We start from the raw sequence: 72,089 nt of genomic DNA on the forward strand, positions 1-72,089 counted from the left end.
GCTCGCAATAGTGCAGAGTTATCGCAAAGAAAGGGGCCACGGTGTTTCTGTATCTCTATTATGTTGGTGCGGCTTCGGAACTTTTAAATATCTTGATATATCTGGAGAACTACGCATCTGATCAAAAAATATCATAGAACATAAAAAGTATGAAACTTAATTCTCTACAACAAAGGTCTCTTAACGTTTTGCAATAGCTCGCTTCGTTTCCGAGATATTTGCAGATTTATCTCAAGGGAAGGGTCCTGATGGACATATTTCGAGATATTTCTTCTTCTTGTTGTTCTTCTTCTGCACAGCTAAACTGGAAGTGGCATTTCCAGCTCGCAATCGTGCAGAGTTATCTCAAAGAAAGGGGCCACGGTGTTTCTGTATCTCTATTATGTTGGTGCGGCTTCGGAACTTTTAAATATCTTGATATATCTCGAGAACTACGCATCTGATCAAAAAATATCATAGAACATAAAAAGTAGGAATCCTAATTTTCTACAAAAAAGGTCTGTTAACATTTTGCCGTAGCTCGCTTCGTTTCCGAGATATTTGCAGATTTATCTCAAGGGAAGGGGCCTGACGGACATATTTCCAGATATTTCTTCTTCTTGTTGTTCTTCTTCTGCACAGCTAAGCTGGAAGTGGCATTTGCAGCTCGCAATAGTGCAGAGTTATCTCAAAGAAAGGGGCCACGGTGTGTCTGTATCTCTATTATGTTGGTGCGGCTTCGGAACTTTTAAATATCTTGATATATCTCGAGAACTACGCATCCGATCAAAAAATATCATAGAAGATAAAAAGTAGCAAACTTAATTCTCTACAAAAAAGGTCTCTTAACATTTTGCCATAGCTCGCTTCGTTTCCGAGATATTTGCAGATTTATCTCGAGGGAAGGGGCCTGACGGACATATTTCGAGATATTTCTTCTTCTTGTTGTTCTTCTTCTGCACAGCTAAGCTGGAAGCGGCATTTGCGGCTCGCACTAGTGCAGAGTTATCTCAAAGAAAGGGGCCACGGTGTTTCTGTATCTCTATTATGTTGGTGCAGCTTCGGATCTTTTAAATATCTCGATATATCTCGAAAACTACGCTTCTGATCAAAAAATATCATAGAACATAAATTGTAGGAAACATAATTCTCTACAAAAAAGGTCTCTTAACATTTTGCCATAGCTCGTTTCGTTTCCGAGATATTTGCAGATATATCTCAAGGGAAGGGGCCTGACGGACATATTTCGAGATATTTCCTCTTCTTGTTGTTCTTCTTCTGCACAGCTAAACTGGAAGTGGCATTTCCAGCTCGCAATAGCGCAGAGTTATCTCAAAGAAAGGGGCCACGGTGTTTCTGTATCTCTATTATGTTGGTGCGGCTTCGGAACTTTTAAATATCTTGATATATCTCGAGAACTACGCATCTGATCAAAAAATATCATAGAACATAAAAAGTAGGAAACTTAATTCTCTACAAATAAGCTCTCTTAACATTTTGCCATAGCTCGCTTCGTTTTCAAGATACTTGCAGATTTATCTCAAGGGAAGGGGCCTGACGGACATATTTCGAGATATTTCTTCTTCTTGTTGTTCTTCTTCTGCACAGCTAAACTGGAAGTGGCATTTCCAGCTCGCAGTAGTGCCGAGTTATCTCAAAGAAAGGGGCCACGGTGTTTCTGTATCTCTATTATGTTGGTGCGGCTTCGGAACTTTTAAATATCTTGATATATCTCGAGAACTACGCATCTGATCAAAAAATATCATAGAACATAAAAAGTAGAAAACTTAATTCTCTACAAAAAAGGTCTCTCAACATTTTGCCATAGCTCGCTTCGTTTCCGAGATATATGCAGATTTATCTCAAGGGAAGGGGCCTGACGGACATATTTCGAGATATTTCTTCTTCTTGTTGTTCTTCTTCTGCACAGCTAAGCTGGAAGTGGCATTTGCAGCTCGCAATAGTGCAGAGTTATCTCAAAGAAAGGGGCCACGGTGTTTCTGTATCTCTATTATGTTGGTGCGGCTTCGGAACTTTTAAATATCTTGATATATCTCGAGAACTACGCATCTGATCAAAAAATATCATAGAACATAAAAAGTAGGAAACTTAATTCTCTACAAAAAAGGTCTCTTAACATTTTGCCATAGCTCGCTTCGTTTCCAAGATACTTGCAGATTTATCTCAAGGGAAGGGGCCTGACGGACATATTTCGAGATATTTCTTCTTCTTCTTGTTCTTCTTCTGCACAGCTAAACTGGAAGTGGCATTTCCAGCTCGCAGTAGTGCCGAGTTATCTCAAAGAAAGGGGCCACGGTGTTTCTGTATCTCTATTATGTTGGTGCGGCTTCGGAACTTTTAAATATCTTGATATATCTCGAGAACTACGCATCTGATCAAAAAATATCATAGAACATAAAAAGTAGAAAACTTAATTCTCTACAAAAAAGGTCTCTCAACATTTTGCCATAGCCCGCTTCGTTTCCGAGATATATGCAGATTTATCTCAAGGGAAGGGGCCTGACGGACATATTTCGAGATATTTCTTCTTCTTGTTGTTCTTCTTCTGCACAGCTAAACTGGAAGTGGCATTTCCAGCTCGCAATAGTGCAGAGTTATCTCAAAGAAAGGGGCCACGGTGTTTCTGTATCTCTATTATGTTGGTGCGGCTTCGGAACTTTTAAATATCTTGATATATCTCGAGAACTACGCATCTGATCAAAAAATGTCATAGAACATAAAAAGTAGGAAACTTAATTCTCTACAAAAAAGGTCTCTTAACATTTTGCCATAGCTCGCTTCGTTTCCGAGATATTTGCAGATATATCTCAAGGGAAGGGGCCTGACGGACATATTTCGAGATATTTCTTCTTCTTGTTGTTCTTCTTCTGCACAGCTAAGCTGGAAGTGGCATTTGCGGCTCGCACTAGTGCAGAGTTATCTCAAAGAAAGGGGCCACGGTGTTTCTGTATCTCTATTATGTTGGTGCGGCTTCGGAACTTTTAAATATCTCGATATATCTCGAAAACTACGCTTCTGATCAAAAAATATCATAGAACATAAAAAGTAGGAAACTTAATTCTCTACAAAAAAGGTCTCTTAACATTTTGCCATAGCTCGCTTCGTTTCCGAGATATTTGCAGATTTATCTCAAGGGAAGGGGCCTAACGGACATATTTCGAGATATTTCTTCTTCTTGTTGTTCTTCTTCTGCACAGCTAAACTGGAAGTGGCATTTCCAGCTCGCAATAGTGCAGAGTTATCTCAAAGAAAGGGGCCACGGTGTTTCTGTATCTCTATTATGTTGGTGCGGCTTCGGAACTTTTAAATATCTTGATATATCTCGAGAACTACGCATCTGATCAAAAAATATCATAGAACATGAAAAGTAGGAAACTTAATTCTCTACAAAAAAGGTCTCTTAACATTTTGCCATAGCTCGCTTCGTTTCCGAGATATTTGCAGATTTATCTCTAGGGAAGGGGCCTGACGGACATATTTCGAGATATTTCTTCTTCTTGTTGTTCTTCTTCTGCACAGCTAAGCTGGAAGTGGCATTTGCGGCTCGCACTAGTGCAGAGTTATCTCAAAGAAAGGGGCCACGGTGTTTCTGTATCTCTATTATGTTGGTGCGGCTTCGGAACTTTTAAATATCTTGATATATCTCGAGAACTACGCATCTGATCAAAAAATATCATAGAACATAAAAAGTAGGAAACTTAATTCTCTACAAAAAAGGTCTCTTAACATTTTGCCATAGCTCGCTTCGTTTCCGAGATATTTGCATATTTATCTCAAGGGAAGGGGCCTGACGGACATATTTCGAGATATTTCTTCTTCTTGTTGTTCTTCTTCTGCACAGCTAAGCTGGAAGTGGCATTTGCGCTCGCACTAGTGCAGAGTTATCTCAAAGAAAGGGGCCACGGTGTTTCTGTATCTCTATTATGTTGGTGCGGCTTCGGAACTTTTAAATATCTTGATATATCTCGAGAACTACGCATCTGATCAAAAAATATCATAGAACATAAAAAGTAGGAAACTTAATTCTCTACAAATAAGCTCTCTTAACATTTTGCCATAGCTCGCTTCGTTTCCGAGATATTTGCAGATTTATCTCAAGGGAAGGGGCCTGACGGACATATTTCGAGATATTTCTTCTTCTTGTTGTTCTTCTTCTGCACAGCTAAGCTGGAAGTGGCATTTGCAGCTCGCAATAGTGCAGAGTTATCTCAAAGAAAGGGGCCACGGTGTTTCTGTATCTCTATTATGTTGGTGCGGCTTCGGAACTTTTAAATATCTTGATATATCTCGAGAACTACGCATCTGATCAAAAAATATCATAGAACATAAAAAGTAGGAAACTTAATTCTCTACAAAAAAGGTCTCTTAACATTTTGCCATAGCTCGCTTCGTTTTCAAGATACTTGCAGATTTATCTCAAGGGAAGGGGCCTGACGGACATATTTCGAGATATTTCTTCTTCTTGTTGTTCTTCTTCTGCACAGCTAAACTGGAAGTGGCATTTCCAGCTCGCAGTAGTGCCGAGTTATCTCAAAGAAAGGGGCCACGGTGTTTCTGTATCTCTATTATGTTGGTGCGGCTTCGGAACTTTTAAATATCTTGATATATCTCGAGAACTACGCATCTGATCAAAAAATATCATAGAACATAAAAAGTAGAAAACTTAATTCTCTACAAAAAAGGTCTCTCAACATTTTGCCATAGCTCGCTTCGTTTCCGAGATATATGCAGATTTATCTCAAGGGAAGGGGCCTGACGGACATATTTCGAGATATTTCTTCTTCTTGTTGTTCTTCTTCTGCACAGCTAAGCTGGAAGTGGCATTTGCAGCTCGCAATAGTGCAGAGTTATCTCAAAGAAAGGGGCCACGGTGTTTCTGTATCTCTATTATGTTGGTGCGGCTTCGGAACTTTTAAATATCTTGATATATCTCGAGAACTACGCATCTGATCAAAAAATATCATAGAACATAAAAAGTAGGAAACTTAATTCTCTACAAAAAAGGTCTCTTAACATTTTGCCATAGCTCGCTTCGTTTCCAAGATACTTGCAGATTTATCTCAAGGGAAGGGGCCTGACGGACATATTTCGAGATATTTCTTCTTCTTCTTGTTCTTCTTCTGCACAGCTAAACTGGAAGTGGCATTTCCAGCTCGCAGTAGTGCCGAGTTATCTCAAAGAAAGGGGCCACGGTGTTTCTGTATCTCTATTATGTTGGTGCGGCTTCGGAACTTTTAAATATCTTGATATATCTCGAGAACTACGCATCTGATCAAAAAATATCATAGAACATGAAAAGTAGGAAACTTAATTCTCTACAAAAAAGGTCTCTTAACATTTTGCCATAGCTCGCTTCGTTTCCGAGATATTTGCAGATTTATCTCTAGGGAAGGGGCCTGACGGACATATTTCGAGATATTTCTTCTTCTTGTTGTTCTTCTTCTGCACAGCTAAGCTGGAAGTGGCATTTGCGGCTCGCACTAGTGCAGAGTTATCTCAAAGAAAGGGGCCACGGTGTTTCTGTATCTCTATTATGTTGGTGCGGCTTCGGAACTTTTAAATATCTTGATATATCTCGAGAACTACGCATCTGATCAAAAAATATCATAGAACATAAAAAGTAGGAAACTTAATTCTCTACAAAAAAGGTCTCTTAACATTTTGCCATAGCTCGCTTCGTTTCCGAGATATTTGCATATTTATCTCAAGGGAAGGGGCCTGACGGACATATTTCGAGATATTTCTTCTTCTTGTTGTTCTTCTTCTGCACAGCTAAGCTGGAAGTGGCATTTGCGCTCGCAATAGTGCAGAGTTATCTCAAAGAAAGGGGCCACGGTGTTTCTGTATCTCTATTATGTTGGTGCGGCTTCGGAACTTTTAAATAGCTTGATATATCTCGAGAACTACGCATCCGATTAAAAAATATCATAGAACATAAAAAGTAGGAAACTTCATTCTCTACAAAAAAGGTCTCTTAACATTTTGCCATAGCTCGCTTCGTTTCCGAGATATTTGCAGATTTATCTCGAGGGAAGGGGCCTGACGGACATATTTCGAGATATTTCTTCTTCTTGTTGTTCTTCTTCTGCACAGCTAAGCTGGACGTGGCATTTACAGCTCGCAATAGTGCAGAGTTATCTCAAAGAAAGGGGCCACGGTGTTTCTGTATCTCTATTATGTTGGTGCGGCTTCGGAACTTTTAAATATCTTGATATATCTCGAGAACTACGCATCTGATCAAAAAATATCATGGAACATAAAAAGTAGGAAACATAATTCTCAACAAAAAAGGTCTCTTAACATTTTGCCATAGCTCGCTTCGTTTCCGAGATATTTGCAGATTTATCTCAAGGGAAGGGGCCTGACGGACATATTTCGAGATATTTCTTCTTCTTGTTGTTCTTCTTCTGCACAGCTAAGCTGGAAGTGGCATTTGCAGCTCGCAATAGTGCAGAGTTATCTCAAAGAAAGGGGCCACGGTGTTTCTGTATCTCTATTATGTTGGTGCGGCTTCGGAACTTTTAAATATCTTGATATATCTCGAGAACTACGCATCTGATCAAAAAATATCATAGAACATAAAAAGTAGGAAACTACATTCTCTACCAAAAAGGTCTCTTAACATTTTGCCATAGCTCGCTTAGTTTCCGAGATATTTTCAGATTTATCTCAAGGGAAGGGGCCTAACGGACATATTTCGAGATATTTCTTCTTCTTGTTGTTCTTCTTCTGCACAGCTAAACTGGAAGTGGCATTTCCAGCTCGCAATAGTGCAGAGTTATCTCAAAGAAAGGGGCCACGGTGTTTCTGTATCTCTATTATGTTGGTGCGGCTTCGGAACTTTTAAATATCTCGATATATCTCGAAAACTACGCTTCTGATCAAAAAATATCATACAACCTAAATTGTAGGAAACATAATTCTCTACAAAAAAGGTCTCTTAACATTTTGCCATAGCTCGCTTCGTTTCCGAGATATTTGCAGATATATCTCAAGGGAAGGGGCCTGACGGACATATTTCGAGATATTTCTTCTTCTTGTTGTTCTTCTTCTGCACAGCTAAGCTGGAAGTGGCATTTGCAGCTCGCAATAGTGCAGAGTTATCTCAAAGAAAGGGGCCACGGTGTTTCTGTATCTCTATTATGTTGGTGCGGCTTCGGAACTTTTAAATATCGTGATATATCTCGAGAACTACGCATCTGATCAAAAAATATCATAGAACATAAAAAGTAGGAAACTTAATTCCCTACAAAAAAGGTCTCTTAACATTTTGCCATAGCTCGCTTCGTTTCCGAGATATTTGCAGATATATCTCAAGGGAAGGGGCCTGACGGACATATTTCGGGATATTTCTTCTTCTTGTTGTTCTTCTTCTGCACAGCTAAACAGGAAGTGGCATTTCCAGCTCGCAATAGTGCAGAGTTATCTGAAAGAAAGGGGAACGGGGTTTCTGTATCTCTATTATGTTGGTGCGGCTTCGGAACTTTTAAATATCTTGATATATCTCGAGAACTACGCATGTGATCAAATAATATCATAGAACATAAAAAGTAGGAAACCTAATTTTCTACAAAAAAGGTCTCTTAACTTTTTGCCGTAGCTCGCTTAGTTTCCGAGATATTTGCAGATTTATCTCAAGGGAAGGGGCCTAACGGACATATTTCGAGATATTTCTTCTTCTTGTTGTTCTTCTTCTGCACAGCTAAACTGGAAGTGGCATTTCCAGCTCGCAATAGTGCAGAGTTATCTCAAAGAAAGGGGCCACGGTGTTTCTGTATCTCTATTATGTTGGTGCGGCTTCGGAACTTTTAAATATCTCGATATATCTCGAAAACTACGCTTCTGATCAAAAAATATCATACAACCTAAATTGTAGGAAACATAATTCTCTACAAAAAAGGTCTCTTAACATTTTGCCATAGCTCGCTTCGTTTCCGAGATATTTGCAGATATATCTCGAGGGAAGGGGCCTGACGGACATATTTCGAGATATTTCTTCTTCTTGTTGTTCTTCTTCTGCACAGCTAAGCTGGACGTGGCATTTACAGCTCGCAATAGTGCAGAGTTATCTCAAAGAAAGGGGCCACGGTGTTTCTGTATCTCTATTATGTTGGTGCGGCTTCGGAACTTTTAAATATCTTGATATATCTCGAGAACTACGCATCTGATCAAAAAATATCATGGAACATAAAAAGTAGGAAACTTAATTCTCAACAAAAAAGGTCTCTTAACATTTTGCCATAGCTCGCTTCGTTTCCGAGATATTTGCAGATTTATCTCAAGGGAAGGGGCCTGACGGACATATTTCGAGATATTTCTTCTTCTTGTTGTTCTTCTTCTGCACAGCTAAGCTGGAAGTGGCATTTGCAGCTCGCAATAGTGCAGAGTTATCTCAAAGAAAGGGGCCACGGTGTTTCTGTATCTCTATTATGTTGGTGCGGCTTCGGAACTTTTAAATATCTTGATATATCTCGAGAACTACGCCTCTGATCGAAAAATATCATAGAACATAAAAAGTAGGAAACTTAATTCTCTACAAAAGAGGTCTCTTAACATTTTGCCATAGCTCGCTTCGTTTCCGAGATATTTGCAGATTTATCTCACGGGAAGGGGCCTAACGGACATATTTCGAGATATTTCTTCTTCTTGTTGTTCTTCTTCTGCACAGCTAAACTGGAAGTGGCATTTCCAGCTCGCAATAGTGCAGAGTTATCTCAAAGAAAGGGGCCACGGTGTTTCTGTATCCCTATTATGTTGGTGCGGCTTCGGAACTTTTAAATATCTCGATATATCTCGAAAACTACGCTTCTGATCAAAAAATATCAGAGAACATAAATTGTAGGAAACATAATTCTCTATAAAAAACGTCTCTTAACATTTTGCCATAGCTCGCTTCGTTTTCGAGATATTTGCAGATTTATCTCAAGGGAAGGGGCCTGACGGACATATTTCGAGATATTTCTTCTTCTTGTTGTTCTTCTTCTGCACAGCTAAGCTGGAAGTGGCATTTGCGGCTCGCACTAGTGCAGAGTTATCTCAAAGAAAGGGGCCACGGTGTTTCTGTATCCCTATTATGTTGGTGCGGCTTCGGAACTTTTAAATATCTCGATATATCTCGAAAACTACGATTCTGATCAAAAAATATCATAGAACATAAATTGTAGGAAACATAATTCTCTATAAAAAACGTCTCCTAACCTTTTGCCATAGCTCGCTTCGTTTCCGAGATATTTGCAGATTCAGCTCAAAGGAACTGGCCTGACGGACATATTTCGAGATATTTCTTCTTCTTGTTGTTCTTCCTCTGCACAGCTAAGCTGGAAGTGGCATTTGCAGCTCGCAATAGCGCAGAGTTATCTCAAAGAAAGGGGCCACGGTGTTTCTGTATCTCTATTATGTTGGTGCGGCTTCGGAACTTTTAAATATCGTGATATATCTCGAGAACTACGCATCTGATCAAAAAATATCATAGAACATAAAAAGTAGGAAACTTAATTCCCTACAAAAAAGGTCTCTTAACATTTTGCCATAGCTCGCTTCGTTTCCGAGATATTTGCAGATATATCTCAAGGGAAGGGGCCTGACGGACATATTTCGAGATATTTCTTCTTCTTGTTGTTCTTCTGCACAGCTAAGCTGGAAGTGGCATTTGCAGCTCGCAATAGTGCATAGTTATCTGAAAGAAAGGGGCCACGGTGTTTCTGTATCTCTATTATGTTGGTGCGGCTTCGGAACTTTTAAATATCTTGATATATCTCGAGAACTACGCATCTGATCAAAAAATATCATAGAACATAAAAAGTAGGAAACTTAATTCTCTACAAAAAAGGTCTCTTAACATTTTGCCATAGCTCTCTTCGTTTCCGAGATATTTGCAGATTTATCTCAAGGGAAGGGGCCTGACGGACATATTTCGAGATATTTCTTCTTCTTGTTGTTCTTCTTCTGCACAGCTAAGCTGGAAGTGGCATTTGCGGCTCGCACTAGTGCAGAGTTATCTCAAAGAAAGGGGCCACGGTGTTTCTGTATCCCTATTATGTTGTTGCGGCTTCGGAACTTTTAAATATCTCGATATATCTCGAAAACTACGCTTCTGATCAAAAAATATCATAGAACATAAATTGTAGGAAACATAATTCTCTATAAAAAACGTCTCTTAACATTTTGTCATAGCTCGCTTCGTTTCCGAGATATTTGCAGATTCAGCTCAAAGGAACTGGCCTGACGGACATATTTCGAGATATTTCTTCTTCTTGTTGTTCTTCCTCTGCACAGCTAAGCTGGAAGTGGCATTTGCGGCTCGCACTAGTGCAGAGTTATCTCAAAGAAAGGGGCCACGGTGTTTCTGTATCCCTATTATGTTGGTGCGGCTTCGGAACTTTTAAATATCTCGATATATCTCGAAAACTACGCTTCTGATCAAAAAATATCAGAGAACATAAATTGTAGGAAACATAATTCTCTATAAAAAACGTCTCTTAACATTTTACCATAGCTCGCTTCGTTTCCGAGATATTTGCAGATTCAGCTCAAAGGAACTGGCCTGACGGACATATTTCGAGATATTTCTTCTTCTTGTTGTTCTTCTTCTGCACAGCTAAGCTGGAAGTGGCATTTGCAGCTCGCAATAGTGCAGAGTTATCTCAAAGAAAGGGGCCACGGTGTTTCTGTATCTCTATTATGTTGGTGCGGCTTCGGAACTTTTAAATATCTTGATATATCTCGAGAACTACGCATCTGATCAAAAAATATCATAGAACATAAAAAGTAGCAAACTTAATTCTCTACAAAAAAGGTCTCTTAACATTTTGCCATAGCTCGCTTCGTTTCCGAGATATTTGCAGATTTATCTCAAGGGAAGGGGCCTGACGGACATATTTCGAGATATTTCTTCTTCTTGTTGTTCTTCTTCTGCACAGCTAAGCTGGAAGTGGCATTTGCGGCTCGCACTAGTGCAGAGTTATCTCAAAGAAAGGGGCCACGGTGTTTCTGTATCCCTATTATGTTGGTGCGGCTTCGGAACTTTTAAATATCTCGATATATCTCGAAAACTACGCTTCTGATCAAAAAATATCATAGAACATAAATTGTAGGAAACATAATTCTCTATAAAAAACGTCTCCTAACATTTTGTCATAGCTCGCTTCGTTTCCGAGATATTTGCAGATTCAGCTCAAAGGAACTGGCCTGACGGACATATTTCGAGATATTTCTTCTTCTTGTTGTTCTTCCTCTGCACAGCTAAGCTGGAAGTGGCATTTGCAGCTCGCAATAGTGCAGAGTTATCTCAAAGAAAGGGGCCACGGTGTTTCTGTATCTCTATTATGTTGGTGCGGCTTCGGAACTTTTAAATATCGTGATATATCTCGAGAACTACGCATCTGATCAAAAAATATCATAGAACATAAAAAGTAGGAAACTTAATTCCCTACAAAAAAGGTCTCTTAACATTTTGCCATAGCTCTCTTCGTTTCCGAGATATTTGCAGATTTATCTCAAGGGAAGGGGCCTGACGGACATATTTCGAGATATTTCTTCTTCTTGTTGTTCTTCTTCTGCACAGCTAAGCTGGAAGTGGCATTTGCGGCTCGCACTAGTGCAGAGTTATCTCAAAGAAAGGGGCCACGGTGTTTCTGTATCCCTATTATGTTGTTGCGGCTTCGGAACTTTTAAATATCTCGATATATCTCGAAAACTACGCTTCTGATCAAAAAATATCATAGAACATAAATTGTAGGAAACATAATTCTCTATAAAAAACGTCTCTTAACATTTTGTCATAGCTCGCTTCGTTTCCGAGATATTTGCAGATTCAGCTCAAAGGAACTGGCCTGACGGACATATTTCGAGATATTTCTTCTTCTTGTTGTTCTTCCTCTGCACAGCTAAGCTGGAAGTGGCATTTGCGGCTCGCACTAGTGCAGAGTTATCTCAAAGAAAGGGGCCACGGTGTTTCTGTATCCCTATTATGTTGGTGCGGCTTCGGAACTTTTAAATATCTCGATATATCTCGAAAACTACGCTTCTGATCAAAAAATATCAGAGAACATAAATTGTAGGAAACATAATTCTCTATAAAAAACGTCTCTTAACATTTTACCATAGCTCGCTTCGTTTCCGAGATATTTGCAGATTCAGCTCAAAGGAACTGGCCTGACGGACATATTTCGAGATATTTCTTCTTCTTGTTGTTCTTCTTCTGCACAGCTAAGCTGGAAGTGGCATTTGCAGCTCGCAATAGTGCAGAGTTATCTCAAAGAAAGGGGCCACGGTGTTTCTGTATCTCTATTATGTTGGTGCGGCTTCGGAACTTTTAAATATCTTGATATATCTCGAGAACTACGCATCTGATCAAAAAATATCATAGAACATAAAAAGTAGCAAACTTAATTCTCTACAAAAAAGGTCTCTTAACATTTTGCCATAGCTCGCTTCGTTTCCGAGATATTTGCAGATTTATCTCAAGGGAAGGGGCCTGACGGACATATTTCGAGATATTTCTTCTTCTTGTTGTTCTTCTTCTGCACAGCTAAGCTGGAAGTGGCATTTGCGGCTCGCACTAGTGCAGAGTTATCTCAAAGAAAGGGGCCACGGTGTTTCTGTATCCCTATTATGTTGGTGCGGCTTCGGAACTTTTAAATATCTCGATATATCTCGAAAACTACGCTTCTGATCAAAAAATATCATAGAACATAAATTGTAGGAAACATAATTCTCTATAAAAAACGTCTCCTAACATTTTGTCATAGCTCGCTTCGTTTCCGAGATATTTGCAGATTCAGCTCAAAGGAACTGGCCTGACGGACATATTTCGAGATATTTCTTCTTCTTGTTGTTCTTCCTCTGCACAGCTAAGCTGGAAGTGGCATTTGCAGCTCGCAATAGTGCAGAGTTATCTCAAAGAAAGGGGCCACGGTGTTTCTGTATCTCTATTATGTTGGTGCGGCTTCGGAACTTTTAAATATCTTGATATATCTCGAGAACTACGCATCTGATCAAAAAATATCATAGAACATAAAAAGTAGGAAACTTAATTCTCTACAAAAAAGGTCTCTTAACATTTTGCCATAGCTCGCTTCGTTTCCGAGATATTTGCAGATTTATCTCAAGGGAAGGGGCCTGACGGACATATTTCGAGATATTTCTTCTTCTTGTTGTTCTTCTTCTGCACAGCTAAGCTGGAAGTGGCATTTGCGGCTCGCACTAGTGCAGAGTTATCTCAAAGAAAGGGGCCACGGTGTTTCTGTATCCCTATTATGTTGGTGCGGCTTCGGAACTTTTAAATATCTCGATATATCTCGAAAACTACGCTTCGGATCAAAAAATATCATAGAACATAAATTGTAGGAAACATAATTCTCTATAAAAAACGTCTCCTAACATTTTGCCATAGCTCGCTTCGTTTCCGAGATATTTGCAGATTCAGCTCAAAGGAACTGGCCTGACGGACATATTTCGAGATATTTCTTCTTCTTGTTGTTCTTCCTCTGCACAGCTAAGCTGGAAGTGGCATTTGCAGCTCGCAATAGTGCAGAGTTATCTCAAAGAAAGGGGCCACGGTGTTTCTGTATCTCTATTATGTTGGTGCGGCTTCGGAACTTTTAAATATCGTGATATATCTCGAGAACTACGCATCTGATCAAAAAATATCATAGAATATAAAAAGTAGGAAACTTAATTCCCTACAAAAAAGGTCTCTTAACATTTTGCCATAGCTCGCTTCGTTTCCGAGATATTTGCAGATTTATCTGAAGGGAAGGGGCCTGACGGACATATTTCGAGATATTTCTTCTTCTTGTTGTTCTTCTTCTGCACAGCTAAGCTGGAAGTGGCATTTGCGGCTCGCACTAGTGCAGAGTTATCTCAAAGAAAGGGGCCACGGTGTTTCTGTATCTCTATTATGTTGGTGCGGCTTCGGAACTTTTAAATATCTCGATATATCTCGAAAACTACGCTTCTGATCAAAAAATATCATAGAACATAAATTGTAGGAAACATAATTCTCTATAAAAAACGTCTATTAACATTTTGTCATAGCTCGCTTCGTTTCCGAGATATTTGCAGATTCAGCTCAAAGGAACTGGCCTGACGGACATATTTCGAGATATTTCTTCTTCTTGTTGTTCTTCCTCTGCACAGCTAAGCTGGAAGTGGCATTTGCGGCTCGCACTAGTGCAGAGTTATCTCAAAGAAAGGGGCCACGGTGTTTCTGTATCCCTATTATGTTGGTGCGGCTTCGGAACTTTTAAATATCTCGATATATCTCGAAAACTACGCTTCTGATCAAAAAATATCATAGAACATAAATTGTAGGAAACATAATTCTCTATAAAAAACGTCTCTTAACATTTTGTCATAGCTCGCTTCGTTTCCGAGATATTTGCAGATTCAGCTCAAAGGAACTGGCCTGACGGACATATTTCGAGATATTTCTTCTTCTTGTTGTTCTTCTTCTGCACAGCTAAGCTGGAAGTGGCATTTGCGGCTCGCACTAGTGCAGAGTTATCTCAAAGAAAGGGGCCACGGTGTTTCTGTATCTCTATTATGTTGGTGCGGCTTCGGAACTTTTAAATATCTCGATATATCTCGAAAACTACGCTTCTGATCAAAAAATATCATAGAACATAAATTGTAGGAAACAGAATTCTCTACAAAAAAGGTCTCTTAACATTTTGCCATAGCTCGCTTCGTTTCCGAGATATTTGCAGATATATCTCAAGGGAAGGGGCCTGACGGACATATTTCGAGATATTTCTTCTTCTTGTTGTTCTTCTTCTGCACAGCTAAGCTGGAAGTGGCATTTGCGGCTCGCAATAGTGCAGAGTCATCTCAAAGAAAGGGGCCACGGTGTTTCTGTATCTCTATTATGTTGGTGCGGCTTCGGAACTTTTAAATATCTTGATATATCTCGAGAACTACGCATCAGATCAAAAAATATCATAGAACATAAAAAGTAGGAAACTTAATTCTCTACAAAAAAGGTCTCTTAACATTTTGCCATAGCTCGCTTCGTTTCCGAGATATTTGCAGATTTATCTCAAGGGAAGGGGCCTGACGGACATATTTCGAGATATTTGTTCTTCTTGTTGTTCTTCTTCTGCACAGCTAGGCTGGAAGTGGCATTTGCGGCTCGCACTAGTGCAGAGTTATCTCAAAGAAAGGGGCCACGGTGTTTCTGTATCTCTATTATGTTGGTGCGGCTTTGGAACTTTTAAATATCTCGATATATCTCGAAAACTACGCTTCTGACCAACAAATATCATAGAACATAAATTGTAGGAAACATAATTCTCTACAAAATAGGTCTCTCAACATTTTGCCATAGCTCGCTTCGTTTCCGAGATATTTGCAGATATATCTCAAGGGAAGGGGCCTGACAGACATATTTCGAGATATTTCTTCTTCTTGTTGTTCTTCTTCTGCACAGCTAAGCTGGAAGTGGCATTTACAGCTCGCAATAGTGCAGAGTTATCTCAAAGAAAGGGGCCACGGTGTTTCTGTATCTCTATTATGTTGGTGCGGCTTCGGAACTTTTAAATATCTTGATATATCTCGAGAACTACGCATCTGATCAAAAAATATCATAGAACATGAAAAGTAGGAAACTTAATTCCCTACAAAAAAGGTCTCTTAACATTTTGCCATAGCTCTCTTCGTTTCCGAGATATTTGCAGATTTATCTCAAGGGAAGGGGCCTGACGGACATATTTCGAGATATTTCTTCTTCTTGTTGTTCTTCTTCTGCACAGCTAAGCTGGAAGTGGCATTTGCGGCTCGCACTAGTGCTCAGTTATCTCAAAGAAAGGGGCCACGGTGTTTCTGTATCTTTATTATGTTGGTGCGGCTTCGGAACTTTTAAATATCTCGATATATCTCGAAAACTACGCTTCTGATCAAAAAATATCATAGAACATAAATTGTAGGAAACATAATTCTCTATAAAAAACGTCTCCTAACATTTTGTCATAGCTCGCTTCGTTTCCGAGATATTTGCAGATTCAGCTCAAAGGAACTGGCCTGACGGACATATTTCGAGATATTTCTTCTTCTTGTTGTTCTTCCTCTGCACAGCTAAGCTGGAAGTGGCTTTTGCAGCTCGCAATAGTGCAGAGTTATCTCAAAGAAAGGGGCCACGGTGTTTCTGTATCTCTATTATGTTGGTGCGGCTTCGGAACTTTTAAATATCTTGATATATCTCGAGAACTACGCATCTGATCAAAAAATGTCATAGAACATAAAAAGTAGGAAACTTAATTCTCTACAAAAAAGGTCTCTTAACATTTTGCCATAGCTCGCTTCGTTTCCGAGATATTTGCAGATTCAGCTCAAAGGAACTGGCCTGACGGACATATTTCGAGATATTTCTTCTTCTTGTTGTTCTTCCTCTGCACAGCTAAGCTGGAAGTGGCATTTGCAGCTCGCCATAGTGCAGAGTTATCTCAAAGAAAGGGGCCACGGTGTTTCTGTATCTCTATTATGTTGGTGCGGCTTCGGAACTTTTAAATATCTTGATATATCTCGAGAACTACGCATCTGATCAAAAAATATCATAGAACATAAAAAGTAGGAAACTTAATTCTCTACAAAAAAGGTCTCTTAACATTTTGCCATAGCTCGCTTCGTTTCCGAGATATTTGCAGATATATCTCAAGGGAAGGGGCCTGACGGACATATTTCGAGATATTTCTTCTTCTTGTTGTTCTTCTTCTGCACAGCTAAGCTGGAAGTGGCATTTACAGCTCGCAATAGTGCAGAGTTATCTCAAAGAAAGGGGCCACGGTGTTTCCGTATCTCTATTATGTTGGTGCGGCTTCGGAACTTTTAAATATCTTGACATATCTCGAGAACTACGCTTCTGATCAAAAAATATCATAGAACATAAATTGTAGGAAACATAATTCTCTACAAAAAAGGTCTCTTAACATTTTGCCATAGCTCGCTTCGTTTCCGAGATATTTGCTGATATATCTCAAGGGAAGGGGCCTGACGGACATATTTCGAGATATTTCTTCTTCTTGTTGTTCTTCTTCTGCACAGCTAAGCTGGAAGTGGCATTCCCAGCTCGCAATAGTGCAGAGTTATCTCAAAGAAAGGGGCCACGGTGTTTCTGTATCTCTATTATGTTGGTGCGGCTTCGGAACTTTTAAATATCTTGATATATCTCGAGAACTACGCATCTGATCAAAAAATATCACAGAACGTAAAAAGTAGGAAACTTAATTCTCTACAAAAAAGGTCTCTTAACATTTTGCCATAGCTCGCTTCGTTTCCGAGATATTTGCAGATTTATCTCAAGGGAAGGGGCCTGACGGACATATTTCGTGATATTTCTTCTTCTTGTTGTTCTTCTTCTGCACAGCTAAGCTGGAAGTGGCATTTGCGGCTCGCACTAGTGCAGAGTTATCTCAAAGAAAGGGGCCACGGTGTTTCTGTATCTCTATTATGTTGGTGCGGCTTCGGAACTTTTAAATATCTCGATATATCTCGAAAACTACGCTTCTGATCAAAAAATATCATAGAACATAAAAAGTAGGAAACTTAATTCTCTACAAAAAAGGTCTCTTAACATTTTGCCATAGCTCGCTTCGTTTCCGAGATATTTGCAGATTTATCTCAAGGGAAGGGGCCTAACGGACATATTTCGAGATATTTCTTCTTCTTGTTGTTCTTCTTCTGCACAGCTAAACTGGAAGTGGCATTTCCAGCCCGCAATAGTGCAGAGTTATCTCAAAGAAAGGGGCCACGGTGTTTCTGTATCTCTATTATGTTGGTGCGGCTTCGGAACTTTTAAATATCTTGATATATCTCGAGAACTACGCATCTGATCAAAAAATATCATAGAACATAAAAAGTAGGAAACTTAATTCTCTACAAAAAAGGTCTCTTAACATTTTGCCATAGCTCGCTTCGTTTCCGAGATATTTGCAGATTTATCTCAAGGGAAGGGGCCTGACGGACATATTTCGAGATATTTCTTCTTCTTGTTGTTCTTCTTCTGCACAGCTAAGCTGGAAGTGGCATTTGCGGCTCGCACTAGTGCAGAGTTATCTCAAAGAAAGGGGCCACGGTGTTTCTGTATCCCTATTATGTTGGTGCGGCTTCGGAACTTTTAAATATCTTGATATATCTCGAGAACTACGCATCTGATCAAAAAATATCATAGAACATAAAAAGTAGGAAACTTAATTCTCTACAAAAAAGGTCTCTTAACATTTTGTATAGCTCGCTTCGTTTCCGAGATATTTGCATATTTATCTCAAGGGAAGGGGCCTGACGGACATATTTCGAGATATTTCTTCTTCTTGTTGTTCTTCTTCTGCACAGCTAAGCTGGAAGTAGCATTTGCGGCTCGCACTAGTGCAGAGTTATCTCAAAGAAAGGGGCCACGGTGTTTCTGTATCTCTATTATGTTGGTGCGGCTTCGGAACTTTTAAATATCTCGATATATCTCGAAAACTACGCATCTGATCAAAAAATATCATAGAACATAAATTGTAGGAAACATAATTCTCTACAAAAAAGGTCTCTTAACATTTTGCCATAGCTCGCTTCGTTTCCGAGATATTTGCAGATATATCTCAAGGGAAGGGGCCTGACGGACATATTTCGAGATATTTCTTCTTCTTGTTGTTCTTCTTCTGCACAGCTAAGCTGGAAGTGGCATTTGCGGCTCGCACTAGTGCAGAGTTATCTCAAAGAAAGGGGCCACGGTGTTTCTGTATCTCTATTATGTTGTTGCGGCTTCGGAACTTTTAAATATCTCGATATATCTCGAAAACTACGCTTCTGATCAAAAAATATCATAGAACATAAAAAGTAGGAAACTTAATTCTCTACAAAAAAGGTCTCTTAACATTTTGCCATAGCTCGCTTCGTTTCCGAGATATTTGCAGATTTATCTCAAGGGAAGGGGCCTAACGGACATATTTCGAGATATTTCTTCTTCTTGTTGTTCTTCTTCTGCACAGCTAAACTGGAAGTGGCATTTCCAGCTCGCAATAGTGCAGAGCTATCTCAAAGAAAGGGGCCACGGTGCTTCTGTATCTCTATTATGTTGGTGCGGCTTCGGAACTTTTAAATATCTTGATATATCTCGAGAACTACGCATCTGATCAAAAAATATGATAGAACATAAAAAGTAGGAAACTTAATTCTCTACAAAAAAGGTCTCTTAACATTTTGCCATAGCTCGCTTCGTTTCCGAGATATTTGCAGATTTATCTCAAGGGAAGGGGCCTGACGGACATATTTCGAGATATTTCTTCTTCTTGTTGTTCTTCTTCTGCACAGCTAAGCTGGAAGTGGCATTTGCGACTCGCACTAGTGCAGAGTTATCTCAAAGAAAGGGGCCACGGTGTTTCTGTATCTCTATTATGTTGGTGCGGCTTCGGAACTTTTAAATATCTCGATATATCTCGAAAACTACGCTTCTGATCAAAAAATATCATAGAACATAAATTGTAGGAAACATAATTCTCTACAAAAAAGGTCTCTTAACATTTTGCCATAGCTCGCTTCGTTTCCGAGATATTTGCAGATATATCTCAAGGGAAGGGGCCTGACGGACATATTTCGAGATATTTCTTCTTCTTGTTGTTCTTCCTCTGCACAGCTAAGCTGGAAGTGGCATTTGCAGCTCGCAATAGTGCACAGTTATCTCAAAGAAAGGGGCCACGGTGTTTCTGTATCTCTATTATGTTGGTGCGGCTTCGGAACTTTTAAATATCTTGATATATCTCGAGAACTACGCATCTGATCAAAAAATATCATAGAACATAAAAAGTAGGAAACTTAATTCTCTACAAAAAAGGTCTCTTAACATTTTGCCATAGCTCGCTTCGTTTCCGAGATATTTGCATATTTATCTCAAGGGAAGGGGCCTGACGGACATATTTCGAGATATTTCTTCTTCTTGTTGTTCTTCTTCTGCACAGCTAAGCTGGAAGTGGCATTTGCGGCTCGCACTAGTGCAGAGTTATCTCAAAGAAAGGGGCCACGGTGTTTCTGTATCTCTATTATGTTGGTGCGGCTTCGGAACTTTTAAATATCTCGATATATCTCGAAAACTACGCTTCTGATCAAAAAATATCATAGAACATAAATTGTAGGAAACATAATTCTCTACAAAAAAGGTCTCTTAACATTTTGCCATAGCTCGCTTGGTTTCCGAGATATTTGCAGATATATCTCAAGGGAAGGGGCCTGACGGACATATTTCGAGATATTTCTTCTTCTTGTTGTTCTTCCTCTGCACAGCTAAGCTGGAAGTGGCATTTGCAGCTCGCAATAGTGCAGAGTTATCTCAAAGAAAGGGGCCACGGTGTTTCTGTATCTCTATTATGTTGGTGCGGCTTCGGAACTTTTAAATATCTTGATATATCTCGAGAACTACGCATCTGATCAAAAAATATCATAGAACGTAAAAAGTAGGAAACTTAATTCTCTACAAAAAAGGTCTCTTAACATTTTGCCATAGCTCGCTTCGTTTCCGAGATATTTGCATATTTATCTCATGGGAAGGGGCCTGACGGACATATTTCGAGATATTTCTTCTTCTTGTTGTTCTTCTTCTGCACAGCTAAGCTGGAAGTGGCATTTGCGGCTCGCACTAGTGCAGAGTTATCTCAAAGAAAGGGGCCACGGTGTTTCTGTATCTCTATTATGTTGGTGCGGCTTCGGAACTTTTAAATATCTTGATATATCTCGAGAACTACGCATCTGATCAAAAAATATCACAGAACATAAAAAGTAGGAAACTTAATTCTCTACAAAAAAGGTCTCTTAACATTTTGCCATAGCTCGCTTCGTTTCCGAGATATTTGCAGATTTATCTCAAGGGAAGGGGCCTGACGGACATATTTCGTGATATTTCTTCTTCTTGTTGTTCTTCTTCTGCACAGCTAAGCTGGAAGTGGCATTTGCGGCTCGCACTAGTGCAGAGTTATCTCAAAGAAAGGGGCCACGGTGTTTCTGTATCTCTATTATGTTGGTGCGGCTTCGGAACTTTTAAATATCTTGATATATCTCGAGAACTACGCATCTGATCAAAAAATATCACAGAACATAAAAAGTAGGAAACTTAATTCTCTACAAAAAAGGTCTCTTAACATTTTGCCATAGCTCGCTTCGTTTCCGAGATATTTGCAGATTTATCTCAAGGGAAGGGGCCTGACGGACATATTTCGTGATATTTCTTCTTGTTGTTGTTCTTCTTCTGCACAGCTAAGCTGGAAGTGGCATTTGCGGCTCGCACTAGTGCAGAGTTATCTCAAAGAAAGGGGCCACGGTGTTTCTGTATCTCTATTATGTTGGTGCGGCTTCGGAACTTTTAAATATCTCGATATATCTCGAAAACTACGCTTCTGATCAAAAAATATCATAGAACATAAAAAGTAGGAAACTTAATTCTCTACAAAAAAGGTCTCTTAACATTTTGCCATAGCTCGCTTCGTTTCCGAGATATTTGCAGATTTATCTCAAGGGAAGGGGCCTAACGGACATATTTCGAGATATTTCTTCTTCTTGTTGTTCTTCTTCTGCACAGCTAAACTGGAAGTGGCATTTCCAGCCCGCAATAGTGCAGAGTTATCTCAAAGAAAGGGGCCACGGTGTTTCTGTATCTCTATTATGTTGGTGCGGCTTCGGAACTTTTAAATATCTTGATATATCTCGAGAACTACGCATCTGATCAAAAAATATCATAGAACATAAAAAGTAGGAAACTTAATTCTCTACAAAAAAGGTCTCTTAACATTTTGCCATAGCTCGCTTCGTTTCCGAGATATTTGCAGATTTATCTCAAGGGAAGGGGCCTGACGGACATATTTCGAGATATTTCTTCTTCTTGTTGTTCTTCTTCTGCACAGCTAAGCTGGAAGTGGCATTTGCGGCACGCACTAGTGCAGAGTTATCTCAAAGAAAGGGGCCACGGTGTTTCTGTATCCCTATTATGTTGGTGCGGCTTCGGAACTTTTAAATATCTTGATATATCTCGAGAACTACGCATCTGATCAAAAAATATCATAGAACATAAAAAGTAGGAAACTTAATTCTCTACAAAAAAGGTCTCTTAACATTTTGCATAGCTCGCTTCGTTTCCGAGATATTTGCATATTTATCTCAAGGGAAGGGGCCTGACGGACATATTTCGAGATATTTCTTCTTCTTGTTGTTCTTCTTCTGCACAGCTAAGCTGGAAGTGGCATTTGCGGCTCGCACTAGTGCAGAGTTATCTCAAAGAAAGGGGCCACGTTGTTTCTGTATCTCTATTATGTTGGTGCGGCTTCGGAACTTTTAAATATCTCGATATATCTCGAAAACTACGCTTCTGATCAAAAAATATCATAGAACATAAAAAGTAGGAAACTTAATTCTCTACAAAAAAGGTCTCTTAACATTTTGCCATAGCTCGCTTCGTTTCCGAGATATTTGCAGATTTATCTCAAGGGAAGGGGCCTAACGGACATATTTCGAGATATTTCTTCTTCTTGTTGTTCTTCTCCTGCACAGCTAAACTGGAAGTGGCATTTCCAGCTCGCAATAGTGCAGAGTTATCTCAAAGAAAGGGGCCACGGTGTTTCTGTATCTCTATTATGTTGGTGCGGCTTCGGAACTTTTAAATATCTTGATATATCTCGAGAACTACGCATCTGATCAAAAAATATCATAGAACATAAAAAGTAGGAAACTTAATTCTCTACCAAAAATGTCTCTTAACATTTTGCCATAGCTCGCTTCGTTTCCGAGATATTTGCAGATTTATCTCAAGGGAAGGGGCCTAACGGACATATTTCGAGATATTTCTTCTTCTTGTTGTTCTTCTTCTGCACAGCTAAACTGGAAGTGGCATTTCCAGCCCGCAATAGTGCAGAGTTATCTCAAAGAAAGGGGCCACGGTGTTTCTGTATCTCTATTATGTTGGTGCGGCTTCGGAACTTTTAAATATCTTGATATATCTCGAGAACTACGCATCTGATCAAAAAATATCATAGAACATAAAAAGTAGGAAACTTAATTCTCTACAAAAAAGGTCTCTTAACATTTTGCCATAGCTCGCTTCGTTTCCGAGATATTTGCAGATTTATCTCAAGGGAAGGGGCCTGACGGACATATTTCGAGATGTTTCTTCTTCTTGTTGTTCTTCTTCTGCACAGCTAAGCTGGAAGTGGCATTTGCGGCTCGCACTAGTGCAGAGTTATCTCAAAGAAAGGGGCCACGGTGTTTCTGTATCTCTATTATGTTGGTGCGGCTTCGGAACTTTTAAATATCTCGATATATCTCGAAAACTACGCTTCTGATCAAAAAATATCATAGAACATAAATTGTAGGAAACATAATTCTCTACAAAAAAGGTCTCTTAACATTTTGCCATAGCTCGCTTCGTTTCAGAGATATTTGCAGATATATCTCAAGGGAAGGGGCCTGACGGACATATTTCGAGATATTTCTTCTTCTTGTTGTTCTTCTTCTGCACAGCTAAGCTGGAAGTGGCATTTGCGGCTCGCACTAGTGCAGAGTTATCTCAAAGAAAGGGGCCACGGTGTTTCTGTATCTCTATTATGTTGGTGCGGCTTCGGAACTTTTAAATATCTTGATATATCTCGAGAACTACGCATCTGATCAAAAAATATCATAGAACATAAAAAGTAGGAAACTTAATTCTCTACAAAAAAGGTCTCTTAACATTTTGCCATAGCTCGCTTCGTTTCCGAGATATTTGCATATTTATCTCAAGGGAAGGGGCCTGATGGACATATTTCGAGATATTTCTTCTTCTTGTTGTTCTTCTTCTGCACAGCTAAGCTGGAAGTGGCATTTGCGGCTCGCACTAGTGCAGAGTTATCTCAAAGAAAGGGGCCACGGTGTTTCTGTATCTCTATTATGTTGGTGCGGCTTCGGAACTTTTAAATATCTCGATATATCTCGAAAACTACGCTTCTGATCAAAAAATATCATAGAACATAAATTGTAGGAAACATAATTCTCTACAAAAAAGGTCTCTTAACATTTTGCCATAGCACGCTTCGTTTCCGAGATATTTGCATATTTATCTCAAGGGAAGGGGCCTGACGGACATATTTCGAGATATTTCTTCTTCTTGTTGTTCTTCTTCTGCACAGCTAAGCTGGAAGTGGCATTTGCGGCTCGCACTAGTGCAGAGTTATCTCAAAGAAAGGGGCCACGGTGTTTCTGTATCTCTATTATGTTGGTGCGGCTTCGGAACTTTTAAATATCTCGATATATCTCGAAAACTACGCTTCTGATCAAAAAATATCATAGAACATAAAAAGTAGGAAACTTAATTCTCTACAAAAAAGGTCTCTTAACATTTTGCCATAGCTCGCTTCGTTTCCGAGATATTTGCAGATTCATCTCAAGGGAACGGGTCTGACGGACATATTTCGAGATATTTCTTCTTCTTGTTGTTCTTCTTCTGCACAGCTAAGCTCGAAGTGGCATTTGCAGCTCGCAATAGTGCAGAGTTATCTCAAAGAAAGAGGCCACGGTGTTTCTGTACCTCTATTATGTTGGTGCAGCTTCGGAACTTTTAAATATCTTGATATATCTCGAGAACTACGCATCTGATCAAAAAATATCATCGAACATAAAAAGTAGGAAACTTAATTCTCTACAAAAAAGGTCTGTAAACATTTTGCCATAGCTCGCTTCGTTTCCGAGATATTTGCAGATTCAGCTCAAAGGAACTGGCCTGACGGACATATTTCGAGATATTTCTTCTTCTTGTTGTTCTTCCTCTGCACAGCTAAGCTGGAAGTGGCATTTGCAGCTCGCAATATTGCAGAGTTATCTCACAGAAAGGGGCCACGGTGTTTCTGTATCTCTATTATGTTGGTGCAGCTTCGGAACTTTTAAATATCTTGATATATCTCGAGAACTACGCATCTGATCAAAAAATATCATCGAACATAAAAAGTAGGAAACTTAATTCTCTACAAAAATGGTCTCTTAACATTTTGCCATAGCTCGCTTCGTTTCCGAGATATTTGCAGATTTATCTCAAGGGAAGTGGCCTGACGGACATATTTCGAGATATTTCTTCTTCTTGTTGTTCTTCTTCTGCACAGCTAAGCTGGAAGTGGCATTTGCAGCTCGCAATAGTGCAGAGTTATCCCAAAGAAAGGGGCCACGGTGTTTCTGTATCTCTATTATGTTGGTGCGGCTTCGAAACTTTTAAATATCTCGATATATCTCGAAAACTACGCTTCTGATCAAAAAATATCATAGAACATAAATTGTAGGAAACATAATTCTCTACAAAAAAGGTCTCTTAACATTTTGCCATAGCTCGCTTCGTTTCCGAGATATTTGCAGATTCAGCTCAAAGGAACTGGCCTGACGGACATATTTCGAGATATTTCTTCTTCTTGTTGTTCTTCTTCTGCACAGCTAAGCTGGAAGTGGCATTTGCAGCTCGCAATAGTGCAGAGTTATCTCAAAGAAAGGGGCCATGGTGTTTCTGTATCTCTATTATGTTGGTGCGGCTTCGGAACTTTTAAATATCTTGATATATTTCGAGAACTACGCATCTGATCAGAAAATATCATAGAAGATAAAAAGTAGGAAACTTAATTCTCTACAAAACAGGTCTCTTAACATTTTGCCATAGCTCGCTTCGTTTCCGAGATATTTGCATATTTATCTCAAGGGAAGGGGCCTGACGGACATATTTCGAGATATTTCTTCTTCTTGTTGTTCTTCTTCTGCACAGCTAAGCTGGAAGTGGCATTTGCGGCTCGCACTAGTGCAGAGTTATCTCAAAGAAAGGGGCCACGGTGTTTCTGTATCTCTATTATGTTGGTGCGGCTTCGAAACTTTTAAATATCTCGATATATCTCGAAAACTACGCTTCTGATCAAAAAATATCATAGAACATAAATTGTAGGAAACATAATTCTCTACAAAAAAGGTCTCTTAACATTTTGCCATAGCTCGCTTCGTTTCCGAGATATTTGCAGATTCAGCTCAAAGGAACTGGCCTGACGGACATATTTCGAGATATTTCTTCTTCTTGTTGTTCTTCTTCTGCACAGTTAAGCTGGAAGTGGCATTTGCGGCTCGCACTAGTGCAGAGTAATCTCAACGAAAGGGGCCACGGTGTTTCTGTATCTCTATTATGTTGGTGCGGCTTCGGAACTTTTAAATATCTTGATATATCTCGAGAACTACGCGTCCGATCAAAAAATATCATAGAACATAAAAAGTAGGAAACTTAATTCTCTACAAAAACGGTTTCTTAACATTTTGCCATAGCTCGCTTCGTTTCCGAGATATTTGCAGATATATTTCAAGGGAAGGGGCCTGACGGACATATTTCGAGATATTTCTTCTTCTTGTTGTTCTTCTTCTGCACAGCTAAGCTGGAAGTGGCATTTGCGGCTCGCACTAGTGCAGAGTTATCTCAAAGAAAGGGGCCACGGTGTTTCTGTATCCCTATTATGTTGGTGCCGCTTCGGAACATTTAAATATCTCGATATATCTCGAAAACTACGCTTCTGATCAAAAAATATCATAGAACATAAATTGTAGGAAACATAATTCTCTACAAAAAACGTCTCTTAACATTTTGCCATAGCTCGCTTCGTTTCCGAGATATTTGCAGATTCAGCTCAAAGGAACTGGCCTGACGGACATATTTCGAGATATTTCTTCTTCTTGTTGTTCTTCCTCTGCACAGCTAAGCTGGAAGTGGCATTTGCAGCTCGCAATAGTGCAGAGTTATCTCAAAGAAAGGGGCCACGGTGTTTCTGTATCTCTATCATGTTGGTGCGGCTTCGGAACTTTTAAATATCTCGATATATCTCGAAAACTACGCTTCTGATCAAAAAATATCATAGAACATAAATTGTGGGAAACATAATTCTCTACAAAAAAGGTCTCTTAACATTTTGCCATAGCTCGCTTCGTTTCCGAGATATTTGCAGATATATCTCAAGGGAAGGGGCATGACGGACATATTTCGAGATATTTCTTCTTCTTGTTGTTCTTCTTCTGCACAGCTAAGCTGGAAGTGGCATTTACAGCTCGCAACAGTGCAGAGTTATCTCAAAGAAAGGGGCCACGGTGTTTCTGTATCTCTATTATGTTGGTGCGACTTCGGAACTTTTAAATATCTTGATATATCTCGAGAACTACGCATCTGATCAAAAAATATCATAGAACATGAAAAGTAGGAAACTTAATTCTCTACAAAACAGGTCTCTTAACATTTTGCCATAGCTCTCTTCGTTTCCGAGATATTTGCAGATTTATCTCAAGGGAAGGGGCCTGGCGGACATATTTCGAGATATTTCTTCTTCTTGTTGTTCTTCTTCTGCACAGCTAAGCTGGAAGTGGCATTTGCAGCTCGCAATAGTTCAGAGTTATCTCAAAGAAAGGGGCCACGGTGTTTCTGTATCTCTATTATGTTGGTGCGTCTTCGGAACTTTTAAATATCTCGATATATCTCGAAAACTACGCTTCTGATCAAAAAATATCATAGAACGTAAATTGTAGGAAACATTATTCTCTACAAAAAAGGTCTCTTAACATTTTGCCATAGCTCGCTTCGTATCCGAGATATTTGCAGATTCATCTCAAGGGAAGGGGTCTGACGGACATATTTCGAGATATTTCTTCTTCTTGTTGTTCTTCTTCTGCACAGCTAAGCTCGAAGTGGCATTTGCAGCTCGCAATAGTGCAGAGTTATCTCAAAGAAAGAGGCCACGGTGTTTCTGTACCTCTATTATGTTGGTGCAGCTTCGGAACTTTTAAATATCTTGATATATCTCGAGAACTACGCATGTGATCAAAAAATATCATCGAGCATAAAAAGTAGGAAACTTAATTCTCTACAAAAAACGTCTCTTAACATTTTGCCATAGCTCGCTTCGTTTCCGAGATATTTGCAGATTCAGCTCAAAGGAACTGGCCTGACGGACATATTTCGAGATATTTCTTCTTCTTGTTGTTCTTCCTCTGCACAGCTAAGCTGGAAGTGGCATTTGCAGCTCGCAATAGTGCAGAGTTATCTCAAAGAAAGGGGCCACGGTGTTTCTGTATCTCTATTATGTTGGTGCGGCTTCGGAACTTTTAAATATCTTGATATATCTCGAGAACTACGCATCTGATCAAAAAATATCATATAACATAAAAAGTAGGAAACTTAATTCTCTACAAAAAAGGTCTCTTAACATTTTGCCATAGCTCGCTTCGTTTCCGAGATATTTGCAGATTTATCTCAAGGGAAGGGGCCTGACGGACATATTTCGAGATATTTCTTCTTCTTGTTGTTCTTCTTCTGCACAGCTAAGCTGGAAGTGGCATTTGCGGCTCGCACTAGTGCAGAGTTATCTCAAAGAAAGGGGCCACGGTGTTTCTGTATCTCTATCATGTTGGTGCGGCTTCGGAACTTTTAAATATCTCGATATATCTCCAAAACTACGCTTCTGATCAAAAAATATCATAGAACATAAATTGTAGGAAACATAATTCTCTACAAAAAACGTCTCTTAACATTTTGCCATAGCTCGCTTCGTTTCCGAGATATTTGCAGATTCAGCTCAAAGGAACTGGCCTGACGGACATATTTCGAGATATTTCTTCTTCTTGTTGTTCTTCCTCTGCACAGCTAAGCTGGAAGTGGCATTTGCAGCTCGCCATAGTGCAGAGTTATCTCAAAGAAAGGGGCCACGGTGTTTCTGTATCTCTATTATGTTGGTGCGGCTTCGGAACTTTTAAATATCTTGATATATCTCGAGAACTACGCATCTGATCAAAAAATATCATAGAACATAAAAAGTAGGAAGCATAATTCTCTACAAAAAAGGTCTCTTAACATTTTGCCATAGCTCGCTTCGTTTCCGAGATATTTGCAGATATATCTCAAGGGAAGGGGCCTGACGGACATATTTCGAGATATTTCTTCTTCTTGTTGTTCTTCTTCTGCACAGCTAAGCTGGAAGTGGCATTTACAGCTCGCAACAGTGCAGAGTTATCTCAAAGAAAGGGGCCACGGTGTTTCTGTATCTCTATTATGTTGGTGCGGCTTCGGAACTTTCAAATATCTTGATATATCTCGAGAACTACGCATCTGATCAAAAAATATCATAGAACATGAAAAGTAGGAAACTTAATTCTCTACAAAACAGGTCTCTTAACATTTTGCCATAGCTCGCTTCGTTTCCGAGATATTTGCAGATTCAGCTCAAAGGAACTGGCCTGACGGACATATTTCGAGATATTTCTTCTTCTTGTTGTTCTTCCTCTGCACAGCTAAGCTGGAAGTGGCATTTGCAGCTCGCAATAGTGCAGAGTTATCTCAAAGAAAGGGGCCACGGTGTTTCTGTATCTCTATTATGTTGGTGCGTCTTCGGAACTTTTAAATATCTCGATATATCTCGAAAACTACGCTTCTGATCAAAAAATATCATAGAACGTAAATTGTAGGAAACATTATTCTCTACAAAAACGGTCTCTTAACATTTTGCCATAGCTCACTTCGTTTCCGAGATATTTGCAGATATATCTCAAGGGAAGGGGCCTGACGGACATATTTCGAGATATTTCTTCTTCTTGTTGTTCTTCTTCTGCACAGCTAAGCTGGAAGTGGCATTTGCGGCTCGCACTAGCGCACAGTTATCTCAAAGAAAGGGGCCACGGTGTTTCTGTATCTCTATTATGTTGGTGCGTCTTCGGAACTTTTAAATATCTCGATATATCTCGAAAACTACGCTTCTGATCAAAAAATATCATAGAACGTAAATTGTAGGAAACATTATTCTCTACAAAAAAGGTCTCTTAACATTTTGCCATAGCTCGCTTTGTTTCCTAGATATTTGCAGATTCATCTCAAGGGAAGGGGTCTGACGGACATATTTCGAGATATTTCTTCTTCTTGTTGTTCTTCTTCTGCACAGCTAAGCTCGAAGTGGCATTTGCAGCTCGCAATAGTGCAGAGTTATCTCAAAGAAAGAGGCCACGGTGTTTCTGTACCTCTATTATGTTGGTGCAGCTTCGGAACTTTTAAATATCTTGATATATCTCGAGAACTACGCATCTGATCAAAAAATATCATCGAACATAAAAAGTAGGAAACTTAATTCTCTACAAAAAACGTCTCTTAACATTTTGCCATAGCTCGCTTCGTTTCCGAGATATTTGCAGATTCAGCTCAAAGGAACTGGCCTGACGGACATATTTCGAGATATTTCTTCTTCTTGTTGTTCTTCCTCTGCACAGCTAAGCTGGAAGTGGCATTTGCAGCTCGCAATAGTGCAGAGTTATCTCAAAGAAAGGGGCCACGGTGTTTCTGTATCTCTATTATGTTGGTGCGGCTTCGGAACTTTTAAATATCTTGATATATCTCGAGAACTACGCATCTGATCAAAAAATATCCTAGAACATAAAAAGTAGGAAACTTAATTCTCTACAAAAAAGGTCTCTTAACATTTTGCCATAGCGCGCTTCGTTTCCGAGATATTTGCAGATTTATCTCAAGGGAAGGGGCCTGACGGACATATTTCGAGATATTTCTTCTTCTTGTTGTTCTTCTTCTGCACAGCTAAGCTGGAAGTGGCATTTGCGGCTCGCACTAGTGCAGAGTTATCTCAAAGAAAGGGGCCACGGTGTTTCTGTATCTCTATCATGTTGGTGCGGCTTCGGAACTTTTAAATATCTCGATATATCTCGAAAACTACGCTTCTGATCAAAAAATATCATAGAACATAAATTGTAGGAAACATAATTCTCTACAAAAAACGTCTCTTAACATTTTGCCATAGCTCGCTTCGTTTCCGAGATATTTGCAGATTCAGCTCAAAGGAACTGGCCTGACGGACATATTTCGAGATATTTCTTCTTCTTGTTGTTCTTCCTCTGCACAGCTAAGCTGGAAGTGGCATTTGCAGCTCGCCATAGTGCAGAGTTATCTCAAAGAAAGGGGCCACGGTGTTTCTGTATCTCTATTATGTTGGTGCGGCTTCGGAACTTTTAAATATCTTGATATATCTCGAGAACTACGCATCTGATCAAAAAATATCATAGAACATAAAAAGTAGGAAACTTAATTCTCTACAAAAAAGGTCTCTTAACATTTTGCCATAGCTCGCTTCGTTTCCGAGATATTTGCAGATTTATCTCAAGGGAAGGGGCCTGACGGACATATTTCGAGATATTTCTTCTTCTTGTTGTTCTTCTTCTGCACAGCTAAGCTGGAAGTCGCATTTTCCCCTCGCACTAGTGCAGAGTTATCTCAACGAAAGGGGCCACGGTGTTTCTGTATCTCTATTATGTTGGTGCGGCTTCGGAACTTTTAAATATCTCGATATATCTCGAAAACTACGCTTCTGATCAAAAAATATCATAGAACATAAATTGTAGGAAACATAATTCTCTACAAAAAACGTCTCTTAACATTTTGCCATAGCTCGCTTCGTTTCCGAGATATTTGCAGATTCAGCTCAAAGGAACTGGCCTGACGGACATATTTCGAGATATTTCTTCTTCTTGTTGTTCTTCCTCTGCACAGCTAAGCTGGAAGTGGCATTTGCAGCTCGCAATAGTGCAGAGTTATCTCAAAGAAAGGGGCCACGGTGTTTCTGTATCTCTATTATGTTGGTGCGGCTTCGGAACTTTTAAATATCTTGATATATCTCGAGAACTACGCGTCTGATCAAAAAATATCATAGAACATAAAAAGTAGGAAACATAATTCTCTACAAAAAAGGTCTCTTAACATTTTGCCATAGCTCGCTTCGTTTCCGAGATATTTGCAGATTTATCTCAAGTGAAGGGGCCGGACGGACATATTTCGAGATATTTCTTCTTCTTGTTGTTCTTCTTCTGCGCAGCTAACCTGGAAGTGGCATTTGCAGCTCGCAATAGTGCAGAGATATCTCAAAGAAAGGGGCCACGGTGTTTCTGTATCTCTATTATGTTGGTGCGGTTCGGAACTTTTAAATATCTTGATATATCTCGAGAACTACGCGTCTGATCAAAAAATATCATAGAACATAAAAAGTAGGAAACATAATTCTCTACAAAAAAGGTCTCTTAACATTTTGCCATACATTGCTTCGTTTCCGAGATATTTGCAGATTTATCTCAAGGGAAGGGGCCTAACGGACATATTTCCAGATATTTCTTCTTCTTGTTGTTCTTCTTCTGCACAGCTAAGTTGGAAGTGGCATTTGCAGCTCGCAATAGTGCAGAGTTATCTCAAAGAAAGGGGCCACGGTGTTTCTGTATCTCTATTATGTTGGTGCGGCTTCGGAACTTTTAAATATCTTGATATATCTCGAGAACTACGCATCTGATCAAAAAATATCATGGAACATAAAAAGTAGAAAACTTAATTCTCTACAGAAAAGGTCTCTTAACATTTTGCCATAGCTCGCTTCGTTTCCGAGATACTTGCCGATTTATCTCAAGGGAGGGGTCCTGACGGACATATTTCGAGATATTTCTTCTTCTTCTTGTTCTTCTTCTGCACAGCTAAACTGGAAGTGGCATTTCCAGCTCGCAATAGTGCAGAGTTATCCCAAAGAAAGGGGCCACGCTGTTTCTGTATCTCTATTATGTTGGTGCGGCTTCGGAACTTTTAAATATCTCGATATATCTCGAAAACTACGCTTCTGATCAAAAAATATCATAGAACATAAATTGTAGGAAACATAATTCTCTACAAAAAAGGTCTCTTAACATTTTGCCATAGCTCGCTTCGTTTCCGAGATATTTGCAGATTTATCTCAAGGGAAGGGTCCTGATGGACATATTTCGAGATATTTCTTCTTCTTGTTGTTCTCCTTCCGCACAGCTAAGCTGGAAGTCGCATTTTCCCCTCGCACTAGTGCAGAGTTATCTCAACGAAAGGGGCCATGGTGTTTCTGTATCTCTATTATGTTGGTGCGGCTTCGGAACTTTTAAATATCTCGATATATCTCGAAAACTACGCTTCTGATCAAAAAATATCATAGAACATAGATTGTAGGAAACATAATTCTCTACAAAAAACGTCTCTTAACATTTTGCCATAGCTCGCTTCGTTTCCGAGATATGTGCAGATTTATCTCAAGGGAAGGGGCCTGACGGACATATTTCGAGATATTTCTTCTTCTTGTTGTTCTTCTTCTGCACAGCTAAGCTGGAAGTGGCATTTGCGGCTCGCACTAGTGCAGAGTTATCTCAAAGAAAGGGGCCACGGTGTTTCTGTATCTCTATTATGTTGGTGCGGCTTCGGAACTTTTAAATATCTCGATATATCTCGAAAACTACGCTTCTGATCAAAAAATATCATAGAACATAAATTGTAGGAAACATAATTCTCTACAAAAAACGTCTCTTAACATTTTGCCATAGCTCGCTTCGTTTCCGAGATATTTGCAGATTCAGCTCAAAGGAACTGGCCTGACGGACATATTTCGAGATATTTCTTCTTCTTGTTGTTCTTCCTCTGCACAGCTAAGCTGGAAGTGGCATTCGCAGCTCGCAATAGTGCAGAGTTATCTCAAAGAAAGGGGCCACGGTGTTTCTGTATCTCTATTATGTTGGTGCGGCTTCGGAACTTTTAAATATCTTGATATATCTCGAGAACTACGCGTCTGATCAAAAAATATCATAGAACATAAAAAGTAGGAAACATAATTCTCTACAAAAAAGGTCTCTTAACATTTTGCCATAGCTCGCTTCGTTTCCGAGATATTTGCAGATTTATCTCAAGGGAAGGGGCCTGACGGACATATTTCGAGATATTTCTTCTTCTTGTTGTTCTTCTTCTGCGCAGCTAACCTGGAAGTGGCATTTGCAGCTCGCAATAGTGCAGAGATATCTCAAAGAAAGGGGCCACGGTGTTTCTGTATCTCTATTATGTTGGTGCGGTTCGGAACTTTTAAATATCTTGATATATCTCGAGAACTACGCGTCTGATCAAAAAATATCATAGAACATAAAAAGTAGGAAACATAATTCTCTACAAAAAAGGTCTCTTAACATTTTGCCATAGCTTGCTTCGTTTCCGAGATATTTGCAGATTTATCTCAAGGGAAGGGGCCTAACGGACATATTTCCAGATATTTCTTCTTCTTGTTGTTCTTCTTCTGCACAGCTAAGTTGGAAGTGGCATTTGCAGCTCGCAATAGTGCAGAGTTATCTCAAAGAAAGGGGCCACGGTGTTTCTGTATCTCTATTATGTTGGTGCGGCTTCGGAACTTTTAAATATCTTGATATATCTCGAGAACTACGCATCTGATCAAAAAATATCATGGAACATAAAAAGTAGAAAACTTAATTCTCTACAGAAAAGGTCTCTTAACATTTTGCCATAGCTCGCTTCGTTTCCGGGGTACTTGCCGATTTATCTCAAGGGAGGGGTCCTGACGGACATATTTCGAGATATTTCTTCTTCTTCTTGTTCTTCTTCTGCACAGCTAAACTGGAAGTGGCATTTCCAGCTCGCAATAGTGCAGAGTTATCCCAAAGAAAGGGGCCACGCTGTTTCTGTATCTCTATTATGTTGGTGCGGCTTCGGAACTTTTAAATATCTCGATATATCTCGAAAACTACGCTTCTGATCAAAAAATATCATAGAACATAAATTGTAGGAAACATAATTCTCTACAAAAAAGGTCTCTTAACATTTTGCCATAGCTCGCTTCGTTTCCGAGATATTTGCAGATTTATCTCAAGGGAAGGGTCCTGATGGACATATTTCGAGATATTTCTTCTTCTTGTTGTTCTTCTTGTGCACAGCTAAACTGGAAGTGGCATTTCCAGCTCGCAATAGTGCAGAGTTATCTCAAAGAAAGGGGCCACGGTGTTTCTGTATCTCTATTATGTTGGTGCGGCTTCGGAACTTTTAAATATCTTGATATATCTCGAGAACTACGCATCTGATCAAAAAATATCATAGAACATAAAAAGTAGGAAACTTAATTCTCTACAAAAAAGGTCGCTTAACATTTTGCCATAGCTCTCTTCGTTTCCGAGATATTTGCAGATTTATCTCAAGGGAAGGGGCCTGACGGACATATTTCGAGATATTTCTTCTTCTTGTTGTTCTTCTTCTGCACAGCTAAGCTGGAAGTGGCATTTGCGGCTCGCACTAGTGCAGAGTTTTCTCAAAGAAAGGGGCCACGGTGTTTCTGTATCCCTATTATGTTGGTGCGGCTTCGGAACTTTTAAATATCGCGATATATCTCGAAAACTACGCTTCTGATCAAAAAATATCATAGAACATAAATTGTAGGAAACATAATTCTCTACAAAAAACGTCTCTTAACATTTTGCCATAGCTCGCTTCGTTTCCGAGATATTTGCAGATTCAACTCAAAGGAACTGGCCTGACGGACATATTTCGAGATATTTCTTCTTCTTGTTGTTCTTCCTCTGCACAGCTAAGCTGGAAGTGGCATTTGCAGCTCGCAATAGTGCAGAGTTATCTCAAAGAAAGGGGCCACGGTGTTTCTGTATCTCTATTATGTTGGTGCGGCTTCGGAACTTTTAAATATCTTGATATATCTCGAGAACTACGCATCTGATCAAAAAATATCATAGAACATAAAAAGTAGGAAACCTAATTCTCTACAAAAAAGGTCTCTTAACATTTTGCCATAGCTCGCTTCGTTTCCGAGATATTTGCAGATTTATCTCAAGGGAAGGGGCCTGACGGACATATTTCGAGATATTTCTTCTTCTTGTTGTTCTTCTTCTGCACAGCTAAGCTGAAAGTGGCATTTGCGGCTCGCACTAGTGCAGAGTTATCTCAAAGAAAGGGGCCACGGTGTTTCTGTATCCCTATTATGTTGGTGCGGCTTCGTAACTTTTAAATATCGCGATATATCTCGAAAACTACGCTTCTGATCAAAAAATATCATAGAACATAAATTGTAGGAAACATAATTCTCTACAAAAAACGTCTCTTAACATTTTGCCATAGCTCGCTTCGTTTCCGAGATATTTGCAGATTCAACTCAAAGGAACTGGCCTGACGGACATATTTCGAGATATTTCTTCTTCTTGTTGTTCTTCTTCTGCACAGTTAAGCTGGAAGTGGCATTTGCGGCTCGCACTAGTGCAGAGTTATCTCAAAGAAAGGGGCCACGGTGTTTCTGTATCTCTATTATGTTGGTGCGGCTTCGGAACTTTTAAATATCTCGATATATCTCGAAAACTACGCTTCTGATCAAAAAATATCATAGAACATAGATTGTAGGAAACATAATTCTCTACAAAAAACGTCTCTTAACATTTTGCCATAGCTCGCTTCGTTTCCGAGATATGTGCAGATTTATCTCAAGGGAAGGGGCCTGACGGACATATTTCGAGATATTTCTTCTTCTTGTTGTTCTTCTTCTGCACAGCTAAGCTGGAAGTGGCATTTGCGGCTCGCACTAGTGCAGAGTTATCTCAACGAAAGGGGCCACGGTGTTTCTGTATCTCTATTATGTTGGTGCGGCTTCGGAACTTTTAAAAATCTCGATATATCTCGAAAACTACGCTTCTGATCAAAAAATATCATAGAACATAAATTGTAGGAAACATAATTCTCTACAAAAAACGTCTCTTAACATTTTGCCATAGCTCGCTTCGTTTCCGACATATTTGCAGATTCAGCTCAAAGGAACTGGCCTGACGGACATATTTCGAGATATTTCTTCTTCTTGTTGTTCTTCTTCTGCACAGCTAAGCTGGAAGTGGCATTTGCGGCTCGCACTAGTGCAGAGTTATCTCAAAGAAAGGGGCCACGGTGTTTCTGTATCTCTATTAAGTTGGTGCAGCTTCAGGACTTTTAAATATCTTGATATATCTCGAGAACTACGCATCTGATCAAAAAATATCATGGAACATAAAAAGTAGAAAACTTAATTCTCTACAGAAAAGGTCTCTTAACATTTTGCCATAGCTCGCTTCGTTTCCGAGATATTTGCAGATTTATCTCAAGGGAAGGGGCCTGACGGACATATTTCGAGATATTTCTTCTTCTTGTTGTTCTTCTTCTGCACAGCTAAGCTGGAAGTGGCATTTGCGGCTCGCACTAGTGCAGAGTTATCTCAACGAAAGGGGCCACGGTGTTTCTGTATCTCTATTATGTTGGTGCGGCTTCGGAACTTTTAAAAATCTCGATATATCTCGAAAACTACGCTTCTGATCAAAAAATATCATAGAACATAAATTGTAGGAAACATAATTCTCTACAAAAAACGTCTCTTAACATTTTGCCATAGCTCGCTTCGTTTCCGACATATTTGCAGATTCAGCTCAAAGGAACTGGCCTGACGGACATATTTCGAGATATTTCTTCTTCTTGTTGTTCTTCTTCTGCACAGCTAAGCTGGAAGTGGCATTTGCGGCTCGCACTAGTGCAGAGTTATCTCAAAGAAAGGGGCCACGGTGTTTCTGTATCTCTATTAAGTTGGTGCAGCTTCAGGACTTTTAAATATCTTGATATATCTCGAGAACTACGCATCTGATCAAAAAATATCATGGAACATAAAAAGTAGAAAACTTAATTCTCTACAGAAAAGGTCTCTTAACATTTTGCCATAGCTCGCTTCGTTTCCGAGATATTTGCAGATTTATCTCAAGGGAAGGGGCCTGACGGACATATTTCGAGATATTTCTTCTTCTTCTTGTTCTTCTTCTGCACAGCTAAGCTGGAAGTGGCATTTGCAGCTCGCAATAGTGCAGAGTTATCTCAAAGAAAGGGGCCACGGTGTTTCTGTATCTCTATTATGTTGGTGCGGCTTCGGAACTTTTAAATATCTTGATATATCTCGAGAACTGCGCATCTGATCAAAAAATATCATGGAACATAAAAAGTAGAAAACTTAATTCTCTACAGAAAAGGTCTCTTAACATTTTGCCATAGCTCGCTTCGTTTCCGAGATACTTGCCGATTTATCTCAAGGGAGGGGTCCTGACGGACATATTTCGAGATATTTCTTCTTCTTCTTGTTCTTCTTCTGCACAGCTAAACTGGAAGTGGCATTTCCAGCTCGCAATAGTGCAGAGTTATCCCAAAGAAAGGGGCCACGCTGTTTCTGTATCTCTATTATGTTGGTGCGGCTTCGGAACTTTTAAATATCTCGATATATCTCGAAAACTACGCTTCTGATCAAAAAATATCATAGAACATAAATTGTAGGAAACATAATTCTCTACAAAAAAGGTCTCTTAACATTTTGCCATAGCTCGCTTCGTTTCCGAGATATTTGCAGATTTATCTCAAGGGAAGGGTCCTGATGGACATATTTCGAGATAGTTCTTCTTCTTGTTGTTCTTCTTCTGCACAGCTAAGCTGGAAGTGGCATTTGCAGCTCGCAATAGTGCAGAGTTATCTCAAAGAAAGGGGCCACGGTGTTTCTGTATCTCTATTATGTTGGTGCGGCTTCGGAACTTTTAAATATCTTGATATATCTCGAGAACTACGCGTCGGATCAAAAAATATCATAGAACATAAAAAGTAGAAAACATAATTCTCTACAAAAAAGGTCTCTTAACATTTTGCCATAGCTCGCTTCGTTTCCGAGATATTTGCAGATTTATCTCAAGGGAAGGGGCCTGACGGACAAGTTTCGAGATATTTCTTCTTCTTGTTGTTCTTCTTCTGCGCAGCTAAGCTGGAAGTGGCATTTGCAGCTCGCAATAGTGCAGAGATATCTCAAAGAAAGGGGCCACGGTGTTTCTGTATCTCTATTATGTTGGTGCGGCTTCGGAACTTTTAAATATCTTGATATATCTCGAGAACTACGCATCTGATCAAAAAATATCATAGAACATAAAAAGTAGGAAACTTAATTCTCTACAAAAAAGGTCCCTTAACATTTTGCCATAGCTCTCTTCGTTTCCGAGATATTTGCAGATTTATCTCAAGGGAAGGGGCCTGACGGACATATTTCGAGATATTTCTTCTTCTTGTTGTCCTTCTTCTGCACAGCTAAGCTGGAAGTGGCATTTGCAGCTCGCAATAGTGCAGAGTTATCTCAAAGAAAGGGGCCACGGTGTTTCTGTATCTCTATTATGTTGGTGCGGCTTCGGAACTTTTAAATATCTTGATATATCTCGAGAACTACGCGTCGGATCAAAAAATATCATAGAACATAAAAAGTAGGAAACATAATTCTCTACAAAAAAGGTCTCTTAACATTTTGCCATAGCTCGCTTCGTTTCCGAGATATTTGCAGATTTATCTCAAGGGAAGGGGCCTGACGGACATATTTCGAGATATTTCTTCTTCTTGTTGTTCTTCTTCTGCGCAGCTAAGCTGGAAGTGGCATTTGCAGCTCGCAATAGTGCAGAGATATCTCAAAGAAAGGGGCCACGGTGTTTCTGTATCTCTATTATGTTGGTGCGGCTTCGGAACTTTTAAATATCTTGATATATCTCGAGAACTACGCGTCTGATCAAAAAATATCATAGAACATAAAAAGTAGGAAACATAATTCTCTACAAAAAAGGTCTCTTAACATTTTGCCATAGCTCGCTTCGTTTCCGAGATATTTGCAGATTTATCTCAAGGGAAGGGGTCTAACGGACATATTTCCAGACATTTCTTCTTCTTGTTGTTCTTCTTCTGCACAGCTAAGCTGGAAGTGGCATTTGCGGCTCGCACTAGTGCAGAGTTATCTCAAAGAAAGGGGCCACGGTGTTTCTGTATCTCTATTATGTTGGTGCGGCTTCGGAACTTTTAAATATCTTGATATATCTCGAGAACTACGCATCTGATCAAAAAATATCATAGAACATAAAAAGTAGGAAACCTAATTTTCTACAAAAAAGGTCTCTGAACATTTTGCCGTAGCTCGCTTCGTTTCCGAGATATTTGCAGATTTATCTCAAGGGAAGGGGCCTGACGGACATATTTCGAGATATTTCTTCTTCTTGTTGTTCTTCTTCTGCACAGCTAAGCTGGAAGTGGCATTTGCGGCTCGCACTAGTGCAGAGTTATCTCAAAGAAAGGGGCCACGGTGTTTCTGTATCTCCTATTAAGTTGGTGCAGCTTCAGGACTTTTAAATATCTTGATATATCTCGAGAACTACGCATCTGATCAAAAAATATCATGGAACATAAAAAGTAGAAAACTTAATTCTCTACAGAAAAGGTCTCTTAACATTTTGCCATAGCTCGCTTCGTTTCCGAGATATTTGCAGATTTATCTCAAGGGAAGGGGCCTGACGGACATATTTCGAGATATTTCTTCTTCTTGTTGTTCTTCTTCTGCACAGCTAAGCTGGAAGTGGCATTTGCAGCTCGCAATAGTGCAGAGTTATCTCAAAGAAAGGGGCCACGGTGTTTCTGTATCTCTATTATGTTGGTGCGGCTTCGGAACTTTTAAATATCTTGATATATCTCGAGAACTACGCATCTGATCAAAAAATATCATGGAACATAAAAAGTAGAAAACTTAATTCTCTACAGAAAAGGTCTCTTAACATTTTGCCATAGCTCGCTTCGTTTCCGAGATACTTGCCGATTTATCTCAAGGGAGGGGTCCTGACGGACATATTTCGAGATATTTCTTCTTCTTCTTGTTCTTCTTCTGCACAGCTAAACTGGAAGTGGCATTTCCAGCTCGCAATAGTGCAGAGTTATCCCAAAGAAAGGGGCCACGCTGTTTCTGTATCTCTATTATGTTGGTGCGGCTTCGGAACTTTTAAATATCTCGATATATCTCGAAAACTACGCTTCTGATCAAAAAATATCATAGAACATAAATTGTAGGAAACATAATTCTCTACAAAAAAGGTCTCTTAACATTTTGCCATAGCTCGCTTCGTTTCCGAGATATTTGCAGATTTCTCTCAAGGGAAGGGTCCTGATGGACATATTTCGAGATAGTTCTTCTTCTTGTTGTTCTTCTTCTGCACAGCTAAGCTGGAAGTGGCATTTGCAGCTCGCAATAGTGCAGAGTTATCTCAAAGAAAGGGGCCACGGTGTTTCTGTATCTCTATTATGTTGGTGCGGCTTCGGAACTTTTAAATATCTTGATATATCTCGAGAACTACGCGTCGGATCAAAAAATATCATAGAACATAAAAAGTAGAAAACATAATTCTCTACAAAAAAGGTCTCTTAACATTTTGCCATAGCTCGCTTCGTTTCCGAGATATTTGGAGATTTATCTCAAGGGAAGGGGCCTGACGGACAAGTTTCGAGATATTTCTTCTTCTTGTTGTTCTTCTTCTGCGCAGCTAAGCTGGAAGTGGCATTTGCAGCTCGCAATAGTGCAGAGATATCTCAAAGAAAGGGGCCACGGTGTTTCTGTATCTCTATTATGTTGGTGCGGCTTCGGAACTTTTAAATATCTTGATATATCTCGAGAACTACGCATCTGATCAAAAAATATCATAGAACATAAAAAGTAGGAAACTTAATTCTCTACAAAAAAGGTCGCTTAACATTTTGCCATAGCTCTCTTCGTTTCCGAGATATTTGCAGATTTATCTCAAGGGAAGGGGCCTGACGGACATATTTCGAGATATTTCTTCTTCTTGTTGTCCTTCTTCTGCACAGCTAAGCTGGAAGTGGCATTTGCAGCTCGCAATAGTGCAGAGTTATCTCAAAGAAAGGGGCCACGGTGTTTCTGTATCTCTATTATGTTGGTGCGGCTTCGGAACTTTTAAATATCTTGATATATCTCGAGAACTACGCGTCGGATCAAAAAATATCATAGAACATAAAAAGTAGGAAACATAATTCTCTACAAAAAAGGTCTCTTAACATTTTGCCATAGCTCGCTTCGTTTCCGAGATATTTGCAGATTTATCTCAAGGGAAGGGGCCTGACGGACATATTTCGAGATATTTCTTCTTCTTGTTGTTCTTCTTCTGCGCAGCTAAGCTGGAAGTGGCATTTGCAGCTCGCAATAGTGCAGAGATATCTCAAAGAAAGGGGCCACGGTGTTTCTGTATCTCTATTATGTTGGTGCGGCTTCGGAACTTTTAAATATCTTGATATATCTCGAGAACTACGCGTCTGATCAAAAAATATCATAGAACATAAAAAGTAGGAAACATAATTCTCTACAAAAAAGGTCTCTTAACATTTTGCCATAGCTCGCTTCGTTTCCGAGATATTTGCAGATTTATCTCAAGGGAAGGGGCCTAACGGACATATTTCCAGATATTTCTTCTTCTTGTTGTTCTTCTTCTGCACAGCTAAGCTGGAAGTGGCATTTGCGGCTCGCACTAGTGCAGAGTTATCTCAAAGAAAGGGGCCACGGTGTTTCTGTATCTCTATTATGTTGGTGCGGCTTCGGAACTTTTAAATATCTTGATATATCTCGAGAACTACGCATCTGATCAAAAAATATCATAGAACATAAAAAGTAGGAAACCTAATTTTCTACAAAAAAGGTCTCTGAACATTTTGCCGTAGCTCGCTTCGTTTCCGAGATATTTGCAGATTTATCTCAAGGGAAGGGGCCTGACGGACATATTTCGAGATATTTCTTCTTCTTGTTGTTCTTCTTCTGCACAGCTAAGCTGGAAGTGGCATTTGCAGGTCGCAATAGTGCAGAGTTATCTCAAAGAAAGGGGCCACGGTGTTTCTGTATCTCTATTATGTTGGTGCGGCTTCGGAACTTTTAAATATCTCGATATATCTCGAAAACTACGCTTCTGATCAAAAAATATCAGAGAACGTAAATTGTAGGAGAGATAATTCTGTACAAAAAAGGTCTCTTAACATTTTGCCATAGCTCGCTTCGTTTCCGAGATATTTGCAGATTTATCTCAAGGGAAGGGGCCTGACGGACATATTTCGAGATATTTCTTCTTCTTGTTGTTCTTCTTCTGCACAGCTAACCTGGAAGTGGCATTTGCAGTTCGCAATAGTGCAGAGTTATCTCAAAGAAAGGGGCCACGGTGTTTCTGTATCTCGATTATGTTGGTGCGGCTTCGGAACTTTTAAATATCTTGATATATCTCGAGAACTACGCATCTGATCAGAAAATATCGTAGAACATAAAAAGTAGGAAACTTAATTCTCTACAAATAAGGTCTCTTAACATTTTGCCATAGCTCGCTTGGTTTCCGAGATATTTGCAGATTTATCTCAAGGGAAGGGGCCTGACGGACATATTTCGAGATATTTCTTCTTCTTGTTGTTCTTCTTCTGCACAGCTAAGCTGGAAGTGGCATTTGCAGCTCGCAATAGTGCAGAGTTACCTCAAAGAAAGGGGCCACGGTGTTTCTGTATCTCTATTATGTTGGTGCCGCTTCGGAACTTTTAAATATCTGGATATATCTCGAGCACTACGCATCTGATCAAAAAATATCATAGAACATAAAAAGTAGGAAACTTAATTCTCTACAAAAAAGGTCTCTTAACATTTTGCCATAGCTCGCTTCGTTTCCGAGATATTTGCAGATTTATCTCAATGGAAGGGGCCTGACGGGCATATTTCGAGATATTTCTTCTTCTTGTTGTTCTTCTTCTGCACAGCTAAGCTGGAAGTGGCATTTGCAGCTCGCAATAGTGCAGAGTTATCTCAAAGAAAGGGGCCACGGTGTTTCTGTATCTCTATTATGTTGGTGCGGCTTCGGAACTTTTAAATATCTTGATATATCTCGAGAACAACGCATCTGATCAAAAAATATCATAGAACATAAAAAGTAGGAAACTTAATTCTCTACAAAAAAGGTCTCTTAACATTTTGCCATAGCTCGCTTCGTTTCCGAGATATTTGCATATTTATCTCAAGGGAAGGGGCCTGACGGACATATTTCGAGATATTTCTTCTTCTTGTTGTTCTTCTTCTGCACAGCTAAGCTGAAAGTGGCATTTACAGCTCGCAATAGTGCAGAGTTATCTCAAAGAAAGGGGCCACGGTGTTTCTGTATCTCTATTATGTTGGTGCGGCTTCGGAACTTTTAAATATCTTGATATATCTCGAGAACTACGCCTCTGATCGAAAAATATCATAGAACATAAAAAGTAGGAAACTTAATTCTCTACAAAAAACGTCTCTTAGCATTTTGCCATAGCTCGCTTCGTTTCCGAGATATTTGCAGATTTATCTCAAGGGAAGGGGCCTGACGGATATATTTCGAGATATTTCTTCTTCTTGTTGTTCTTCTTCTGCACAGCTAAGCTGGAAGTGGCATTTGCAGCGCGCAATAGTGCAGAGTTATCTCAAAGAAAGGGGCCACGGTGTTTCTGTATCTCTATTATGTTGGTGCGGCTTCGGAACTTTTAAATATCTTGATATATCTCGAGAACTACGCATCCGATCGAAAAATATCATAGAACATAAAAAGTAGGAAACTTAATTCTCTACAAAAAAGGTCTCTTAACATTTTGCCATAGCTCGCTTCGTTTCCGAGATATTTGCAGATATATCTCAAGGGAAGGGGCCTGACGGACATATTTCGAGATATTTCTTCTTCTTGTTGTTCTTCTTCTGCACAGCTAAGCTGGAAGTGGCATTTGCAGCTCGCAATAGTGCAGAGTTACCTCAAAGAAAGGGGCCACGGTGTTTCTGTATCTCTATTATGTTGGTGCCGCTTCGGAACTTTTAAATATCTGGATATATCTCGAGAACTACGCATCTGATCAAAAAATATCATAGAACATAAAAAGTAGGAAACTTAATTCTCTACAAAAAAGGTCTGTTAACATTTTGCCATAGCTCGCTTCGTTTCCGAGATATTTGCAGATTTATCTCAAGGGAAGGGGTCTGACGGACATATTTCGAGATATTTCTTCTTCTTGTTGTTCTTCTTCTGCACAGCTAAGCTGGAAGTGGCATTTGCAGCTCGCAGTAGTGCAGAGTTATCTCAAAGAAAGGGGCCACGGTGTTTCTGTATCTCTATTATGTTGGTGCGGCTTCGGAACTTTTAAATATCTTGATATATCTCGAGAACTACGCATCTGATCAAAAAATATCATAGAACATAAAAAGTAGGAAACTTAATTCTCTACAAAAAAGGTCTCTTAACATTTTGCCATAGCTCGCTTCGTTTCCGAGATATTTGCAGATTTATCTCAATGGAAGGGGCCTGACGGGCATATTTCGAGATGTTTCTTCTTCTTGTTGTTCTTCTTCTGCACAGCTAAGCTGGAAGTGGCATTTGCAGCTCGCAATAGTGCAGAGTTATCTCAAAGAAAGGGGCCACGGTGTTTCTGTATCTCTATTATGTTGGTGCGGCTTCGGAACTTTTAAATATCTTGATATATCTCGAGAACAACGCATCTGATCAAAAAATATCATAGAACATAAAAAGTAGGAAACTTAATTCTCTACAAAAAAGGTCTCTTAACATTTTGCCATAGCTCGCTTCGTTTCCGAGATATTTGCATATTTATCTCAAGGGAAGGGGCCTGACGGACATATTTCGAGATATTTCTTCTTCTTGTTGTTCTTCTTCTGCACAGCTAAGCTGGAAGTGGCATTTGCGGCTCGCACTAGTGCAGAGTTATCTCAAAGAAAGGGGCCACGGTGTTTCTGTATCTCTATTATGTTGGTGCGGCTTCGGAACTTTTAAATATCTCGATATATCTCGAAAACTACGCTTCTGATCAAAAAATATCATAGAACATAAATTGTAGGAAACATAATTCTCTACAAAAAAGGTCTCCTAACATTTTGCCATAGCTCGCTTCGTTTCCGAGATATTTGCAGATATATCTCAAGGGAAGGGGCCTGACGGACATATTTCGAGATATTTCTTCTTCTTGTTGTTCTTCTTCTGCACAGCTAAGCTGGAAGTGGCATTTACAGCTCGCAATAGTGCAGAGTTATCTCAAAGAAAGGGGCCACGGTGTTTCTGTATCTCTATTATGTTGGTGCGGCTTCGGAACTTTTAAATATCTTGATATATCTCGAGAACTACGCCTCTGATCGAAAAATATCATAGAACATAAAAAGTAGGAAACTTAATTCTCTACAAAAAACGTCTCTTAGCATTTTGCCATAGCTCGCTTCGTTTCCGAGATATTTGCATATTTATCTCAAGGGAAGGGGCCTGACGGACATATTTCGAGATATTTCTTCTTCTTGTTGTTCTTCTTCTGCACAGCTAAGCTGGAAGTGGCATTTGCGGCTCGCACTAGTGCAGAGTTATCTCAAAGAAAGGGGCCACGGTGTTTCTGTATCTCTATTATGTTGGTGCGGCTTCGGAACTTTTAAATATCTTGATATATCTCGAGAACTACGCGTCGGATCAAAAAATATCATAGAACATAAAAAGTAGGAAACATAATTCTCTACAAAAAAGGTCTCTTAACATTTTGCCATAGCTCGCTTCGTTTCCGAGATATTTGCAGATTTATCTCAAGGGAAGGGGCCTGACGGACATATTTCGAGATATTTCTTCTTCTTGTTGTTCTTCTTCTGCGCAGCTAAGCTGGAAGTGGCATTTGCAGCTCGCAATAGTGCAGAGATATCTCAAAGAAAGGGGCCACGGTGTTTCTGTATCTCTATTATGTTGGTGCGGCTTCGGAACTTTTAAATATCTTGATATATCTCGAGAACTACGCGTCTGATCAAAAAATATCATAGAACATAAAAAGTAGGAAACATAATTCTCTACAAAAAAGGTCTCTTAACATTTTGCCATAGCTCGCTTCGTTTCCGAGATATTTGCAGATTTATCTCAAGGGAAGGGGCCTAACGGACATATTTCCAGATATTTCTTCTTCTTGTTGTTCTTCTTCTGCACAGCTAAGCTGGAAGTGGCATTTGCGGCTCGCACTAGTGCAGAGTTATCTCAAAGAAAGGGGCCACGGTGTTTCTGTATCTCTATTATGTTGGTGCGGCTTCGGAACTTTTAAATATCTTGATATATCTCGAGAACTACGCATCTGATCAAAAAATATCATAGAACATAAAAAGTAGGAAACCTAATTTTCTACAAAAAAGGTCTCTGAACATTTTGCCGTAGCTCGCTTCGTTTCCGAGATATTTGCAGATTTATCTCAAGGGAAGGGGCCTGACGGACATATTTCGAGATATTTCTTCTTCTTGTTGTTCTTCTTCTGCACAGCTAAGCTGGAAGTGGCATTTGCAGGTCGCAATAGTGCAGAGTTATCTCAAAGAAAGGGGCCACGGTGTTTCTGTATCTCTATTATGTTGGTGCGGCTTCGGAACTTTTAAATATCTCGATATATCTCGAAAACTACGCTTCTGATCAAAAAATATCAGAGAACGTAAATTGTAGGAGAGATAATTCTGTACAAAAAAGGTCTCTTAACATTTTGCCATAGCTCGCTTCGTTTCCGAGATATTTGCAGATTTATCTCAAGGGAAGGGGCCTGACGGACATATTTCGAGATATTTCTTCTTCTTGTTGTTCTTCTTCTGCACAGCTAACCTGGAAGTGGCATTTGCAGTTCGCAATAGTGCAGAGTTATCTCAAAGAAAGGGGCCACGGTGTTTCTGTATCTCGATTATGTTGGTGCGGCTTCGGAACTTTTAAATATCTTGATATATCTCGAGAACTACGCATCTGATCAGAAAATATCGTAGAACATAAAAAGTAGGAAACTTAATTCTCTACAAATAAGGTCTCTTAACATTTTGCCATAGCTCGCTTGGTTTCCGAGATATTTGCAGATTTATCTCAAGGGAAGGGGCCTGACGGACATATTTCGAGATATTTCTTCTTCTTGTTGTTCTTCTTCTGCACAGCTAAGCTGGAAGTGGCATTTGCAGCTCGCAATAGTGCAGAGTTACCTCAAAGAAAGGGGCCACGGTGTTTCTGTATCTCTATTATGTTGGTGCCGCTTCGGAACTTTTAAATATCTGGATATATCTCGAGCACTACGCATCTGATCAAAAAATATCATAGAACATAAAAAGTAGGAAACTTAATTCTCTACAAAAAAGGTCTCTTAACATTTTGCCATAGCTCGCTTCGTTTCCGAGATATTTGCAGATTTATCTCAATGGAAGGGGCCTGACGGGCATATTTCGAGATATTTCTTCTTCTTGTTGTTCTTCTTCTGCACAGCTAAGCTGGAAGTGGCATTTGCAGCTCGCAATAGTGCAGAGTTATCTCAAAGAAAGGGGCCACGGTGTTTCTGTATCTCTATTATGTTGGTGCGGCTTCGGAACTTTTAAATATCTTGATATATCTCGAGAACAACGCATCTGATCAAAAAATATCATAGAACATAAAAAGTAGGAAACTTAATTCTCTACAAAAAAGGTCTCTTAACATTTTGCCATAGCTCGCTTCGTTTCCGAGATATTTGCATATTTATCTCAAGGGAAGGGGCCTGACGGACATATTTCGAGATATTTCTTCTTCTTGTTGTTCTTCTTCTGCACAGCTAAGCTGAAAGTGGCATTTACAGCTCGCAATAGTGCAGAGTTATCTCAAAGAAAGGGGCCACGGTGTTTCTGTATCTCTATTATGTTGGTGCGGCTTCGGAACTTTTAAATATCTTGATATATCTCGAGAACTACGCCTCTGATCGAAAAATATCATAGAACATAAAAAGTAGGAAACTTAATTCTCTACAAAAAACGTCTCTTAGCATTTTGCCATAGCTCGCTTCGTTTCCGAGATATTTGCAGATTTATCTCAAGGGAAGGGGCCTGACGGATATATTTCGAGATATTTCTTCTTCTTGTTGTTCTTCTTCTGCACAGCTAAGCTGGAAGTGGCATTTGCAGCGCGCAATAGTGCAGAGTTATCTCAAAGAAAGGGGCCACGGTGTTTCTGTATCTCTATTATGTTGGTGCGGCTTCGGAACTTTTAAATATCTTGATATATCTCGAGAACTACGCATCCGATCGAAAAATATCATAGAACATAAAAAGTAGGAAACTTAATTCTCTACAAAAAAGGTCTCTTAACATTTTGCCATAGCTCGCTTCGTTTCCGAGATATTTGCAGATATATCTCAAGGGAAGGGGCCTGACGGACATATTTCGAGATATTTCTTCTTCTTGTTGTTCTTCTTCTGCACAGCTAAGCTGGAAGTGGCATTTGCAGCTCGCAATAGTGCAGAGTTACCTCAAAGAAAGGGGCCACGGTGTTTCTGTATCTCTATTATGTTGGTGCCGCTTCGGAACTTTTAAATATCTGGATATATCTCGAGAACTACGCATCTGATCAAAAAATATCATAGAACATAAAAAGTAGGAAACTTAATTCTCTACAAAAAAGGTCTGTTAACATTTTGCCATAGCTCGCTTCGTTTCCGAGATATTTGCAGATTTATCTCAAGGGAAGGGGTCTGACGGACATATTTCGAGATATTTCTTCTTCTTGTTGTTCTTCTTCTGCACAGCTAAGCTGGAAGTGGCATTTGCAGCTCGCAGTAGTGCAGAGTTATCTCAAAGAAAGGGGCCACGGTGTTTCTGTATCTCTATTATGTTGGTGCGGCTTCGGAACTTTTAAATATCTTGATATATCTCGAGAACTACGCATCTGATCAAAAAATATCATAGAACATAAAAAGTAGGAAACTTAATTCTCTACAAAAAAGGTCTCTTAACATTTTGCCATAGCTCGCTTCGTTTCCGAGATATTTGCAGATTTATCTCAATGGAAGGGGCCTGACGGGCATATTTCGAGATGTTTCTTCTTCTTGTTGTTCTTCTTCTGCACAGCTAAGCTGGAAGTGGCATTTGCAGCTCGCAATAGTGCAGAGTTATCTCAAAGAAAGGGGCCACGGTGTTTCTGTATCTCTATTATGTTGGTGCGGCTTCGGAACTTTTAAATATCTTGATATATCTCGAGAACAACGCATCTGATCAAAAAATATCATAGAAGATAAAAAGTAGGAAACTTAATTCTCTACAAAAAAGGTCTCTTAACATTTTGCCATAGCTCGCTTCGTTTCCGAGATATTTGCATATTTATCTCAAGGGAAGGGGCCTGACGGACATATTTCGAGATATTTCTTCTTCTTGTTGTTCTTCTTCTGCACAGCTAAGCTGGAAGTGGCATTTGCGGCTCGCACTAGTGCAGAGTTATCTCAAAGAAAGGGGCCACGGTGTTTCTGTATCTCTATTATGTTGGTGCGGCTTCGGAACTTTTAAATATCTCGATATATCTCGAAAACTACGCTTCTGATCAAAAAATATCATAGAACATAAATTGTAGGAAACATAATTCTCTACAAAAAAGGTCTCCTAACATTTTGCCATAGCTCGCTTCGTTTCCGAGATATTTGCAGATATATCTCAAGGGAAGGGGCCTGACGGACATATTTCGAGATATTTCTTCTTCTTGTTGTTCTTCTTCTGCACAGCTAAGCTGGAAGTGGCATTTACAGCTCGCAATAGTGCAGAGTTATCTCAAAGAAAGGGGCCACGGTGTTTCTGTATCTCTATTATGTTGGTGCGGCTTCGGAACTTTTAAATATCTTGATATATCTCGAGAACTACGCCTCTGATCGAAAAATATCATAGAACATAAAAAGTAGGAAACTTAATTCTCTACAAAAAACGTCTCTTAGCATTTTGCCATAGCTCGCTTCGTTTCCGAGATATTTGCATATTTATCTCAAGGGAAGGGGCCTGACGGACATATTTCGAGATATTTCTTCTTCTTGTTGTTCTTCTTCTGCACAGCTAAGCTGGAAGTGGCATTTGCGGCTCGCACTAGTGCAGAGTTATCTCAAAGAAAGGGGCCACGGTGTTTCTGTATCTCTATTATGTTGGTGCGGCTTCGGAACTTTTAAATATCTCGATATATCTCGAAAACTACGCTTCTGATCAAAAAATATCATAGAACATAAATTGTAGGAAACATAATTCTCTACAAAAAAGGTCTCCTAACATTTTGCCATAGCTCGCTTCGTTTCCGAGATATTTGCAGATATATCTCAAGGGAAGGGGCCTGACGGACATATTTCGAGATATTTCTTCTTCTTGTTGTTCTTCTTCTGCACAGCTAAGCTGGAAGTGGCATTTACAGCTCGCAATAGTGCAGAGTTATCTCAAAGAAAGGGGCCACGGTGTTTCTGTATCTCTATTATGTTGGTGCGGCTTCGGAACTTTTAAATATCTTGATATATCTCGAGAACTACGCCTCTGATCGAAAAATATCATAGAACATAAAAAGTAGGAAACTTAATTCTCTACAAAAAACGTCTCTTAGCATTTTGCCATAGCTCGCTTCGTTTCCGAGATATTTGCAGATTTATCTCAAGGGAAGGGGCCTGACGGATATATTTCGAGATATTTCTTCTTCTTGTTGTTCTTCTTCTGCACAGCTAAGCTGGAAGTGGCATTTGCAGCGCGCAATAGTGCAGAGTTATCTCAAAGAAAGGGGCCACGGTGTTTCTGTATCTCTATTATGTTGGTGCGGCTTCGGAACTTTTAAATATCTTGATATATCTCGAGAACTACGCATCCGATCGAAAAATATCATAGAACATAAAAAGTAGGAAACTTAATTCTCTACAAAAAAGGTCTCTTAACATTTTGCCATAGCTCGCTTCGTTTCCGAGATATTTGCAGATATATCTCAAGGGAAGGGGCCTGACGGACATATTTCGAGATATTTCTTCTTCTTGTTGTTCTTCTTCTGCACAGCTAAGCTGGGAGTGGCATTTGCAGCTCGCAATAGTGCAGAGTTATCTCAAAGAAAGGGGCCACGGTGTTTCTGTATCTCTATTATGTTGGTGCGGCTTCGGAACTTTTAAATATCTTGATATATCTCGAGAACAACGCATCTGATCAAAAAATATCATAGAACATAAAAAGTAGGAAACTTAATTCTCTACAAAAAAGGTCTCTTAACATTTTGCCATAGCTCGCTTCGTTTCCGAGATATTTGCATATTTATCTCAAGGGAAGGGGCCTGACGGACATATTTCGAGATATTTCTTCTTCTTGTTGTTCTTCTTCTGCACAGCTAAGCTGGAAGTGGCATTTGCGGCTCGCACTAGTGCAGAGTTATCTCAAAGAAAGGGGCCACGGTGTTTCTGTATCTCTATTATGTTGGTGCGGCTTCGGAACTTTTAAGTATCTCGATATATCTCGAAAACTACGCTTCTGATCAAAAAATATCATAGAACATAAATTGTAGGAAACATAATTCTCTACAAAAAAGGTCTCTTAACATTTTGCCATAGCTCGCTTCGTTTCCGAGATATTTGCATATTTATCTCAAGGGAAGGGGCCTGACGGACATATTTCGAGATATTTCTTCTTCTTGTTGTTCTTCTTCTGCACAGCTAAGCTGGAAGTGGCATTTGCGGCTCGCACTAGTGCAGAGTTATCTCAAAGAAAGGGGCCACGGTGTTTCTGTATCTCTATTATGTTGGTGCGGCTTCGGAACTTTTAAATATCTTGATATATCTCGAGAACTACGCCTCTGATCGAAAAATATCATAGAACATAAAAAGTAGGAAACTTAATTCTCTACGAAAAAGGTCTCTTAACATTTTGCCATAGCTCGCTTCGTTTCCGAGATATTTGCAGATTTATCTCAAGGGAAGGGGCCTGACGGACATATTTCGAGATATTTCTTCTTCTTGTTGTTCTTCTTCTGCACAGCTAAGCTGGAAGTGGCATTTGCAGGTCGCAATAGTGCAGAGTTATCTCAAAGAAAGGGGCCACGGTGTTTCTGTATCTCTATTATGTTGGTGCGGCTTCGGAACTTTTAAATATCTCGATATATCTCGAAAACTACGCTTCTGATCAAAAAATATCATAGAACATAAATTGTAGGAAACATAATTCTCTACAAAAAAGGTCTCCTAACATTTTGCCATAGCTCTCTTCGTTTCCGAGATATTTGCAGATATATCTCAAGGGAAGGGGCCTGACGGACATATTTCGAGATATTTCTTCTTCTTGTTGTTCTTCTTCTGCACAGCTAAGCTGGAAGTGGCATTTACAGCTCGCAATAGTGCAGAGTTATCTCAAAGAAAGGTGCCACGGTGTTTCTGTATCTCTATTATGTTGGTGCGGCTTCGGAACTTTTAAATATCTTGATATATCTCGAGAACTACGCCTCTGATCGAAAAATATCATAGAACATAAAAAGTAGGAAACTTAATTCTCTACAAAAAACGTCTCTTAGCATTTTGCCATAGCTCGCTTCGTTTCCGAGATATTTGCAGATTTATCTCAAGGGAAGGGGCCTGACGGATATATTTCGAGATATTTCTTCTTCTTGTTGTTCTTCTTCTGCACAGCTAAGCTGGAAGTGGCATTTGCAGCGCGCAATAGTGCAGAGTTATCTCAAAGAAAGGGGCCACGGTGTTTCTGTATCTCTATTATGTTGGTGCGGCTTCGGAACTTTTAAATATCTTGATATATCTCGAGAACTACGCATCCGATCGAAAAATATCATAGAACATAAAAAGTAGGAAACTTAATTCTCTACAAAAAAGGTCTCTTAACATTTTGCCATAGCTCGCTTCGTTTCCGAGATATTTGCAGATATATCTCAAGGGAAGGGGCCTGACGGACATATTTCGAGATATTTCTTCTTCTTGTTGTTCTTCTTCTGCACAGCTAAGCTGGAAGTGGCATTTGCAGCTCGCAATAGTGCAGAGTTACCTCAAAGAAAGGGGCCACGGTGTTTCTGTATCTCTATTATGTTGGTGCCGCTTCGGAACTTTTAAATATCTGGATATATCTCGAGAACTACGCATCTGATCAAAAAATATCATAGAACATAAAAAGTAGGAAACTTAATTCTCTACAAAAAAGGTCTGTTAACATTTTGCCATAGCTCGCTTCGTTTCCGAGATATTTGCAGATTTATCTCAAGGGAAGGGGTCTGACGGACATATTTCGAGATATTTCTTCTTCTTGTTGTTCTTCTTCTGCACAGCTAAGCTGGAAGTGGCATTTGCAGCTCGCAGTAGTGCAGAGTTATCTCAAAGAAAGGGGCCACGGTGTTTCTGTATCTCTATTATGTTGGTGCGGCTTCGGAACTTTTAAATATCTTGATATATCTCGAGAACTACGCATCTGATCAAAAAATATCATAGAACATAAAAAGTAGGAAACTTAATTCTCTACAAAAAAGGTCTCTTAACATTTTGCCATAGCTCGCTTCGTTTCCGAGATATTTGCAGATTTATCTCAATGGAAGGGGCCTGACGGGCATATTTCGAGATATTTCTTCTTCTTGTTGTTCTTCTTCTGCACAGCTAAGCTGGAAGTGGCATTTGCAGCTCGCAATAGTGCAGAGTTATCTCAAAGAAAGGGGCCACGGTGTTTCTGTATCTCTATTATGTTGGTGCGGCTTCGGAACTTTTAAATATCTTGATATATCTCGAGAACAACGCATCTGATCAAAAAATATCATAGAACATAAAAAGTAGGAAACTTAATTCTCTACAAAAAAGGTCTCTTAACATTTTGCCATAGCTCGCTTCGTTTCCGAGATATTTGCATATTTATCTCAAGGGAAGGGGCCTGACGGACATATTTCGAGATATTTCTTCTTCTTGTTGTTCTTCTTCTGCACAGCTAAGCTGGAAGTGGCATTTGCGGCTCGCACTAGTGCAGAGTTATCTCAAGGAAAGGGGCCACGGTGTTTCTGTATCTCTATTATGTTGGTGCGGCTTCGGAACTTTTAAATATCTCGATATATCTCGAAAACTACGCTTCTGATCAAAAAATATCATAGAACATAAATTGTAGGAAACATAATTCTCTACAAAAAAGGTCTCCTAACATTTTGCCATAGCTCGCTTAGTTTCCGAGATATTTGCAGATATATCTCAAGGGAAGGGGCCTGACGGACATATTTCGAGATATTTCTTCTTCTTGTTGTTCTTCTTCTGCACAGCTAAGCTGGAAGTGGCATTTACAGCTCGCAATAGTGCAGAGTTATCTCAAAGAAAGGGGCCACGGTGTTTCTGTATCTCTATTATGTTGGTGCGGCTTCGGAACTTTTAAATATCTTGATATATCTCGAGAACTACGCCTCTGATCGAAAAATATCATAGAACATAAAAAGTAGGAAACTTAATTCTCTACAAAAAACGTCTCTTAGCATTTTGCCATAGCTCGCTTCGTTTCCGAGATATTTGCAGATTTATCTCAAGGGAAGGGGCCTGACGGATATATTTCGAGATATTTCTTCTTCTTGTTGTTCTTCTTCTGCACAGCTAAGCTGGAAGTGGCATTTGCAGCGCGCAATAGTGCAGAGTTATCTCAAAGAAAGGGGCCACGGTGTTTCTGTATCTCTATTATGTTGGTGCGGCTTCGGAACTTTTAAATATCTTGATATATCTCGAGAACTACGCATCCGATCGAAAAATATCATAGAACATAAAAAGTAGGAAACTTAATTCTCTACAAAAAAGGTCTCTTAACATTTTGCCATAGCTCGCTTCGTTTCCGAGATATTTGCAGATATATCTCAAGGGAAGGGGCCTGACGGACATATTTCGAGATATTTCTTCTTCTTGTTGTTCTTCTTCTGCACAGCTAAGCTGGGAGTGGCATTTGCAGCTCGCAATAGTGCAGAGTTATCTCAAAGAAAGGGGCCACGGTGTTTCTGTATCTCTATTATGTTGGTGCGGCTTCGGAACTTTCAAATATCTTGATATATCTCGAGAACAACGCATCTGATCAAAAAATATCATAGAACATAAAAAGTAGGAAACTTAATTCTCTACAAAAAAGGTCTCTTAACATTTTGCCATAGCTCGCTTCGTTTCCGAGATATTTGCATATTTATCTCAAGGGAAGGGGCCTGACGGACATATTTCGAGATATTTCTTCTTCTTGTTGTTCTTCTTCTGCACAGCTAAGCTGGAAGTGGCATTTGCGGCTCGCACTAGTGCAGAGTTATCTCAAAGAAAGGGGCCACGGTGTTTCTGTATCTCTATTATGTTGGTGCGGCTTCGGAACTTTTAAATATCTCGATATATCTCGAAAACTACGCTTCTGATCAAAAAATATCATAGAACATAAATTGTAGGAAACATAATTCTCTACAAAAAAGGTCTCCTAACATTTTGCCATAGCTCGCTTCGTTTCCGAGATATTTGCAGATATATCTCAAGGGAAGGGGCCTGACGGACATATTTCGAGATATTTCTTCTTCTTGTTGTTCTTCTTCTGCACAGCTAAGCTGGAAGTGGCATTTACAGCTCGCAATAGTGCAGAGTTATCTCAAAGAAAGGGGCCACGGTGTTTCTGTATCTCTATTATGTTGGTGCGGCTTCGGAACTTTTAAATATCTTGATATATCTCGAGAACTACGCCTCTGATCGAAAAATATCATAGAACATAAAAAGTAGGAAACTTAATTCTCTACAAAAAACGTCTCTTAGCATTTTGCCATAGCTCGCTTCGTTTCCGAGATATTTGCAGATTTATCTCAAGGGAAGGGGCCTGACGGATATATTTCGAGATATTTCTTCTTCTTGTTGTTCTTCTTCTGCACAGCTAAGCTGGAAGTGGCATTTGCAGCGCGCAATAGTGCAGAGTTATCTCAAAGAAAGGGGCCACGGTGTTTCTGTATCTCTATTATGTTGGTGCGGCTTCGGAACTTTTAAATATCTTGATATATCTCGAGAACTACGCATCCGATCGAAAAATATCATAGAACATAAAAAGTAGGAAACTTAATTCTCTACAAAAAAGGTCTCTTAACATTTTGCCATAGCTCGCTTCGTTTCCGAGATATTTGCAGATATATCTCAAGGGAAGGGGCCTGACGGACATATTTCGAGATATTTCTTCTTCTTGTTGTTCTTCTTCTGCACAGCTAAGCTGGGAGTGGCATTTGCAGCTCGCAATAGTGCAGAGTTATCTCAAAGAAAGGGGCCACGGTGTTTCTGTATCTCTATTATGTTGGTGCGGCTTCGGAACTTTTAAATATCTTGATATATCTCGAGAACAACGCATCTGATCAAAAAATATCATAGAACATAAAAAGTAGGAAACTTAATTCTCTACAAAAAAGGTCTCTTAACATTTTGCCATAGCTCGCTTCGTTTCCGAGATATTTGCATATTTATCTCAAGGGAAGGGGCCTGACGGACATATTTCGAGATATTTCTTCTTCTTGTTGTTCTTCTTCTGCACAGCTAAGCTGGAAGTGGCATTTGCGGCTCGCACTAGTGCAGAGTTATCTCAAAGAAAGGGGCCACGGTGTTTCTGTATCTCTATTATGTTGGTGCGGCTTCGGAACTTTTAAATATCTCGATATATCTCGAAAACTACGCTTCTGATCAAAAAATATCATAGAACATAAATTGTAGCAAACATAATTCTCTACAAAAAAGGTCTCTTAACATTTTGCCATAGCTCGCTTCGTTTCCGAGATATTTGCAGATATATCTCAAGGGAAGGGGCCTGACGGACATATTTCGAGATATTTCTTCTTCTTGTTGTTCTTCTTCTGCACAGCTAAGCTGGAAGTGGCATTTACAGCTCGCAATAGTGCAGAGTTATCTCAAAGAAAGGGGCCACGGTGTTTCTGTATCTCTATTATGTTGGTGCGGCTTCGGAACTTTTAAATATCTTGATATATCTCGAGAACTACGCCTCTGATCGAAAAATATCATAGAACATAAAAAGTAGGAAACTTAATTCTCTACAAAAAACGTCTCTTAACATTTTGCCATAGCTCGCTTCGTTTCCGAGATATTTGCAGATTTATCTCAAGGGAAGGGGCCTGACGGACATATTTCGAGATATTTCTTCTTCTTGTTGTTCTTCTTCTGCACAGCTAAGCTGGAAGTGGCATTTGCAGCGCGCAATAGTGCAGAGTTATCTCAAAGAAAGGGGCCACGGTGTTTCTGTATCTCTATTATGTTGGTGCGGCTTCGGAACTTTTAAATATCTTGATATATCTCGAGAACTACGCCTCTGATCGAAAAATATCATAGAACATAAAAAGTAGGAAACTTAATTCTCTACAAAAAAGGTCTCTTAACATTTTGCCATAGCTCGCTTCGTTTCCGAGATATTTGCATATTTATCTCAAGGGAAGGGGCCTGACGGACATATTTCGAGATATTTCTTCTTCTTGTTGTTCTTCTTCTGCACAGCTAAGCTGGAAGTGGCATTTGCGGCTCGCACTAGTGCAGAGTTATCTCAAAGAAAGGGGCCACGGTGTTTCTGTATCTCTATTATGTTGGTGCGGCTTCGGAACTTTTAAATATCTCGATATATCTCGAAAACTACGCTTCTGATCAAAAAATATCATAGAACATAAATTGTAGGAAACATAATTCTCTACAAAAAAGGTCTCCTAACATTTTGCCATAGCTCACTTCGTTTCCGAGATATTTGCAGATATATCTCAAGGGAAGGGGCCTGACGGACATATTTCGAGATATTTCTTCTTCTTGTTGTTCTTCTTCTGCACAGCTAAGCTGGAAGTGGCATTTACAGCTCGCAATAGTGCAGAGTTATCTCAAAGAAAGGGGCCACGGTGTTTCTGTATCTCTATTATGTTGGTGCGGCTTCGGAACTTTTAAATATCTTGATATATCTCGAGAACTACGCCTCTGATCGAAAAATATCATAGAACATAAAAAGTAGGAAACTTAATTCTCTACAAAAAACGTCTCTTAGCATTTTGCCATAGCTCGCTTCGTTTCCGAGATATTTGCAGATTTATCTCAAGGGAAGGGGCCTGACGGATATATTTCGAGATATTTCTTCTTCTTGTTGTTCTTCTTCTGCACAGCTAAGCTGGAAGTGGCATTTGCAGCGCGCAATAGTGCAGAGTTATCTCAAAGAAAGGGGCCACGGTGTTTCTGTATCTCTATTATGTTGGTGCGGCTTCGGAACTTTTAAATATCTTGATATATCTCGAGAACTACGCATCCGATCGAAAAATATCATAGAACATAAAAAGTAGGAAACTTAATTCTCTACAAAAAAGGTCTCTTAACATTTTACCATAGCTCGCTTCGTTTCCGAGATATTTGCAGATATATCTCAAGGGAAGGGGCCTGACGGACATATTTCGAGATATTTCTTCTTCTTGTTGTTCTTCTGCACAGCTAAGCTGGGAGTGGCATTTGCAGCTCGCAATAGTGCAGAGTTATCTCAAAGAAAGGGGCCACGGTGTTTCTGTATCTCTATTATGTTGGTGCGGCTTCGGAACTTTTAAATATCTTGATATATCTCGAGAACAACGCATCTGATCAAAAAATATCATAGAACATAAAAAGTAGGAAACTTAATTCTCTACAAAAAAGGTCTCTTAACATTTTGCCATAGCTCGCTTCGTTTCCGAGATATTTGCATATTTATCTCAAGGGAAGGGGCCTGACGGACATATTTCGAGATATTTCTTCTTCTTGTTGTTCTTCTTCTGCACAGCTAAGCTGGAAGTGGCATTTGCGGCTCGCACTAGTGCAGAGTTATCTCAAAGAAAGGGGCCACGGTGTTTCTGTATCTCTATTATGTTGGTGCGGCTTCGGAACTTTTAAATATCTCGATATATCTCGAAAACTACGCTTCTGATCAAAAAATATCATAGAACATAAATTGTAGGAAACATAATTCTCTACAAAAAAGGTCTCTTAACATTTTGCCATAGCTCGCTTCGTTTCCGAGATATTTGCAGATATATCTCAAGGGAAGGGGCCTGACGGACATATTTCGAGATATTTCTTCTTCTTGTTGTTCTTCTTCTGCACAGCTAAGCTGGGAGTGGTATTTGCAGCTCGCAATAGTGCAGAGTTATCTCAAAGAAAGGGGCCACGGTGTTTCTGTATCTCTACTATGTTGGTGCGGCTTCGGAACTTTTAAATATCTTGATATATCTCGAGAACAACGCATCTGATCAAAAAATATTATAGAACATAAAAAGTAGGAAACTTAATTCTCTACAAAAAAGGTCTCTTAACATTTTGCCATAGCTCGCTTCGTTTCCGAGATATTTGCATATTTATCTCAAGGGAAGGGGCCTGACGGACATATTTCGAGATATTTCTTCTTCTTGTTGTTCTTCTTCTGCACAGCTAAGCTGGAAGTGGCATTTGCAGCGCGCAATAGTGCAGAGTTATCTCAAAGAAAGGGGCCACGGTGTTTCTGTATCTCTATTATGTTGGTGCGGCTTCGGAACTTTTAAATATCTTGATATATCTCGAGAACTACGCCTCTGATCGAAAAATATCATAGAACATAAAAAGTAGGAAACTTAATTCTCTACAAAAAACGTCTCTTAACATTTTGCCATAGCTCGCTTCGTTTCCGAGATATTTGTAGATTTATCTCAAGGGAAGGGGCCTGACGGACATATTTCGAGATATTTCTTCTTCTTGTTGTTCTTCTTCTGCACAGCTAAGCTGGAAGTGGCATTTGCAGCGCGCAATAGTGCAGAGTTATCTCAAAGAAAGGGGCCACGGTGTTTCTGTATCTCTATTATGTTGGTGCGGCTTCGGAACTTTTAAATATCTTGATATATCTCGAGAACTACGCATCTGATCAAAAAATATCATACTACATAAAAAGTAGGAAACTTAATTCTCTACAAGAAAGGTCTCTAAACATTTTGCCATAGCTCGCTTCGTTTCCGAGATATTTGCAGATTTATCTCAAGGGAAGGGGCCTGACGGACATATTTCGAGATGTTTCTTCTTCTTGTTGTTCTTCTTCTGCACAGCTAAGCTGGAAGTGGCATTTGCAGCTCGCAATAGTGCAGAGTTATCTCAAAGAAAGAGGCCACGGTGTTTCTGTACCTCTATTATGTGGGTGCAGCTTCGGAACTTTTAAATATCTTGATATATCTCGAGAACTACGCATCTGATCAAAAAATATCATCGAACATAAAAAGTAGGAAACTTAATTCTCTACAAAAAAGGTCTCTTAACATTTTGCCATAGCTCGCTTCTTTTCCGAGATATTTGCAGATTTATCTCAATGGAAGGGGCCTGACGGGCATATTTCGAGATATTTCTTCTTCTTGTTGTTCTTCTTCTGCACAGCTAAGCTGGAAGTGGCATTTGCAGCGCGCAATAGTGCAGAGTTGTCTCAAAGAAAGGGGCCACGGTGTTTCTGTATCTATATTATGTTGGTGCGGCTTCGGAACTTTTAAATATCTTGATATATCTCGAGAACTACGCATCCGATCAAAAAATATCATAGAACATAAAAAGTAGGAAACTTAATTCTCTACAAAAAAGGTCTCTCAACATTTTGCCATAGCTCGTTTCGTTTCCGAGATATTTGCAGATATATCTCAAGGGAAGGGGCCTGACAGACATATTTCGAGATATTTCTTCTTCTTGTTGTTCTTCTTCTGCACAGCTAAGCTGGAAGTGGCATTTGCAGCTCGCAATAGTGCAGAGTTATCTCAAAGAAAGGGGCCACGGTGTTTCTGTATCTCTATTATGTTGGTGCGGCTTCGGAACTTTTAAATATCTTGATATATCTCGAGAACAACGCATCTGATCAAAAAATATCATAGAACATAAAAAGTAGGAAACTTAATTCTCTACAAAAAAGGTCTCTTAAGATTTTGCCATAGCTCGCTTCGTTTCCGAGATATTTGCAGATTTATCTCAAGGGAAGGGGCCTGACGGACATATTTCGAGATATTTCTTCTTCTTGTTGTTCTTCTGCACAGCTAAGCTGGGAGTGGCATTTGCAGCTCGCAATAGTGCAGAGTTATCTCAAAGAAAGGGGCCACGGTGTTTCTGTATCTCTATTATGTTGGTGCGGCTTCGGAACTTTTAAATATCTTGATATATCTCGAGAACAACGCATCTGATCAAAAAATATCATAGAACATAAAAAGTAGGAAACTTAATTCTCTACAAAAAAGGTCTCTTAACATTTTGCCATAGCTCGCTTCGTTTCCGAGATATTTGCATATTTATCTCAAGGGAAGGGGCCTGACGGACATATTTCGAGATATTTCTTCTTCTTGTTGTTCTTCTTCTGCACAGCTAAGCTGGAAGTGGCATTTGCGGCTCGCACTAGTGCAGAGTTATCTCAAAGAAAGGGGCCACGGTGTTTCTGTATCTCTATTATGTTGGTGCGGCTTCGGAACTTTTAAATATCTCGATATATCTCGAAAACTACGCTTCTGATCAAAAAATATCATAGAACATAAATTGTAGGAAACATAATTCTCTACAAAAAAGGTCTCTTAACATTTTGCCATAGCTCGCTTCGTTTCCGAGATATTTGCAGATATATCTCAAGGGAAGGGGCCTGACGGACATATTTCGAGATATTTCTTCTTCTTGTTGTTCTTCTTCTGCACAGCTAAGCTGGGAGTGGTATTTGCAGCTCGCAATAGTGCAGAGTTATCTCAAAGAAAGGGGCCACGGTGTTTCTGTATCTCTACTATGTTGGTGCGGCTTCGGAACTTTTAAATATCTTGATATATCTCGAGAACAACGCATCTGATCAAAAAATATTATAGAACATAAAAAGTAGGAAACTTAATTCTCTACAAAAAAGGTCTCTTAACATTTTGCCATAGCTCGCTTCGTTTCCGAGATATTTGCATATTTATCTCAAGGGAAGGGGCCTGACGGACATATTTCGAGATATTTCTTCTTCTTGTTGTTCTTCTTCTGCACAGCTAAGCTGGAAGTGGCATTTGCAGCGCGCAATAGTGCAGAGTTATCTCAAAGAAAGGGGCCACGGTGTTTCTGTATCTCTATTATGTTGGTGCGGCTTCGGAACTTTTAAATATCTTGATATATCTCGAGAACTACGCCTCTGATCGAAAAATATCATAGAACATAAAAAGTAGGAAACTTAATTCTCTACAAAAAACGTCTCTTAACATTTTGCCATAGCTCGCTTCGTTTCCGAGATATTTGTAGATTTATCTCAAGGGAAGGGGCCTGACGGACATATTTCGAGATATTTCTTCTTCTTGTTGTTCTTCTTCTGCACAGCTAAGCTGGAAGTGGCATTTGCAGCGCGCAATAGTGCAGAGTTATCTCAAAGAAAGGGGCCACGGTGTTTCTGTATCTCTATTATGTTGGTGCGGCTTCGGAACTTTTAAATATCTTGATATATCTCGAGAACTACGCATCTGATCAAAAAATATCATACTACATAAAAAGTAGGAAACTTAATTCTCTACAAGAAAGGTCTCTAAACATTTTGCCATAGCTCGCTTCGTTTCCGAGATATTTGCAGATTTATCTCAAGGGAAGGGGCCTGACGGACATATTTCGAGATGTTTCTTCTTCTTGTTGTTCTTCTTCTGCACAGCTAAGCTGGAAGTGGCATTTGCAGCTCGCAATAGTGCAGAGTTATCTCAAAGAAAGAGGCCACGGTGTTTCTGTACCTCTATTATGTGGGTGCAGCTTCGGAACTTTTAAATATCTTGATATATCTCGAGAACTACGCATCTGATCAAAAAATATCATCGAACATAAAAAGTAGGAAACTTAATTCTCTACAAAAAAGGTCTCTTAACATTTTGCCATAGCTCGCTTCTTTTCCGAGATATTTGCAGATTTATCTCAATGGAAGGGGCCTGACGGGCATATTTCGAGATATTTCTTCTTCTTGTTGTTCTTCTTCTGCACAGCTAAGCTGGAAGTGGCATTTGCAGCGCGCAATAGTGCAGAGTTGTCTCAAAGAAAGGGGCCACGGTGTTTCTGTATCTATATTATGTTGGTGCGGCTTCGGAACTTTTAAATATCTTGATATATCTCGAGAACTACGCATCCGATCAAAAAATATCATAGAACATAAAAAGTAGGAAACTTAATTCTCTACAAAAAAGGTCTCTCAACATTTTGCCATAGCTCGTTTCGTTTCCGAGATATTTGCAGATATATCTCAAGGGAAGGGGCCTGACAGACATATTTCGAGATATTTCTTCTTCTTGTTGTTCTTCTTCTGCACAGCTAAGCTGGAAGTGGCATTTGCAGCTCGCAATAGTGCAGAGTTATCTCAAAGAAAGGGGCCACGGTGTTTCTGTATCTCTATTATGTTGGTGCGGCTTCGGAACTTTTAAATATCTTGATATATCTCGAGAACAACGCATCTGATCAAAAAATATCATAGAACATAAAAAGTAGGAAACTTAATTCTCTACAAAAAAGGTCTCTTAAGATTTTGCCATAGCTCGCTTCGTTTCCGAGATATTTGCAGATTTATCTCAAGGGAAGGGGACTGACGGACATATTTCGAGATATTTCTTCTTCTTGTTGTTCTTCTTCTGCACAGCTAAGCTGGAAGTGGCATTTGCAGCTCGCAGTAGTGCAGAGTTATCTCAAAGAAAGGGGCCACGGTGTTTCTGTATCTCTATTATGTTGGTGCGGCTTCGGAACTTTTAAATATCTTGATATATCTCGAGAACTACGCATCTGATCAAAAAATATCATAGAACATAAAAAGTAGGAAACTTAATTCTCTACAAAAAAGGTCTCTTAACATTTTGCCATAGCTCGCTTCGTTTCCGAGATATTTGCAGATTTATCTCAATGGAAGGGGCCTGACGGGCATATTTCGAGATATTTCTTCTTCTTGTTGTTCTTCTTCTGCACAGCTAAGCTGGAAGTGGCATTTGCAGCGCGCAATAGTGCAGAGTTATCTCAAAGAAAGGGGCCACGGTGTTTCTGTATCTCTATTATGTTGGTGCGGCTTCGGAACTTTTAAATATCTTGATATATCTCGAGAACTACGCATCCGATCGAAAAATATCATAGAACATAAAAAGTAGGAAACTTAATTCTCTACAAAAAAGGTCTCTTAACATTTTGCCATAGCTCGCTTCGTTTCCGAGATATTTGCAGATATATCTCAAGGGAAGGGGCCTGACGGACATATTTCGAGATATTTCTTCTGCTTGTTGTTCTTCTTCTGCACAGCTAAGCTGGGAGTGGCATTTGCAGCTCGCAATAGTGCAGAGTTATCTCAAAGAAAGGGGCCACGGTGTTTCTGTATCTCTATTATGTTGGTGCGGCTTCGGAACTTTTAAATATCTTGATATATCTCGAGAACAACGCATCTGATCAGAAAATATCATAGAACATAAAAAGTAGGAAACTTAATTCTCTACAAAAAAGGTCTCTTAACATTTTGCCATAGCTCGCTTCGTTTCCGAGATATTTGCATATTTATCTCAAGGGAAGGGGCCTGACGGACATATTTCGAGATATTTCTTCTTCTTGTTGTTCTTCTTCTGCACAGCTAAGCTGGAAGTGGCATTTACAGCTCGCAATAGTGCAGAGTTATCTCAAAGAAAGGGGCCACGGTGTTTCTGTATCTCTATTATGTTGGTGCGTCTTCGGAACTTTTAAATATCTCGATATATCTCGAAAACTACGCTTCTGATCAAAAAATATCATAGAACGTAAATTGTAGGAAACATTATTCTCTACAAAAAAGGTCTCTTAACATTTTGCCATAGCTCGCTTCGTTTCCGAGATATTTGCAGATTCATCTCAAGGGAAGGGGTCTGACGGACATATTTCGAGATATTTCTTCTTCTTGTTGTTCTTCTTCTGCACAGCTAAACTGGAAGTGGCATTTCCAGCTCGCAATCGTGCAGAGTTATCTCAAAGAAAGGGGCCACGGTGTTTCTGTATCTCTATTATGTTGGTGCGGCTTCGGAACTTTTAAATATCTTGATATATCTCGAGAACTACGCTTCTGATCAAAAAATATCATACTACATAAAAAGTAGGAAACTTAATTCTCTACAAGAAAGGTCTCTAAACATTTTGCCATAGCTCGCTTCGTTTCCGAGATATTTGCAGATTTATCTCAAGGGAAGGGGCCTGACGGACATATTTCGAGATGTTTCTTCTTCTTGTTGTTCTTCTTCTGCACAGCTAAGCTGGAAGTGGCATTTGCAGCTCGCAATAGTGCAGAGTTATCTCAAAGAGAGGGGCCACGGTATTTCTGTATCTCTATTATGTTGGTGCGGCTTCGGAACTTTTAAATATCTTGATATACCTCGAGAACTACGCATCTGATCAAAAAATATCATAGAAGATAAAACGCAGGAAACTTGATTCTCTACAAAAAAGGTCTCTTAACATTTTGCCATAGCTCGCTTCGTTTCCGAGATATTTGCAGATATATCTCAAGGGAAGGGGCCTAACGGACATATTTCCAGATATTTCTTCTTCTTGTTGTTCTTCTTCTGCACAGCTAAGCTGGAAGTGGCATTTGCAGCGCGCAATAGTGCAGAGTTATCTCAAAGAAAGGGGCCACGGTGTTTCTGTATCTCTATTATGTTGGTGCGGCTTCGGAACTTTTAAGTATCTTGATATATCTCGAGAACTACGCATCCGATCAAAAAATATCATAGAACATAAAAAGTAGGAAACTTAATTCTCTACAAAAAAGGTCTCTTAACATTTTGCCATAGCTCGCTTCGTTTCCGAGATATTTGCATATTTATCTCAAGGGAAGGGGCCTGACGGACATATTTCGAGATATTTCTTCTTCTTGTTGTTCTTCTTCTGCACAGCTAAGCTGGAAGTGGCATTTGCGGCTCGCACTAGTGCAGAGTTATCTCAAAGAAAGGGGCCACGGTGTTTCTGTATCTCTATTATGTTGGTGCGGCTTCGGAACTTTTAAATATCTCGATATATCTCGAAAACTACGCTTCTGATCAAAAAATATCATAGAACATAAATTGTAGGAAACATAATTCTCTACAAAAAAGGTCTCTTAACATTTTGCCATAGCTCGCTTCGTTTCCGAGATATTTGCAGATATATCTCAAGGGAAGGGGCCTGACGGACATATTTCGAGATATTTCTTCTTCTTGTTGTTCTTCTTCTGCACAGCTAAGCTGGAAGTGGCATTTGCAGCGCGCAATAGTGCAGAGTTATCTCAAAGAAAGGGGCCACGGTGTTTCTGTATCTCTATTATGTTGGTGCGGCTTCGGAACTTTTAAATATCTTGATATATCTCGAGAACTACGCATCTGATCAAAAAATATCATACTACATAAAAAGTAGGAAACTTAATTCTCTACAAGAAAGGTCTCTAAACATTTTGCCATAGCTCGCTTCGTTTCCGAGATATTTGCAGATTTATCTCAAGGGAAGGGGCCTGACGGACATATTTCGAGATGTTTCTTCTTCTTGTTGTTCTTCTTCTGCACAGCTAAGCTGGAAGTGGCATTTGCAGCTCGCAATAGTGCAGAGTTATCTCAAAGAAAGAGGCCACGGTGTTTCTGTACCTCTATTATGTGGGTGCAGCTTCGGAACTTTTAAATATCTTGATATATCTCGAGAACTACGCATCTGATCAAAAAATGTCATCGAACATAAAAAGTAGGAAACTTAATTCTCTACAAAAAAGGTCTCTTAACATTTTGCCATAGCTCGCTTCTTTTCCGAGATATTTGCAGATTTATCTCAATGGAAGGGGCCTGACGGGCATATTTCGAGATATTTCTTCTTCTTGTTGTTCTTCTTCTGCACAGCTAAGCTGGAAGTGGCATTTGCAGCTCGCAGTAGTGCAGAGTTATCTCAAAGAAAGGGGCCACGGTGTTTCTGTATCTCTATTATGTTGGTGCGGCTTCGGAACTTTTAAATATCTTGATATATCTCGAGAACTACGCATCTGATCAAAAAATATCATAGAACATAAAAAGTAGGAAACTTAATTCTCTACAAAAAAGGTCTCTTAACATTTTGCCATAGCTCGCTTCGTTTCCGAGATATTTGCAGATTTATCTCAATGGAAGGGGCCTGACGGGCATATTTCGAGATATTTCTTCTTCTTGTTGTTCTTCTTCTGCACAGCTAAGCTGGAAGTGGCATTTGCAGCGCGCAATAGTGCAGAGTTATCTCAAAGAAAGGGGCCACGGTGTTTCTGTATCTCTATTATGTTGGTGCGGCTTCGGAACTTTTAAATATCTTGATATATCTCGAGAACTGCGCATCCGATCGAAAAATATCATAGAACATAAAAAGTAGGAAACTTAATTCTCTACAAAAAAGTTCTCTTAACATTTTGCCATAGCTCGCTTCGTTTCCGAGATATTTGCAGATATATCTCAAGGGAAGGGGCCTGACGGACATATTTCGAGATATTTCTTCTTCTTGTTGTTCTTCTTCTGCACAGCTAAGCTGGGAGTGGCATTTGCAGCTCGCAATAGTGCAGAGTTATCTCAAAGAAAGGGGCCACGGTGTTTCTGTATCTCTATTATGTTGGTGCGGCTTCGGAACTTTTAAATATCTTGATATATCTCGAGAACAACGCATCTGATCAAAAAATATTATAGAACATAAAAAGTAGGAAACTTAATTCTCTACAAAAAAGGTCTCTTAACATTTTGCCATAGCTCGCTTCGTTTCCGAGATATTTGCATATTTATCTCAAGGGAAGGGGCCTGACGGACATATTTCGAGATATTTCTTCTTCTTGTTGTTCTTCTTCTGCACAGCTAAGCTGGAAGTGGCATTTGCAGCGCGCAATAGTGCAGAGTTATCTCAAAGAAAGGGGCCACGGTGTTTCTGTATCTCTATTATGTTGGTGCGGCTTCGGAACTTTTAAATATCTTGATATATCTCGAGAACTACGCCTCTGATCGAAAAATATCATAGAACATAAAAAGTAGGAAACTTAATTCTCTACAAAAAACGTCTCTTAACATTTTGCCATAGCTCGCTTCGTTTCCGAGATATTTGTAGATTTATCTCAAGGGAAGGGGCCTGACGGACATATTTCGAGATATTTCTTCTTCTTGTTGTTCTTCTTCTGCACAGCTAAGCTGGAAGTGGCATTTGCAGCGTGCAATAGTGCAGAGTTATCTCAAAGAAAGGGGCCACGGTGTTTCTGTATCTCTATTATGTTGGTGCGGCTTCGGAACTTTTAAATATCTTGATATATCTCGAGAACTACGCATCTGATCAAAAAATATCATACTACATAAAAAGTAGGAAACTTAATTCTCTACAAGAAAGGTCTCAAAACATTTTGCCATAGCTCGCTTCGTTTCCGAGACATTTGCAGATTTATCTCAAGGGAAGGGGCCTGACGGACATATTTCGAGATGTTTCTTCTTCTTGTTGTTCTTCTTCTGCACAGCTAAGCTGGAAGTGGCATTTGCAGCTCGCAATAGTGCAGAGTTATCTCAAAGAAAGAGGCCACGGTGTTTCTGTACCTCTATTATGTGGGTGCAGCTTCGGAACTTTTAAATATCTTGATATATCTCGAGAACTACGCATCTGATCAAAAAATATCATCGAACATAAAAAGTAGGAAACTTAATTCTCTACAAAAAAGGTCTCTTAACATTTTGCCATAGCTCGCTTCTTTTCCGAGATATTTGCAGATTTATCTCAATGGAAGGGGCCTGACGGGCATATTTCGAGATATTTCTTCTTCTTGTTGTTCTTCTTCTGCACAGCTAAGCGGGAAGTGGCATTTGCAGCGCGCAATAGTGCAGAGTTGTCTCAAAGAAAGGGGCCACGGTGTTTCTGTATCTATATTATGTTGGTGCGGCTTCGGAACTTTTAAATATCTTGATATATCTCGAGAACTACGCATCCGATCAAAAAATATCATAGAACATAAAAAGTAGGAAACTTAATTCTCTACAAAAAAGGTCTCTCAACATTTTGCCATAGCTCGTTTCGTTTCCGAGATATTTGCAGATTTATCTCAAGGGAAGGGGACTGACGGACATATTTCGAGATATTTCTTCTTCTTGTTGTTCTTCTTCTGCACAGCTAAGCTGGAAGTGGCATTTGCAGCTCGCAGTAGTGCAGAGTTATCTCAAAGAAAGGGGCCACGGTGTTTCTGTATCTCTATTATGTTGGTGCGGCTTCGGAACTTTTAAATATCTTGATATATCTCGAGAACTACGCATCTGATCAAAAAATATCATAGAACATAAAAAGTAGGAAACTTAATTCTCTACAAAAAAGGTCTCTTAACATTTTGCCATAGCTCGCTTCGTTTCCGAGATATTTGCAGATTTATCTCAATGGAAGGGGCCTGACGGGCATATTTCGAGATATTTCTTCTTCTTGTTGTTCTTCTTCTGCACAGCTAAGCTGGAAGTGGCATTTGCAGCGCGCAATAGTGCAGAGTTATCTCAAAGAAAGGGGCCACGGTGTTTCTGTATCTCTATTATGTTGGTGCGGCTTCGGAACTTTTAAATATCTTGATATATCTCGAGAACTACGCATCCGATCGAAAAATATCATAGAACATAAAAAGTAGGAAACTTAATTCTCTACAAAAAAGGTCTCTTAACATTTTGCCATAGCTCGCTTCGTTTCCGAGATATTTGCAGATATATCTCAAGGGAAGGGGCCTGACGGACATATTTCGAGATATTTCTTCTTCTTGTTGTTCTTCTTCTGCACAGCTAAGCTGGGAGTGGCATTTGCAGCTCGCAATAGTGCAGAGTTATCTCAAAGAAAGGGGCCACGGTGTTTCTGTATCTCTATTATGTTGGTGCGGCTTCGGAACTTTTAAATATCTTGATATATCTCGAGAACAACGCATCTGATCAAAAAATATCATAGAACATAAAAAGTAGGAAACTTAATTCTCTACAAAAAAGGTCTCTTAACATTTTGCCATAGCTCGCTTCGTTTCCGAGATATTTGCATATTTATCTCAAGGGAAGGGGCCTGACGGACATATTTCGAGATATTTCCTCTTCTTGTTGTTCTTCTTCTGCACAGCTAAGCTGGAAGTGGCATTTACAGCTCGCAATAGTGCAGAGTTATCTCAAAGAAAGGGGCCACGGTGTTTCTGTATCTCTATTATGTTGGTGCGTCTTCGGAACTTTTAAATATCTCGATATATCTCGAAAACTACGCTTCCGATCAAAAAATATCATAGAACGTAAATTGTAGGAAACATTATTCTCTACAAAAAAGGTCTCTTAACATTTTGCCATAGCTCGCTTCGTTTCCGAGATATTTGCAGATTCATCTCAAGGGAAGGGGTCTGACGGACATATTTCGAGATATTTCTTCTTCTTGTTGTTCTTCTTCTGCACAGCTAAACTGGAAGTGGCATTTCCAGCTCGCAATCGTGCAGAGTTATCTCAAAGAAAGGGGCCACGGTGTTTCTGTATCTCTATTATGTTGGTGCGGCTTCGGAACTTTTAAATATCTTGATATATCTCGAGAACTACGCATCTGATCAAAAATATCATACTACATAAAAAGTAGGAAACTTAATTCTCTACAAGAAAGGTCTCTAAACATTTTGCCATAGCTCGCTTCGTTTCCGAGATATTTGCAGATATATCTCAAGGGAAGGGGCCTGACGGACATATTTCGAGATATTTCTTCTTCTTGTTGTTCTTCTTCTGCACAGCTAAGCTGGAAGTGGCATTTGCAGCGCGCAATAGTGCAGAGTTATCTCAAAGAAAGGGGCCACGGTGTTTCTGTATCTCTATTATGTTGGTGCGGCTTCGGAACTTTTAAATATCTTGATATATCTCGAGAACTACGCATCTGATCAAAAAATATCATACTACATAAAAAGTAGGAAACTTAATTCTCTACAAGAAAGGTCTCTAAACATTTTGCCATAGCTCGCTTCGTTTCCGAGATATTTGCAGATTTATCTCAAGGGAAGGGGCCTGACGGACATATTTCGAGATGTTTCTTCTTCTTGTTGTTCTTCTTCTGCACAGCTAAGCTGGAAGTGGCATTTGCAGCTCGCAATAGTGCAGAGTTATCTCAAAGAAAGAGGCCACGGTGTTTCTGTACCTCTATTATGTGGGTGCAGCTTCGGAACTTTTAAATATCTTGATATATCTCGAGAACTACGCATCTGATCAAAAAATATCATCGAACATAAAAAGTAGGAAACTTAATTCTCTACAAAAAAGGTCTCTTAACATTTTGCCATAGCTCGCTTCTTTTCCGAGATATTTGCAGATTTATCTCAATGGAAGGGGCCTGACGGGCATATTTCGAGATATTTCTTCTTCTTGTTGTTCTTCTTCTGCACAGCTAAGCTGGAAGTGGCATTTGCAGCGCGCAATAGTGCAGAGTTGTCTCAAAGAAAGGGGCCACGGTGTTTCTGTATCTATATTATGTTGGCGCGGCTTCGGAACTTTTAAATATCTTGATATATCTCGAGAACTACGCATCCGATCAAAAAATATCATAGAACATAAAAAGTAGGAAACTTAATTCTCTACAAAAAAGGTCTCTCAACATTTTGCCATAGCTCGTTTCGTTTCCGAGATATTTGCAGATATATCTCAAGGGAAGGGGCCTGACAGACATATTTCGAGATATTTCTTCTTCTTGTTGTTCTTCTTCTGCACAG

The sequence above is a fragment of the Osmia lignaria genome, unplaced genomic scaffold (assembly GCF_051020975.1).
Source record: "Osmia lignaria lignaria isolate PbOS001 unplaced genomic scaffold, iyOsmLign1 scaffold0002, whole genome shotgun sequence".
Taxonomy (NCBI): Eukaryota; Metazoa; Arthropoda; class Insecta; order Hymenoptera; family Megachilidae; genus Osmia; species Osmia lignaria.